Source organism: Aythya fuligula, chromosome 1 (assembly GCF_009819795.1).
Source record: "Aythya fuligula isolate bAytFul2 chromosome 1, bAytFul2.pri, whole genome shotgun sequence".
In the NCBI taxonomy this organism is placed as follows: domain Eukaryota; kingdom Metazoa; phylum Chordata; class Aves; order Anseriformes; family Anatidae; genus Aythya; species Aythya fuligula.
The window spans coordinates 97,575,268-97,646,370 of NC_045559.1; the positions used below are offsets into that span (position 1 = coordinate 97,575,268).

The 71,103-nt window shown below is 42.3% G+C and overlaps 3 protein-coding genes across 3 annotated transcripts; 2 read left to right on the forward strand and 1 right to left on the reverse strand.

Moving 5' to 3' along the window:
- Positions 1–7,776: 7,776 nt before the first annotated feature.
- Positions 7,777–8,979, forward strand: GJA8 (gap junction protein alpha 8). Its single transcript, XM_032206912.1, has one exon. The coding sequence runs from the start codon at positions 7,777–7,779 to the stop codon at positions 8,977–8,979; it is 1,203 nt and encodes a 400-aa protein (XP_032062803.1).
- Positions 8,980–18,466: 9,487 nt separating this feature from the next.
- GPR89B (G protein-coupled receptor 89B) lies at positions 18,467–36,139 on the forward strand. The gene is made up of 14 exons (XM_032207369.1): positions 18,467–18,540; positions 20,264–20,323; positions 21,175–21,278; positions 22,678–22,784; positions 23,657–23,758; positions 26,783–26,903; positions 27,189–27,269; positions 29,823–29,932; positions 31,170–31,258; positions 31,628–31,720; positions 32,060–32,155; positions 32,726–32,815; positions 33,483–33,548; positions 33,709–36,139. The coding sequence occupies exons 1-14, from the start codon at positions 18,499–18,501 to the stop codon at positions 33,913–33,915; spliced, it is 1,368 nt and encodes a 455-aa protein (XP_032063260.1). The 5' UTR covers positions 18,467–18,498; the 3' UTR covers positions 33,916–36,139.
- PDZK1 (PDZ domain containing 1) lies at positions 35,666–41,831 on the reverse strand. Its single transcript, XM_032207368.1, has 8 exons — positions 41,622–41,831; positions 41,057–41,309; positions 40,012–40,148; positions 38,856–39,051; positions 38,402–38,598; positions 37,832–38,026; positions 36,739–37,038; positions 35,666–35,737 (listed from the first exon to the last, which is right to left on the reverse strand). Exons 1-8 carry the CDS (start codon positions 41,829–41,831, stop codon positions 35,666–35,668), a joined length of 1,560 nt encoding a protein of 519 aa, XP_032063259.1.
- Positions 41,832–71,103: the final 29,272 nt, after the last annotated feature.

Below are 71,103 nucleotides of genomic sequence, written 5' to 3' on the forward strand. Positions count from 1 at the left end.
CTAGTTTTGTTCCATCCCTTAAATTAAAAACATATTTCCCATAAGTATTTATCTTCCACTTGAGCCCCAGATTAATCCAACCCTGACTTCACCTTTTCTGTTACTTGCATACTTCCCCAGTTTCCCTCCTTCTTGATGCTTTATATTTTTCTCCCTCTCTTTTCTTTCCATTTTGTTTGAAGTTTTCTAGCGAAATATATTCTCCAGTTCCCTGAGGGCTCTGAAAAGATGCTCAACTTTGGGCAAATCCTGGAAAAATCTTAGAGCTCTGCCCTTAAAATGGGGACACTGACATTTGCCAGTTTTGCAGGGACATGGCAAGTTCTGTCCAAAGATTTGTCCAGCACTAGCTACGTTTAAATGATTTCTGACGCCAGTAGGTGGTAGAGAGAAGAGGAAGTCTGGGGAGATTCTCATCTCTAATGATCAGACTGGTAGACAGTTTTGGCTCAAGGATGGACAAAGAAGCATGTTACTAGAAAGCAAACATCCACTAAGTTGGGTGGTCATCTAGCAGAGAAGAGCATTGGGTAAAGCTCCCAGGTTCTTGCAGGGAGGCTGAATATATCTGATATTCAGCTTCAGCCATGAGTGAAAGGTTTGTGTGTTCAGCAGAAGAACAGGAAGCATGTGCCACTTTCTAGCTAAGCAGATCAGGAGAAGATAACTTTGTTTGACGGAGAGGTATCATTATCCAGGGTTATGCGCTATATAATTGCACAATCTGCTATCATGCATGAACAGAGCTGTTCAATAGCATGGCCCTGCCTTGTCCTGACATCATGTCTGTGTTGAAAATCCATCTGGAATGAAAAATCTCACATTCCCCAAGTGACCTCGTAGTTTGTGAGCAAAAGGCTGAATTATAGCGGAGATTTTACTGTCTCAGTGGTGCCAGGAGATGGGAGCTCAGTGACCAACTTCAAAGCAGCTCAAGAATGAGAAGTCATAGAATCACAGAACAATTTGTCTTGGAAGTGACCTTAAAGCCCACCCAGTTCCAACCCCGTGCCATGGGCAGGGACACCTCCCACCAGACCAGGCTGCCCAAAGCCCCATCCAGCCTGGCCTTGAAACACCCCCAGGGATGGGGCATCCACAGCTTCTCTGGGCAACCTATGCCAGGGCCTCACCTCCTTCTGAGTAAAGAATTTCATCCTCATATCTAATCTAAACCTACCCTGTTTAGTACAGAACTATTACTCCTTATCTTATCACTACCCTCCTTTATAAAGAGTCCTTCTCCAGCTTTCTTGTATGTCCCCTTTAGGTACTGGAAGGCTGCTCTAACATCTCCCCAGAGCCTTCTCTTCTCTGTGTTGGACAACTCCAACTCTCTTAGCCTGTCTTCCTAGGAGAGGTGCTCCAGCCCTCTGATCATCCTTGTGGCTCTCATCTGAATGGTCTTCCTTTTTTCTTTTTTAAAAGTGGAGGTTATATTTCCCCTTTTCCAGTTGGTGAAGACTTTGCCAGGTTGCCACTTCTTAAATATGATGGATAGTGGCTTAGCAGCTTCATCTGTTAGTTCCCTCAGGACCCTTGGGTGCATCATATCAGGTCCCATAGACTTGTGCACCTTCAGATTCCTTAGCTGGTCTTGAACCTGATCTTCTCCTACAGTGGGTGGTTCTTCATTCTCGCAGTCTTTGCCTTTGCCTTCTGGGACTTGTGCTGTGTGGCTAGAGCTCTTGCTGGTGAAGACTGAGGCAAAGATGCTGTTGAATACTTCAGCATTCTCCAGATCCTAGGTAATCAGGTCTTCTGCTTCTTTCTGGAGAGGACCCACATTTTTCTTAGTCTTTTATCACTGAGATACTAAAGAAGCCTTTCTCATTGACGTTGACATTCCTGGCCAGATTTAATTCTATCAGGGCTTTAGCTTTCCTAACCTATTCCCTGGCTGCTCAGACAATTTCCCTGTGTTCCTTCCAGGCGACCTGTCCTTGCTTCCACTCTCTGTAGGCTTCCTTTTTGTTTTTGAGTTTGTCCTGGAGCTTCTTGTTCATCTGTGAAGGCCTTCTGTCATTTTTGCCTGACTTCTTCTTTGCTGGGATGCATCACTCTTGAGCTTGGAGGAGGCGATTCTTGAATATTAGCTTTCTTGGACTCCTCTTCCCCCAGGGCTTTATTCCAAGGTACTCTATCAAGCAGATCCCTGAAGAGGACAAAGTCTGCTCTCATGAAGTACTGGGTAGTGAGCTTGCTACAAGTTCTCCTCAATGAAGCAAACTTATTTCCAAAGAAAATAATGTCTTAAAAGTGCTAGAGACATCCATGGTTTTTCTGAAGGCAAGAAGTCCTAGTAACAATGTTACTCACATCAGCCACAAGTATTTCTTGTACTGGTATTTGGTGATGGATGTACTCAGCACTTCTACACATTACTTAATGAAAGCATAAAAATTAGGCCAGGTACACAGGTTGGAAGTGTTGATCAGAGTTGATTTGGCACTGTCAGTGTTGCAGTTCTTGTGCAGACTCACACAGATGTCCCATGCTCTGTTAGGTCCAGTCTTCTAGACCTTTGGTTTTATTGTCTCTCCTCCTTTCTTTCACAGCCACCACCTTCATATTACAAAGGTAGCCTTGACTCCCAGCACTTCCCCGATGGCTGAGAGAGTCAAGTCCAATTGTTCTTTTACTGCTCTGCCCTCTCTTCTCCATCCCCATCTCAATCACTTCCCTGTGTAGTCCCAATACAAGAGGAATTCCTCATTGGCCATCTTTATTTAGGCTATGTTCTGTACTTGTGCAGGAGGAGGAGGCCCTAGTGAGCTGGAAAATCTGTCCCAGAGCCTTGTTGCCTTGTTTTTTTTTTGTTTGTTTATTTTTTTTCAGGAATCCAGTTAAAGGCACCATGTGGTTTTCCCCAAACCAGAAATGTCCAGCAAGCTCACTGTTCCCATATTAAAGGCTGTGCATCCCAGTGATAGCAAAAAACTCACACTGATCGTTCAAGTGAAGGTTACATATATCCAAAGATGAGTAACTTGAATACAATTTCTGCATCAGCTACATCTTGCAAGCAGTTTTGCATCTTGCCAGAAAGTGTTTGATATTTGGAGAGTATTTGCAAATGGCAGATAGGAAGTTAATGGGAAATGTCTCTGACAGTAGCTGGATGTAATTAAGAGATGGACTGTAGCCATGTAGTTACATACCAGATCTCAGTTTTGGCTTATTTAATTAGAGAGATAGGGCCCAGAAAAGGGATATGCATGTTCAGCCAGTGCTGTTTTTCAAAAGAATAGTTTCAGTCTGAAAAGGGATGGGCAGTTTAATGTCTGAACCATTTGGCCTCTGTGATACAGCAGCTTGCAGCCATTATTTAAAGACATTAGCTCCTGGTTGTATCAGTCAGTCCTCTGTCTTTTACTGTTTCCCAAAGTGGGGATGAGGGTGGCAGTGACAACCATTAGTACATGACTCATGTACTCATCCTAGTTTATCTCAGCAGCGACTAGCAAAACAAAACAACAAAATAATTCCTTGCTCTTCTTTACCATCCTTATTCCTCTCGTTGAACAAACTGTGCCTGTTCTTAATCAGTGCATATTCTTGGGCTCTGTATCTTCTCCTCTGTGTGTCCTCTCGCCAGGAAGTCTCTTCCAATGCTTTATATAGCTTGAGCTGAAAAATGTCGTGTACCAGACCTCTACTACTTCTCTATTAAGAGAGTGATTTATTAAGGTGTTCAGAATATGACCTTTATTCCAACTTCATGCATAGAGATTGATTTTTCTTTGTCTCTAAACTGGTCCCTCTTGCAAAATTTGATTCTCTTCCATCTCTAGCTCTTTTGAAATCCAGCCTGAAAACCATCCTCTCTGCTTCCAGTTGTGCCTTAGATACTGGGACTATGCAACTCAGCTTAAAAACTGCTTGGGAAGACAGCTGTTGAATTGAAGCTCTGAACCTACTTGGGCACAAATGCCCAGAAATGCTTAAAAGAGGCCTCAAACGATTGGTTTGAAGATATAATAATTTTGTAGCCGTCATGTTATAATATCTCTTTCAAATGACAGCTTTTCTAGAAACAGCATCTCCCAGAGCTATTCTGGGAAATTAAATTCCGTGGTGATTTTGTGTAAAGAGGGAGCAGAGCAACTTGCTGACTTGTCACTTTATAAGCTTGGTACCTGTATCATTGCCTAGCAGATCTTGCATCCATAATCTTCTTTTTCTTAGGAGCTGGGCAATGAGAGCATGTTCTGAACAATTCATACAGAAAAACCTACAAAAATACCACCTCAGCATAAAGTCATATCTTTTGCCTCATAATCAAAACTCATAGAGCAGTTGTCCTTGTGGATGCATTACTGAACGTGAGATATTTCTCTTCTGCAGGGTCTCCAGCATTTCTGCAGATGGCTGAGGGTAGGCAAGTATGCCTGAGGTAACATTCCTGTTTGCTGGGCTGATGGAATTCGGCTACACTCCTTAACAAAACAGTTTGTTTTAGACATTTTTGATGCATGTGCAAAATGCATTTGGAAGAAAAACTAAGCAGAACAAAGATGCTGAAAGGCTAGGCAGTAAAACTAGTATTTCTCAGCTTTGGATAAGATTGACTGATGGTTCTTTTTTCCTAGTAAAAGATGTTAAAGAGCAGACCAAAGTATCCAAGAATGCCAAACTCAGATGCATTGCCTTAGTGACCACCTGTGCTGGAAATCAGCCGTATGCCTTGGTTGTCAGAGCTGAGACTAGGGTAATAAATTAATTCAATTAGTTCTGCCACCACCAGAGATGTGGGTGCTCCGTCTTCACCTGTCTCATGATGACACCCAAAGACTAGTGAGTGGGGACACACACAGCTGTGCTGAACCACAGCAGATCTGCAGAGATGCTTCAGTCCCTGCTCAACTGTGCAAACTCCCCTTTATGCATGAATTAGGTTTTTACTGCCCATTGCCTTCTCCTCTCCCCCCTCCACTTTTTCATGTTCAGTGGATTCTCCTCTCTGTGTCTCTGCCTCTCTTTCTCTCTTTTTTTTTTTTTTCTCTCTCTATTGTTCCCCACATCACCAACTGCCACTCACTTCATAAAGCCGTCTGGCTCAGAGCTTAAATATTGCAGGGCAACTAAAACCTGCCATCAGAGCCAATTCAGTCATATCTGCTCAGTCGTGCGACAAGATTGGGACTTTTAGGGTAGGGAAGAAGAGAGACAAAAGTTCACTCTTCACTGCAGAGTGCCAAGAGAGGAGGGGGACACAATTCTTCGGTGGAACCTTTCCCAGTGGCAAGTTGCTTGCTCAACATCCTTAATCTATGCGATCTTTCTTGCTGGTAGCATGCTCAGATAGCAGCATCTAGAATAGCAGGGAGGGGGTTTGCAGAAAGCCCATGTGAGTTAGAATATGAGTCTGTCAACTCTGAGTGGGCTTAGGTGGACTCCTGCTCTTTTCCTCATGACAGGCAATTTAAGGGAAAAGGGGACTGTGTAAATTCATCTCTTTAATCTTTTTTTTTTTTTTTCTTTTTTTCTTTTTTTCTTTTTTTCTTTTTTTCTTTATTTTTTTTTCTGAGATTTGAGGAGCTGGCTGACTGCAGGTGGAGTCCTAGGCATCTGAATTGGTTGTACTACTCATCTCCAATCCACCCAAAATTGTTCCTTAAAGTTAAGCCAACTGAGAAACCTTGAGTAACTTCACTTGCAGGAAATAGGGTGGCCATGACAGAGCGTTGAAAAACGTGGCAAGTTCAGAAGTGATCGCAGGAGTTTAGCCAAGTGTAGCAAGCTGCATCTGATAGAGTCAGGAAACATTTTTCCATCTCTTCTACAGTGAGTTTTCTGTGTGATAAGGTTTATCATGTCTAGAATGCTCTTCCATGCTGTAATGGAAATGTTCAACTGGTAGCTGTGGATAGCAGTGTGACTCACAAGGAAAGAAAGGGATGTAGTTCACTGCAGTGCCTGGGAACAATGGAGTTTATATTGTGCAGTCATGTTTTTTACAGAGTTGCACATGATTGGTAACTGTTTGGTGTACTTTGCTCTGTGAATTTGCAGAAAGAGAATGTTTAAATCAGTTTAGATAATGTATGTAAACAGCATAATCTTCTGCTAGACTTGTTAATGTAAGTGCTGACATTAACACACTCCTTTACACAACTTTAATGACTGAGAAAGTAGCAATTTTCTTCAGTGATTAAATTATATGTTTGCTGCTTGTGCTTGCAAGGTGTTTATGCACGCTGAAGGACTGTGTTTTGTCTTCATTTTCTAACGTGAATGTCTGGGGTTAAAATTTTACGGTGTTTGAAGATGAGAATAATCAGTCCATCTTGTTTTAGAAAAATGACATCACAAGGATTTTTTTCGTTGAAAATTTGTGAAATTCCCCAGAGTCACAGAACTCTCAATATTTTGTGTGTTTGTCTATGTGTGAATATGTACACAGAGTAGCTGAAACAGACTGGTATGCGTTGGTGTGTCATAACATATGGCATCACAAATATATCCCAGTGCTATCTGAAGGAGGAGGGAAGTTGAAATACTCAGATTTCCATACTGTTGACTGTACATTCTTTTTTCCTAGCACGTGTATATGTGTGTCTGCATCTGGAAAACTATAGATGGAGGTAGCATCTGAAAGATGGACTTCTAGGTCCCTGTGAACAGCTATTTTATGAATAATGTTAGCTGTTTCTATTGGTGCTGTCCACGAGTCGCTCTTTCTGGGTCACTGTAATATTCTGCACTCCTCAGAGACTTCAGACTACTGCGATATATTAAATCAGACAACCCCTAAAAAGTTTCCTCTTTATTCCTGCATTCATAGATTTTTCCCTTACCTAAAATTAAACAGTAGGAAGTTTTGGATACACAGGATGAAGCCCTGGCCAGGAATAACCCCTTATTATGTAAAAATATTGAGGGATGTAATGTTTGATCTGTGTTTCTTGAAAACTGACTACTTTCTTAGCTTTCCAATAGGATATCTGTAGCTGGCTTCTGTCTCTGTGTTAGCCTGGGATAGCAACACACATTTTACAGAGAAACTAGTATTTTAGGTTCCAGTGACAGATCTTTGTGTTTCTCTCTAGGTTGGTTCCAATGTCAGTGACGCAACTGACTTGAAAGGCAGATTCAGTAACTCCAATAACGCTAAATAATTATATCATATATAATGTTTATTGTATAGCAGAAATAGTAAATAAGGTAGTTATTAATCTTATAAAATATTACTTACATAGTAATGCTGTTGCTATTGCTATTGTTACCTAACAGAGTGATTTCTAATACGCGTTTAATATATGCAACCTATAGAGAGTCCAGGTTTGTATATATACAAGACGGGCACCAATTTGAGATCTGTTTGACCCATGTGTGGCTCTGCTGAAGAAGAGCCTGGGTGCTTGAAAGCTTCACTCCTTCTAACTGCTGCAGCTGCATGCTGATAAATGTGTTCTTCTGTACTGCTGGCAAGTGTCTGTACGTGTATAAACTCTAAGCAGGCACACACAACTGAGCTTACGAGAGACCACAGAAGACTCCTATCTGGAAAAGGAGTTAAATATACTCCTTGGCTCAAAAGTAAGTGACTGCTTAGAGCCAAGGAAGAAAGAATTTGGTAAGCAGTTTGCTCTGGCTTCTCAGAACTTCTCCTGCTAATAAATCGTTGTGATCAGGGCAAGCAAGAATCCTTCTTTCTGTTTCCAAAGCATGTTAGGGAAATACTAGTTGAAAGCAACAACAGGCATCAGTGGGAAAACATTAGCATAACTTGTGGTCATTCTCTTTCTTTTTTCTTTCCTTAGACAGTAAGAAATGGGTGACTGGAGTTTCTTGGGGAACATTTTAGAGCAGGTGAACGAGCAGTCCACTGTCATCGGGAGAGTTTGGCTCACAGTGCTCTTCATTTTCCGCATCCTGATTCTGGGGACAGCTGCCGAACTTGTATGGGGAGACGAGCAGTCAGACTTCGTGTGCAACACCCAGCAACCTGGTTGTGAGAACGTCTGTTATGATGAGGCCTTCCCCATCTCCCACATCCGGCTCTGGGTCCTACAGATCATTTTTGTATCCACACCTTCGCTAGTGTACTTTGGGCATGCGGTGCACCATGTCCGCATGGAGGAGAAGAGGAAAGAGAGGGAGGAAGCTGAGAGGCGGCAGCAAGCTGAGGTGGATGAAGAGAAGCTGCCCCTGGCTCCAAATCAAAACAAAGGCAACAACCCTGATGGGACGAAGAAGTTTCGCCTGGAGGGGACCCTCCTAAGAACCTACATCTCCCACATCATTTTCAAAATGCTTTTTGAAGTGGGTTTCATAGTTGGCCAATATTTCCTCTACGGCTTCCGAATTCTCCCCCTTTACCGCTGTGGGCGGTGGCCCTGTCCTAATCTTGTGGACTGTTTTGTCTCCAGGCCCACAGAGAAGACCATCTTTATTATGTTCATGCTGGTGGTGGCTTCTGTGTCCCTTTTCCTCAACCTGGTGGAGATCAGTCACCTGATCCTGAAAAGGATCCGGAAGGCTCTGAGAAGACCAGCAGAGGAGCAAGTGGGGGAGGTGCCAGAGAAGCCCCTCCATGCCATCACAGTCTCCTCCATCCCCAAGGCCAAAGGCTACAAGCTGCTAGAAGAAGAGAAGCCAGTGTCCCACTATTTCCCTCTCACAGAAGTAGGAGTTGAGCCCAGTCCCCTTCCGTCTGCCTTCAATGAGTTCGAGGAGAAGATTGGGATGGGGCCACTGGAAGATCTCTCCAGGGCATTTGATGAGAGGTTACCATCATATGCACAAGCAAAGGAACCGGAACAGGAGAAGGTAAGAGCAGAGGAGGAAGAAGAACAAGAAGAGGAACAGCCAGGACCTCAGGAAGAGCCAGGGGTGAAGAAAGCAGAGGAGGAGGTGGCGAGCGATGAAGTGGAAGGGCCTTCAGCACCTGCTGAACTCGCCACTGATATGAGACCTCTCAGCAGGCTAAGTAAAGCCAGCAGCCGGGCCAGGTCAGATGATTTGACTGTATGAGGGTGCAGGATACGGGGAGCACATGAAAAGGAAAAGGAGTAAAAGAAAAGAAGAGAGAAAGAATCAAAAGATATTTTAAGCAAAGTGCTAAATGGTCATTTGAATATTATTTCTGCTTGAGATTCTCAACTGGAAAGGTACTATCATGGTAACTGTGCCTTATTTGCCCTATATGTCCATTTGAAAAAAAACATTTTCCCTGTTTCCACATGCCAGCTCATTCCTTACAGTAATATTGATGCTGTAAACATAACTGATATCTTTTAAGACCAAATGTAGCAGTGAAACCCAAATGCCACCACTGTGAATGTACTTACTGGAAGCTTTGTGTTCCAAATTTTTCTAGGAACATGGGGAGGATCTGTCTCATGAGCCAGCCAGGTAGGGGGACAGCTGATACACGACCATATCTAGTAATTCTCTTTTTGTTTTCACCTATTGCATACTGAGCAGATCTCCCCTTCACCGTTGGCATGGAATTGCATTTATTTAATTAACAAAGTGAATTCTGTGTTTAGCATCACCACACTATAACAGTAAGCACTATTTCCCCTCTCTATTCAGAAAGAAAATGCCAAAAATGTCCACAACTTGTTTATACATGCAAATTTGAGTTAGGTAAAAATATTTTTCCTTTTTTCAAAAATATTTTTACTCTTCAAGTGATAGTGACAGTGGGCAAGGTTAACACTAGCTCTCTTCTAGGATTTAGCAGATGCCCACAGATGGATTATTTGTTCCCAAGAGGGTCATCCAGCCCAAGCCTACTTCAGAGTACTGGGAAGAATAAATTCAAGTGATATATTTTTTACTTGTAGTCCTGTGACTTAAAGATCTGAAACTCGATTTAGCAAAGCAAGCGTGGGAAGTTTTCTGTGAAAGGAGGGACAGCTACAGTCCCCAGAGCACGAAACCAAATACAAGCCTTCATGGCACGATCCTGACATGTGCTCAGTTCCTGGAGCTCCCAGACTTACAGGCACTCAGCAAATCTCAGGTATGGTGTCCTGAAGGCACCTGTGAACCTAAACCACAGGTCTGGGTGACTATGTGACAATTTAAACCTCTGAATACAAAACTGGTTGTTCGAGTTTGAAAAGTCTGATATGATAATAGTCTTTTGACATCCTTTGTTTTTAATTTGACAGACCGGAGCCATCCAGTGGTCTACTTCAACATAAAAGGCCAAAGTCTTGAATAAAACAAGACCTTTCAAAAGATCATTTAGACCTCTTGTGCCAACAGGTCTGTGCAGAACTCTCAGAGCCTCGGTAAATCTTTTTGGTTACAAAAGGCAGAAAAGCATGTGCTTGCAAATGTTTAAATGTCTGTGGATTTTTATTTTTACGACTGCAGCAGCACCTTTGGGCTGGGACAGTGCAGCAGTACATTTAAAAGCTTTAGGTTACCAGCTGTGTCCCTCCTAAAACTGAGCCTCATGCCAGAAAAGTGCAGGTATGCACTCTCATTTGCTCTGCTCTGCAAACCTCAGACCCTGCCAGCTCAGCGAATTCTTTCTGCTGGGCTGCAGCCCATTCCATTGTTCCCAGGGCAGGCTCTAATCCAGGTCAGGAAAAAAAACAGTCTTTGGCACAATGCATAAAACTCATCCTGCCATTAGCTAGAAAAGACCCCTGCCGACTCCCATTGTAGCAGGGCTGACTCAAAGCCCACTGAAGTCAAACGAGTGTCTGAGATGGGTCTCGGGTGGGCTTGGACTCATACGAGCTGTCCTGCTCTACTGCGTCCCAGCCCAGGCGACCCCTGGTACAATCACCTCTGTCACTGATGTAACCTGCTCGGTGGAGGTCCCACTCCTTGTTTCGCAGCTGCCATGTTCTAGCACAAAGGTGGCTGAACTTCACTGATGTGTGAAGTAATAAGCTGTACATATGTAGAAAGTTTGTAGGGTGCATTGGGATTCTTCAGCACCATAGCAGTGCCATGTATTTTTTTACACTATTAATCCTTTTGCTCCCCTTGGGACTGTGTATTTTCCCAAGGTTTGCTGCCCGTGGTCATAATCTTTGCTCCTTTGAGAAAGGCTGCTAGGTTTTTAAGAGAGACTTCCTTGTGACAGAAGACTGGAAGGTACCTCCTCAGTTTTGGGAAAAGATATGGCAAAGCAAGATATGTGAAGGAACATGCAGGGGGAGAATTTGGAGGCTACCATTTACTCATTCTTTTACTACAGAAACGAGAATAGTAAACACAAAGACACCTGGCAAAACTAAAGTGAGAGAAGTTTTTTAGAAGGAAAAGTGCATTCAGCTCTGGGGCCTCCAACAGAAGAAGGACACGGACTTGTTGGAGTGAGGCCAGAGGAGGACCGCGAAGGTGATCACAGGGTTGGAGCACCTCTCCTATGAAGACAGGCTGAGAGAGTTGGGCTGTTCGGCCTGGAGAAGAGAAGGCTCTAGGGAGACCTTATAGTGGCCTTCCAGTACCTAAAGGGGGCCTACAGGAAAGCTGGGGAGGGACTCCTTGTCAGGAGGTGTAGTGACAGGACAAGGGGTAATAGCTTTAATCTAAAGGAGGGTAGGTTTAAATTAGGTATTAGAAAGAAATTCTTTACTGTGATGGAGGTGAGGCCCTGTCCCAGGCTGCCCAGAGAAGCTGTGGATGCCCCATCCCTGGAGGTGCTCAAGGCCAGGCTGGATGGGGCTTTGGGCAACCTGGGCTGGTGGGAGGTGTCCCTGCCCATGGTTGGGGCACGGAACTGAATGGGCTTTAAGGGCCCTTCCAACCCAACCCATTCTGTGATTCTATGAAAAGATTCCATTGTGTCCAACACTCTGCTAGAATCCCAGAAAGAGCAATGATTTAGATGAACAGCAAAACCACCGCATTTGTACTAGATGGGATGCATTACATTTTATTTTTTTCTTCACAGAGATGGTAAAAGAGAGTTGTAATAGTTCTGATCATAAAAGATCGTACTCATTGAAGGGTGTTGGAAACACATTTCCCTGTAGGGAAAGAGTAACCTGTAACCATTCAGTGTGAGGTATCTTCTACTTTCTTCAGAACATCTGACCCTTCCAGATACCAATTTACCAGAGTAGATGAACATCTCCCCAACCCCCATTTCCTTCTAATTACATGCAAAGTCCTTATACTTGCAAAATATTTTAATAACCATCCCTGTTCCTGACCTCTGACATGCCTACCTTCATTAGATTATTGGACTACTTAGAGATGAGTGCTTATTCATCAGAGGTTTATGGTTCATAATATGGCTGTCAGACAATCCAGTCTTTAATCATAAGATGTTGAGTATGTCATTCTTTTTCAGTGGAGTGCCTCGGTAGAATACACTACATGCAACATACTGAATGGACACTCTGTAGTTCTTTCACAGCTGCCACAGGAAAGCTCATTTCTTCCTCCAGGTCATGACAGTGCAATGAATTAAGCCAATGTTTTCCTCCTGCATCCCGTCAGCTGCTTGTTGATTTCTTTCAAGCCAATTTTCGAGTGCCCTGCCAGGCTGCTGAAGAAGCTGCAGCTGCCAAGTATGAGCCACGGCATCAAAGCAGCACTTCTCAGCAAACTGGGCAGGGAACTAATAGTCAGGTTTTATGGTGTTCAGCCTCATCTCTGCAGTGAAATCACCGTGGGACTGTCAGCAAGTCATTCTTCCTTCTTGTACAATTGGGAATCATTTTTCTACCTCACGAAGATGATGTGAGGCTCAATATATTGTGTTAGTAATAGGATGGGAGGTCCTTGGATGGAAAGCCCTACAGATGAGCAAAGGATTATTTCTGAATGTGGTAGCATATAAATGTGTTTTATTCCACCCTCAGTGAGACAAATTTAATCATTTATTCAAGAAATTGCTAGTGAAGTTGCGTAGCAGCCTCAGAGCTGTGGACTCAGTGTATTCAAAAATAATTAAGCAAAACATATATAGAGAGAGAACAGGGAAAATTATCTTGGGAAGGGGAAAGTCACTGGACAACGAGTCATGCCTGGATCATTTAAAGGTATGTACTACCCCCTTGACTCCCTGTGCAAATAAATCATTAACTGATCACGTGGCTCTCTGGAAGGAGCACAAGATGCAAGTGTCAAATTCACCAAAGGAGGTGAAAGTAGAAGAGAAAGGTAGTGTTAGCTTACGATAGCATGTGGGAGTTGGTGTTCTTAGTGTCTAGAGCAGTGGACCTAGGATAATGATCTTAGATTTATTTCCAGCTCTGCTACTGACTTGCTGTGATAATCACTTTACCTCTCGGTGCCTGTTTTTTCCACCTGTAAAATGGGTGTAAGAATTTCCACCTACCTCACAGGGATGTTGTGAGGCTTCTTTAATTCTGTTTGTAAAGTAAGTAGGAATGATCTGATGAAAAGCACTGCTGAAATGCATTGTATCCTTGTTATTTCCTGCCAGAATTTCTCACTTGGTTAATATGACTCCTTGACTAAGAAAGGTGGTACTTTGAAAATGCAAACACTGCATTGCACTGACAACATTAACACCGATGTGGACTTGCCATGAATGGAGAAGACTCTGCTGATTCCCCACCCATTTCTCCCACCTTAGCCTTGGCTTGGCTGTATGAAGTCATAGTGACAGTGAGGTTCCACGGACCCCTCCTGTCCATCCCAGCATCATTCTGTGGCAACACCTATGCTTAAATAAGCCAGATTCTGGAGGGGGGTGCAAGTTGGTGGAGCTTTGGCAACTTTGAGGGCCTCACAAGGCATCTGGGAGAGGGTTGTATAATGCATCATATTGCTGGGCTTCTCTTTAAAACCACTCGATGCAAATTTCAAGTGATTTTTTCAGAATCTCTGTGGAAGAAACTCTATGGAAGAGTTTACAATTGCTCGTGGCATGCAGGAAGAAACACCCTTCGTGAACGTAAAAACACAAAAATTGTCATATTACACTCATTATTTCCAATAAGTGAGATAGATATCAACAATCTCTTAGCACTGAAAAGAATGATGAAGTACAGATTACTTCTGTAGGACGGGAGGGATTTGAGGGGAATTCTGCTCTTCATGTCTGTGTGGGTCTGAAATCTACTTACTGAGGGAGGAAAGTGCAGTCACTCCTGCCAGTCACTCGGTAACTCACTGACTGTGCAGTTTTACATTGAGAGAGCAGCCATGTCACACAATGCTGAAAAAAGTGGCAGATTGCTGGTTTGTATAGAAAATGGCTTTTCAGGCGTACAACTGAGAATAATCCCAGCCTAAGCGCAGTTTTGTTTAATAAAGACAGGAATACCCATGAAAACTAGACTAAAGCCTTCCCATAAGCCTAAGGCTGCTGTGATAAAATGGCATATGGTGCCAGATTTCCTGAGGGCCAGGGCTGGATGAGCATACCAAAATCAGGGGAGTCGTCTAAGTATGGGACTCTTTATTTTTTTAATTTTTTTATTTTTTCCCCAGACAGAATGATAGCACCATTTCTTAGGTTCTGTGTGTACTACACCTTTTAACAGGGCTCAGGAAAGGCTTTTTGCCAACACCAAATGTGATTATACAGTTGGGTAGCAACCATGGCAAATAAATGTGTGTTGACTTGCCAAGACATAGCCTGGCACACAGTTCTTTCCTTGCAACTAGCTTGGCATAAACCTATTTCAGTAGAATGGGCAAGACTCGTGTCTCTATCACCAATGCAAGTTTTTCTCTCAGCAATTTGTTCTTTCAGCTGTCCTAACAGACAGTTCGAAGCCTAGAGAGGAGAGGGCTAACGGGATGGGGAGCCCTCATGGCTGTCTTCAGCTACCTGATGGGGAATTACAGAGAAGATGGAGCCAGACTTTCCACAGAGGTGCACAGCAAAGGGTCAGAGGCAATGATCACAAGTAACAGCAAGGAAAATTTTGACTAAAAATTCTGACAAGAAAAAAAATGTTCAGGTGGAGAGGGGTTCAGCAGTGAAACAGGTGCCCAGAGTCATGGTGGGCTTTCCATCCTTAGAGTAAGAAGCCTGACTGGTCTGACTTTGAAATTGGCGCTGCATTGAGCTGGAGGTTGGACCAGCTGCCTCCTTCCAGCCTGAACTACCTATCCCACCAGAGGCCAAAAACTCAGCGAAGCCACTGTGTAGCGAACCAGATGGGTGGGGCATTTTCTGCCTCTCTGGGGTGCTCTGGTAGAGCTTGCTTGCGTTGTCTCAGCCAGCAATCCCAACTAATCATAGCAGAGGCCAATGCACAAACACAACCAGTGTTTGGTAGCTAGAGAAGCCCCAGGGGGGCAGAACCATGTGTCATGTAACTGGTTTGGAAAGACCACTGCAAATTAGGAATATATGAGTAAACTTGTCAACTGAGAAACTCAAAGAAATATAAGGGGCTTAGACCTTGCTAGCTCCAGTACTTCAGTATCAACTGTGCCTTTAAATCCATCTGAAAGTGTAGATGACTGCATTTTAGTGTACTGTCAACAAAAAAACTGTGCATTTTAAAGCTTGCTGATCGGCGATGAAATAGAACTGAATAGAAAAGGTGATTACAGAGCTACTGACAGAACATTTTGAAAAAACAAAGACTGCTGGCCTTCGCCTTGCTGGATCCAGCCTAGCCCAGTTAAAGCAAAACAAGCTTTTTTTTTTTTTTTTTCTCCCTAGGAGGAAAGGCTATATTGCTTGGAAAAAATCATGGAATAGCCTACCAGAAAACATAAGTCAACACAGCAAAGAATTTATGGAGAAACATTAAACGGAAAAGTTGGCTCCTACTGAGTTTCTTTGAAGTCCAGGGGAGAGTTGGATGGAAAGATGACCAGAACAATGAAACCCAGTTTCATTGGGTTTCAGTGCTCAATAAATGAGCACACAAAAAAATCCTGGACTGCAAGCAGCTGCTGAGCACAGTCCCTGCAGGAGGGCAGCAGGGAACCCCAGGTTCAGCTCAGGGCACCAGCTGAGGGGCAGCTGCAGATGAATGCTGATGCTAAGAGGCCCGTGAGCTCATAGTCTTAGTATCTCATGGCAAGGGTATAGCAAGACAAAGTAAGCAATGAATTACCTGCCCATTACCAGATCTGGTATCACTGGATTTTAAGAAGGTCAGTGACATTAAAATAATTTAACTTTTAAGTCCTAGATCCTGGGTTTATCTGGCAGAACCAAGAAGAAGAGCTAGTGTAGGTAATTTTTTTTTTTTTTTTTTTCCAAATCCTTCAACCAGGGAGTATGAAGAATTGCTGGGACAAAAACTCTCAGGCATTTCTTCATACATATATTATTTCAAAGAAAAGCCATAGACAACCCCACAAAGGAATTCATCTATTGCTGGTGAGAATCAAGACCCAGAACTCACCACAAATAAATTCAAAAGAAATTCAGAAATCAGAATGATGTCAGATTACTTGCAGCTTCAGAGCTCCTGTTTATGAAAAGCTCTGGAGAGAAAATAAAACAAAATGGATGGCCAGCTGCCAGCTAAGCCTATTTGTCACGAATATGCCCTGTAGCACCTTCTGGAAACCTATGCTATCTCTAAATATACTCCAGCCCAACAAACTGTTTTAATTCAATATGCTCCACCTTTCCGTTTTACTTGAAAGACTTCAATCTAGTTCCTGCTATGAACTGAACATAAAATTCCCACATTCACACTTCAATATGTGGAAGAATAAAAGATGGAGCTAAGCACAAGCCTGACATGCACTGAACAGCCTTCCTTCCTCGGCTGCTGCCTTGCCACTCCAGGCACCTTCATCAATATTGTGCCTGGTGAAACTACTGGCCTGTCACAGCTGGGAAGCTGCCTTTGTGTCCGTGACGTGCCACGGACTCTTCTCCCCACACACGCATGCCCATGGCTGTCGAAGGAGGAGCGACATGGAATAAATTTCCTATTTGCCTTTTAAACTTTTTGTCTTCCTACAGGAGAGGTCCTGGGGCAGGGGTGGAGGGGTGGATGTGAGGGTTTCCAACAGGAATCATCTTCTTCCCTGTGTGTTTCTCCCAAGGCTCAGGGATCAGTAATTTACGGCTTAGCACAGACATGTTTCAAGCCTATTTATAAATACACACAATGAAGAAAGTTTAATGAGCTATGGCCAAACTCTACCTTGTTTTTTCCCCTTGTTTTGAAATGAGCAGAATTGCCAAGGTTAAACAAGAACAGAATTTGGCTTTGAACAGTTTATTTTTTTTTACAAGATTTCCATTTAATTTCTGTCTTTAGAAACCAACCAACCAAGCAAGCAACCTTGCCCCACAACCCACCAGTGCAGAACAGAGCCACCACAGGTCCCTCCAAGCTCAACAGGCTCATCACTTTAGGAAAGATCAATTTCTAAGCAATAGGCACAGAAGAATGAATGGGGAAGTTCTGATCTCAGCTTGACATTAATTGGCAGCAATACCAGAAGCTGTAAAAAAGGGCCTCAGATCAGACAGAGTAATGTGCTCCCTCAGTTCATTTCCCTATGAAAGGTGAATGTTTTTTTCTCTTTGCACTGCTGTAGACGAGACAGATTTCAAAACAAGATGACTGACAGCAAGACAGAAAGCCAAACTATCAGAGACTGTGGGACTAATCCGGTGACTCAACACAACCAAATGCAGAACCATTTTCCTAGTGAAATGAGTTGTAATGAATAAAAGTTCCTGATTTTCAGTCAGCAAGTGTTCCGTGCTTTGTTGAACTCCCGACTTGCCCTGCTTTATTCCCTCTCTTCCCCTGTGATTTATTACCCCAACCATAGTCAGTTTTGAGTGGCAAAAGTCAGGCATATTTTTAAGAGGGAAAAAAATTCACAAACACCACTAGGTTCAAACAAGGGCAGGACCGTGACATGAAGGATTGGATCTCACACCGATAGGCATCAGGAAATTCCCTGTTTGAACTTCTGCTTCCCTTCTGGCCCCGTTCCTTGACAGCAATGCTGCGAGGCCTGACCGCCACCCCTGGCTCGGGTTGCAGCGGGAAGGGCCAGACGCGGGACATGGCGCCATGCAGCTGCACAGGCCTCGCCCCTGACACTGGCCACCATCGCCCTTGCACGGAGTCCCTTTCCCTCGGCTCCTTCGTGCACTTCTTGGGGGCAGACACGCACCTCCGCCAGCGGGCAGGATGCAGGCAGGGAAGTAACTCAGTGCCTGGCTGTGGGCTCCAATGCTGCCAGCAGCAAGCGCCCAGCTCACACTCACCCCCTGCTCCCCAGCTGGGGACGGGGCTGCGTGGGCTCTGCCCAGGGGCGCCATCTTTGGCGGGACTGCTTCCCCCGAGGAGAAACGTGAGGGACACGCATTTTTAAAGTTTTACTATTTTTATTTTTCTTTATTATAACCAACTTTATTCCGCTTGTTTTTATTATCTTTCTTTTTAACATCCCCATCATCAGTTTCGAGGAGGCTTTCAGCGCGGGGTGCCTGCCCGTGTCCCGAGGCACTCCCCACACCCTCTCCCCGGGCGGGGGGCGGCTTCTCGCCCTCGCCCCGCCCCTTCACCCTTCCCCGGGCCTGCGCACTGCAGCCAGCGGCAGGAGCGCGGTGCCGGGAGCGGGGCGGCGGCCGGCGGCGGCGCGGGGTCCGCCATGAGCTTCCTCATCGACTCCGCCATCATGGTCACCTCCCAGGTAGCGGGGCGGGCGGAGGGGGGGCGCTGAGCCGGCCGGGCCGCGACGGGCCGGGCCGGCTGCGGAAGCGGCCGTTGGGACTCTGGGGGGGAGTGGGCGGGGCGCGAGGGCGCGCGTGCGCAGTGGTGGCCGCCGTCTCTTCCTCAGCCTGATACTGGTGTATAATGTCATACGTTAGCGTTGTTGCTCATCTCTTTGCTCTGTTTCGTTTATTTATTTATAAGTTTTCCTCTCCTTTCTCCTCCCCAGCTGTTAAATGTGGATCGTCTGTATGTGAATATGACCGTGTTACCATGCTTTGGCTTACAGGGGGCTCGTGCAATAAATTGCCTTTTCTCGTCATTTTCCTGTCAGCGCCTGCAGCCCTCTCCAACCAGCTGTGCTACCTGCTGTCAGTCTCCAGGCCTCAGTCCTAGCCCAGTTTTGCTCTCAGGGCAGTGAGCCTGGTGGTGCTCGCCCAGCCCTCCAGGAGTTCCTTGCTTGCAGATCACAGAATCAGCTAGGTTGGAAGAGACCTCCGAGATCACCTAGTCCAACCTCTGACCTAACGTTAACAAGTCCTTCACTAAACTGTATCACTAAGCTATACATCTGAAATCTACATCTACACTGTGTTCTGCTGTGCCACTGCTGGCATCCAGTTGCCTCTCATGCACGAGGAAATCACGTACATGCATCCCTAAATTTTTGTCTTTGAAAGTGCCCTGCCTTCACGGGGAGACAGCTCTGGCCTTTCCACGTGCTCTGTCCAAATGCTGTCTTACTGACATACAATGATTCTTCTCTTTGGTTTATTCAAAGATAACTTAAATACATCGTGAATTCTCTTTTGGATTGGGTTCTTCTAAATCGTTACACTTGTTTTCAGTCTTCTGAGGAATAGATGTGGTTACCCAAGGCCTGACAACATAGGCTCCTTTTTCTGGGTTAAGAAGGGTAATTAGTTTGGGCTGCATTGCATAATTTGTATTTATTTTAAGTTTGCAAAACTCTGCAAAATGGCTGGGATGTTAAGTCCATCTCGGGTGTGTTCTGAAACTTAACTAAGTCCTGGAGAGTGCTCTGAGATCCTTTGAAATGCAAAGCATTATTAGCTTGTCCTGCTTCAGCTAGCTTTTCTATGTGGCTTTCTACAACTCCAGATTAAAGTTTGAGCCATTCAGCACTGTCTTTTTCCTACCATAGAGATGCTTTTAACACCCTTTTCCCACATTCTGTCAGAGTATAGTCTGATTTAGTGTTAAGACCCCTCCAGAAAAATCAAATGCATGTGCCATGCTAAGGAAGTAGACTTTTTTTATAAGATTTGCATATCACTGCAAGATACATAATGTGGTCATTCAGGTGTTTGCTTTGCCTCCACTACTGTGTTTCCTGTAAAAACTATAAACTTTGCTTCTGTAGATTAGGAGTGTGAAACAAGAAACAGCAGTGCAAAGGTTCTGGCAGGCCAGGAACTGAGGTACTGAGAAGTTAGGAATACAGAGAAAAGCTGTCTTGGCTCAATCTTCTTTAAGATGATAGGCTTTTATACCTGCCACTGTTGAATATTTAAAATATTCTTCTCTACGTGGTACCATGGAAGGGTTAATCTTCTGTAGAGCTTGGGTGTGTTGGTTCAGCTCTGTTCCTTCCATTTCTTTAATCTACAGTCAGGAGTTGAGCAGCTTCTTATTCTGCAAGTTGCTGGATATAAATGTCAAGTGCTTCACCTCTTTTGCAGGTGCTGTTCTTTGGATTTGGATGGCTATTCTTCATGCGCAAGCTCTTCAAAGATTATGAGGTAAGAAGGGGCCTTTCATTACAATTCTGTATCTTAAAATTACGCCCTGTTATTGCAATATCCTTAAAACTGCTTCTGGCCTTTTTCCTCTCTTTAAGCTCTCTTATCTTATTCCTAGTTGTCTTTACAGTTACTTTCTTTTTCATTTCCTCTGTGCTTGTATTTAAAAGGCTCCTGGTATCTAGGGAAATGTATTTTTTTCTGGGGCCACTGAGAGTTTCTATATTGGAAACTGTTAAATTAAAAAAAACAAGTGGAGGAAGACCTGGGGTAATAGAAGGTTTTCCCTTTTGCTTGAGTAAGCTTGCCTTACATAATTGTAGAATTTCTGAGTCAAAATCAAATTAAACTTTCACCTTGGTGGGATGTGTTTGTTATGGCTGAATTGTTGAGGATTGGTTGGGACAAAACTGTCTTATCCCTAGGGAGCTGTAAGAAAATATAGTCTAGACAAGAGGTGGCATAAGTACAAGCCACTTTCAACCCCCCGAAGTTTTTCTGATACATATCTTATTTTTAAATCTAAGGTAAAGAGCATGGAGCTCAATAGCAAGGGCCTATTGTTAGTCAAGTTGCCCTAGGGCATTACACGCTTGAAGTCCCTTCTGTGTAAGGCATCTCTGTTAAATATGATGATAGCTTCAATCAGTATAATACTGAGCATCTTCTGGGTTTGCCCTCTGGTTTCTAACAGGCTGTTGTTCTTCCATTTCGATAAAATGCGAGGTGCCTTGAAGCAAGAGTTGTGTGCAATTTTACCTCGTGACTAATTTTTTTTACCTCAGGGATATCAGGATGCCATTCTATGAAGGGAAATGCCTGAAATCTCTGGCTTATTTTCTTCATTGCAGGTGCGACAATATGTTGTGCAGGTGATCTTCTCTGTGACTTTTGCCTTCTCTTGTACTATGTTTGAGCTCATCATCTTTGAGATTTTGGGGGTGCTGAACAGCAGGTGAGTTTGGGAGCTGACTGAAGGACTAGCCTGCCTAGTGTTCAGCAGCAGCTTCATGGGTAGATGAGATTTTGGTTGCAGAAATTCTGTGAGAAAATTGTCAACAACTCAACAAAGATATTTGAACTGGATTTGTTTGTCAGAACATGAGACTAGAAGCCCTAAATTCCTGATTTTCCATGCAGCCACTTATTGGTGTGGACTAATAGCAAGGCTTTAATCTTTGGCTTTTTCCATTTGTGAAATAAAAGAACAGTTTCTTTCATGGGAGTGTTGTGAAACTTCAGATCATGCTGAAGAGCACATTTTAGATGTTAAGGACTGTAAAAACTGTAAGCACTTTTTTTTTACACTGGTCAAAACAATAAGATGTGAAGCTAATTGTGGAGTGAAAACTGTGCTTATGTAGTACTACAGTCTTTGTGAATCAAAGGCACATCCTCCCTTGACAGAGGGGCTGGTAAAAACTGAGTACTTCAGAAATCACCAGGAGAGAGAAGGTAGAACAGTAACACGTAGAGGTTATCTGGGATTCCTGTTCATTGTCTCTCATCATACAAGGCTAAGAGAGCAATCAAAGGAGTTGAAAGGCACAAAGTTCAAAACTGATAAAAAGGTAATGGTAGTTTTGACTGCACGTTATTAATCTGTAGAGCTTGCAGTCAGAGAGATCACTGTGGAGAATGCTTTCATGAGCTTCAATAAAGGGTTGGAAATCAGTGTAGATGAAAATGTCTGCCTCTGAATTAGCTAGGGGAGAGGTGACATGGATCCTCTGATGTTCTTCTTCCCTGAGGAATGAACAGGGTATGGGTGTGTATTGGGAACTGGACATGTATTTTTCTGTGAAAACTAAGTGAAAAGTCAATTCAAACAAGATGAATATCTTCTTGATTTGGCTAATATCTTTTGGTCAGAGGAGTATTGATTGTGTGTGTGTGTGTGTTTTAAACTCTTGGCAATGTCTTGTATGTGAAAAAATGCACTTTGAAACATATCAAGTTGTGAACAGTAAGTATTTTTAATCTTTTCTATTTGAATTAGCCATTTTTGACTCGGCCATTCATTTCAAAATTAATTATTTCTTATACATCATTTTGACCTAATGTTCAACTAGGCAAGTAGTACACCAGATGAATCATGATGCAACCAGCATTAATCACTTCAGAAAATAGAGTATTTTTGAAAATAGCAGATTTTTCGGGGTAGTTGTTAGTTTTGAAATATGCATTCTTGAGCTGTGTATGGTGGAAAAAAAAACAAAACCAACAGAATATGCTACATGCTAGGCCAATATTATCCAACGTACGATTTAGTTGCAAGAATTTCATTGAGATGTGATTCTTTGAGAAATTTTCTGTGTTATAGCGTGCTGATCTGTATTTTGGCTTTGTTTTAGCTCTCGATATTTTCACTGGAAGCTGAACCTGTGTGTCATTTTGCTCATCCTAGTCTTCATGGTACCCTTCTACATCGGTTACTTTGTTGTGAGCAATATCAGATTATGTGAGTACTTGGTTTACACAATGGGGCTGCTAATTTGAGACTATGCATACAAGTGAGATTTTTTTTTTTTTTTGAGAGAGGTGTCACTATTCCTGTATTTCTATTCTTCCCCTAACTTTTTCCTAGCTAGTTAACTTCTGCGTGGAACTTAGTGCCTGAGCATTAACTATTTATTGAATAGTTAGGGGATACTTTACCTGACCCCAACACATGTAGCTTTTCTTTCTGGGTTTTGACAAAGATTGGTGCTTGGGAGTAATGTTACTGGAATTTGTTCCTTTACAATTTTAAGCTTGCAGCCAAGCCTGGGAGACGTTGGCAAGCCTGTGTTCTGTTAAGGGGTGAAAGAAATAAGGCAGGAAAGCTCAATACATGCCCTTTTTTTTTTTTTTTTTTTTTTTTTTTTTGCATGTGTACTACTGTCTGGTTGAGGCCTCTTCCATGTGCTAATGCACATTTAACCTTAAGCTATTGATACTCATCACACTCAGGTATATAGGTTGGGAGTATTAAATATGTAGTTTTGGCATTATAATGAAGTTTCCAAGTTTCACGTTCAGCATCTCACAAGAAAGATGCAGCCAAGTGGTTCCCTGTTCACAGCACAGGCATCTTTGTGCATCCTTAGGGAAAAGCCAAAGTGGTGTGTCACTGTGTTAGCTCTTACAAAAGGTGGTGGTGTCTCGAGCAGGAGTTTGGCAGGAAGTGAAGGGGTGCATACTGCTAGCTCTGGGTTTGTCTGGTGGCACCTGTTTTGGCTACCTGTGTTCAAAGCAGCCTTTGGACCAATGTTTAGTGATTTTGCAAGCTTGAAAAAGCCTTAAAGGATGAACTTCTTTAAAGCGCTGTTTTTGTTTTTTCCTTTCCATTAGTGCACAGACAGAAACTACTTTTTGCATGTGTTCTATGGTTGACATTCATGTATTTCTTCTGGAAGCTGGGGGATCCATTTCCCATCCTCAGCCCAAAACACGGTGAGTTGCGTATCCTTGTTCATCCCTTTCCTCCTGAAAATAGTCTTTGCTAATCTGACCTTTATCTTGGAGCTTTAATCAGTCTTAGAGCTTTAATTTAGCTCTACATTTGGGACTGTAGAAAGTAGTTCTTGCAACTCGGTCTGATTTGAAACATGGAATCTGAATGTTGTCAGACAGAAGTAGTTGGATATACCTGAATTATTTGCATAAGTTTTCTCCCAGTACCACAGAAAAACTTTAGGGAAGTGGATGAGTCCTAACAGCCTAAGGTCTGCAGGAACACTGTACTTCTTGAGGAGTTTCCTTCATCTCCACAAAACGTATGACGTTTTGTGGTTACAAGTTGATCGCAGTTTTTCTTCACTTGTTATTTTTCTTGTGGAGACTAATGTACTCTAAAAATAGAATTGACAAGCAATCCTTCATCTGAGTGTTGTCAGTCTGATTATCTTTTTTTCTTTGTGACTGAAATCAGATCAATTTAACATAGGTGGCTGACAGGCCAGTTGATGAAACATGGCAGAGTTCCATACAGCAGAGCTATTTAGACTGTAGCTAGCAACGTGTCTGGCAGGGCATATTAGCTTCGGTACAGCTTCGTACACCACCTGAGTCCACAGACAGCACAGTTGCATGGTACTAGAATGTGAGTTGATAAGTCCTGCTGGATACCGGAGCTATTTATATGCAGAATTAGCTTAGGTATCTCTGCATTGCACTCATGGAACCAAGAATATTTATAGTGTGAAGATACTGCGTGGACCTGGAATAGTTGGGGTCCCGACAGATCTTTTCAGCATGTGCATAACTGAGGCTTTCTACAGTCTTGTAAGGGACACCTGGGTGTGCTTTAGACCTAGAAAGGACTAGTTGTTACCTGGATTTCCTGTGTAACTTATCCTGTCATTATCCCCAGTGCCAGAGAATTGTTTCTGTGTTTTTCTCAACAGGAAAGATTCAGGCAGTTTCACTTAAATTGGTTAACGTGTCTGTCAGCATAGATATCCATCAGCTTAATCTCTCTATTCTTTGTGAGGCTACTTTATTTCGTGCTCATTTATAAGGTTAAAAATCGAAGGATACCAATTGCTATAGAGTCTGCTCACCCTTTCCTCTGTGATCCTGAAAGTTACCTAAGAGAAAGTGTGTATCTGTGTTTTATAATTGTGTCATTTGCCAGTGAAGTACAGTAGCTTGTAAATAGCACAGATCACTCTGCACAGTGTTTCGTTGCCAAGAAAAAAGTGTATCCACTTCAGCTGCAGAAGGAGCTTGACTTGGCAGAACATAATAACCCAATGGGAGTTTAGCTATAGGGTTTAGGTAATCCCAATTCAGACTGCTGAAAAGGTTCTGTGGAATTGAGTAACGACTGCAGATTTCCATAACTGGTAGTGTTTCTCTTGTTTCTGTTTTTTATCTTCTGCTTTACAAGATAGTACCTCCACTTAACAGCTACACAGTGCCTTATCCTGCCAGGTGTAGACAGAAGTTAGGAGGAAAGGATACTGAACTTTTTGTCCTGCAATACTGCTGGGGTGCTGATGTACTGACAAGGCAATGGCAGGGCTTTGTCCTGATTCAGATGTGTAGGATCCTGTTGTGGAAGCCCTTTAAAGTACATGCACTGGCTTCCTTAGTTGGAGTTGCTTTACCTGGGGATGGTGTTGGCACTGTGCTGCAGCTGGTAAATGCACTGGGCACCAGGGCTCTGTGTCAGGAGCCCTCGATGATGTAGTATGACTATATGCAGTTTGTGTAGTAGGACTTTGTAGACTTGAGTTTGGGAGCTCAGTGTAGAGAGAAGGTTATTCCTTACTTGGATTACGTACTGGTGTGAGACCCTTATCTTCATCTGAGGTTATAAAGCATGTGTTTTATGTGACCTGATCACAAGAGCAGGGATGCTGTGAGTGTTATGGGGGAGCATTGCTTTAGCTGGTGGAATGTCGTATCATTTTGAAGGCACCTCTGTTTTAACTGCTGCTATCTGACAGTGTGTGGGGCAAAAGGCCAGTATGTTGTAGCACATTCTGTAGCTGGTGTAAATCGCTGTGCAGCTGCACATGACTGGGTGTCTCAGTCTCCCTTTGTCAAGTCCTTTTGCTGTGTTTTCATCATTTATTCCTCTTCTCTGAAGCATGAAGTGCGGCTTGGCGCTTGGCCATCTCAGCTTTGCAACCATGTAAGCTCCAAATGTGCTGTGTGTAGCAGCTACTCTATAAGGAACTCTCTAAATAGTGAGTGATGCTTAATAGCACATGGCACTGTGTCCTGAGAAGATGAGTGGAGCTCTGTGTAGGCTGGGAAGAATAAAAGTGATCTCAGTGCTTGCTGCTGGTTGCAGCACAGGGTTGGCCTTCATGCTGTTTAGTGAATATATGTTTAAAAGTTCATCTTGTGCTCAGATAGAATGCCTGCTTTGTGGTCACCTCTACTGACTTAAAAGCACGAGTTGCAGCAGATACGGGGAGGATGTCTGATGGTTGGTAGGATAAGGCTTCCTCGCTATGGTCCAGAGAGTTTTTTTTGGGCCAATTTGCCAGGAGCAACTCGTTTAGTAATTCTAATCCTGTTTTTTGCAGAAGTGGCTTTGCCGAAGATGCCTGCTTCATAGTGTCTGGCAGATAATCTGTCTTCCCACCTCAGCAAAGTCCAATCACTAGTGTTTTAATAATTTAGGACCACAGCATCGACCAGTAGTCCCCCTCAGATCACTCTGAAGCTTCCTCATAGCCTGAGTTTCCCATCCCTGTTTTTAAGCATGGTAGAAAGTCTCCATCAGAAAATGTCACCTCTTTGTTTTCGTACTCTGTGTCTATGCTTCATATTACCTCTGATCATTGCAGCGTGAAGGTAGCTGGTTTCATTAGACAGCTCTGTATGTGTATTGTTTCATGAAGGCACCAACTTGGGGATTAGATGATCTTTCAAGGTCCCTTCCAATCCCTAACATTGTGTAACTGCGGAGCAGAATGAAGAGAGCAACTGGTTATTGATGCTGTGTTTCTCATCTCGCAGGAATTCTGTCTATAGAACAGCTCATCAGCCGCGTGGGTGTGATTGGGGTGACACTCATGGCTTTGCTGTCAGGATTTGGTGCTGTCAACTGTCCATACACTTACATGTCCTACTTTCTCAGGTAATTGCAGCCTTGTGAAATACTTTGTCCACCTTTTGAGATTATTCTGCTTTTCCTGGTGGATTGACTGAAGTGTTTTGTTTTGTTGCCATTTTCCCATCCTTTAGGCTTTTGTGACAACTTTTTGTTTTCTATGCTCTAAGTATGCTGACTCTAGCTATTGCCATTTTCCATCACTGGAGTGTGTTCTATTCATACAAGTTTCTCTCTTCCTTGTTCCATAAGCATATTTGTGTTTCCCCTGGAATGGGATAGCAGGCCTAACTGGGTGTCTCCATTTTGCAGGAATGTGACAGATGCAGATATTCTCGCTTTGGAGCGACGACTCCTTCAGACTATGGATATGATTGTTAGCAAGAAAAAAAGGTGAGAAGTCAGCAGTAGCATGAGACGATTTATTTCAAGAGTTTGCAGTCAGCATGGTGTAAGATAGTCTTCAAATTACCGAAACTTTTAGTCTTCTCAGGGCTAGATGTTCCAGTAAATCAGGTGGCTGAGTGAGGTGGGAGCTGTACGGTTTATTTTTGCATAAGCAACTTTGGTTTCTTCCTAGTCCTGTGCTCTAATATCACCCTTTCTTACCACAGTGGCACAGATTAGGCTTCCCAGACAAGTTCTCTCTGATGGCAACTTGACTAGTCTAAGACATGTACTTTTCTCTCCTGATGAATAAATAACCCTTAATCCACCACAGTCGGTCTCTCTTACTGGCAGTTTTGGTACAGCAATTAGTTCACACATATTGAAGTTTCTGGGTCAATGCTGAAGCACACTAGTGAGCTGGCGTGGACACAGCTATATAAACCTTGCCATTTGCAAAAATATTAGTTAAGTTCAGTGGATTCGCAAAACGTTGCTAATGTGAATGTAGTGTAGTGTACAGGCATCCTGCCAGAACTCTGCTGTTGTTGATCTAGCTTATTCCCTGCACCCCAAGTGAAAAAGCTACTTTCAGAAAACAATGTACTTGCATTTACACTAAAAGAATTTTTGTGTGCTGTTACAAATGGCATATTTCATGCCTTACCAGTTGTACAGAATAAATAAAATTATCCATGTCTCTTCGAAGGTCTGTGTGTCTGACATTGAATTCTCATGACAACCCCCAAATCTTTACTTTTGGTGCACTCATGTTTTAATGGAACCTTTTAACGTATTACAAGGTAGCATAACCTTGCTGAATTAGTCACCAGCATGCATATGTGCTGATCAGTATTAGCATATGAAAGTGTAGTCAAAGCATATCTTCTTTCTTCCCTTTTGGAAATGTTAAGTGGTGAACAAATGTTAACTCAGTATGTGTGGTGATGTGTGAGACAGTAAGTAGAGAGAGAATTTATTTAAATGGAGAGGTTTAATTGATTGATATAATTGACTGGGAGCATAACAACATACTGGCACTGGAGCTGAAAGATTTCTGGGTAGTGCTGCTTCCAACTGCTCTTTTGTACAGCATTTTTTGGACCTCTGATCTGGGGGAGGGTCACGTTGGGTTAAAAGTAAGGATTTCTGGGACTAGCATTTTCTGGAGATAGTTGTTGAAAGTTGTTTTCACTAATTCGTTTTGCGCAGGAATTATTGTTCTGTCCTTCCTGAGTGTACTCAGTTGAAGCATTATAGAAACTTGCCTTTAACCTTGGAGGTTCTTTATGCTCATCCTTGCAGACTTTGCATAACTAAGTCTCAAGTTCAGAATGCCTAAGTTATGTGACACCGTTCCTTTATGTTACCTCATATCAAAGTCAAATCAGAGCACCTGAAATGGATATATCGCATGTATCATACTTCACCTTGACATAGATGCAGTTCTGCTGCAATGCTGTTTTTCATTTGGGATGGAAAGGGGGAACCACGTACTGGACAGATAACAAGGATTAAAAATGCAATTATTGCTTATATTTTGCAGCTACTGTGAGGAATTAGATTATTTTAGATCTCTGTTATTTGCAGTCTATGGGCATATGTGCTGTGAGGAGTGCCCCATGGGTGTTTCTTCTGTGTGTGAAGAAGTGATTTATTATTATTTTTTTATTACACTGCTTATCAACAACCTTGTAGAGGGCTCAGTGCCAAATTTAGTGATGCTGGCTGCAGCTACAAAGAAGGGACTGAACACTGTCAAACTGGATTGCCTTGACAATCCTATGAACAGTTTTCAGTTGAGGAGTAGATGGATAGCTGGCTTACAAATCTCAGTAGAGAGAAATGTAAGTGAACAAGGCCAGAAGCCAACAGTGCTTTTAGGAATTATGCTGCAGTACACATGAGAGTGTGAGGGACAATATGCAGCTGCTGCTGTAGTATTGGATGAGTTTTAGAAGTCATGTTCAGTTCACTGTGAGCGTCCAGTGGTTCAGTCCAATAATGGATTTATGTGTTTCTGCTTCATAAGAGCTTGTCATGCAGCCTAGTAGTGAGTGACAGCATATCAGAGAGTGCTGCTGCAAACCACCCAGTGCTCACGCTTCTCTGGAGGAGGCAGAACATGATAGAGGTGTCCAAGGGGAGAGAGGGGCATGAGAATTTTTTCAGTTCCTAAATTTGAGTTAGCACAGTCATGTGTTTGAAGAAAGTGACTAATCACGTGACTGAGAAAGCCATTTGAATATTTACTTTTAATTGGATGTAAATCCCTTCAAGCGTTGAAGCAGAATTCTGAATAGAAGTCTTAGGAAGTGTCTCATTGAATCTTGCTTGATTAGATCTGGGCTCTATTCCAGAGCTAATCAAGATAATGTTATGAAGCAAGATTGGTGCTTAGGGAAATAAAAAGGCGGCATCTGTTTGCAGTGAATTTAGTTTAACAGTGTCTTCTGAGGAACTGTTTTTTTTTTTTGGTTGTTGATGTTTTTGTTGTTGTTTTTTTCTTTTCTATAAAAAGACTTTAGGAATAAAGTCTTGTGTTTTCTGTTCTTGCAGGATAGCAGTGGCTCACAGGACAATGTTCCAGAGAGGAGAAGTGCACAACAAACCCACTGGCTTCTGGGGAATGATAAAAAGTGTTACAACATCTGTTGCAGGCAGTGAAAGTATCCTTCATCTGCATGCTGGCACCTGCCCTGGGAGGCGGCTCCAAGTCTTCATTTCTTTTGAAAGGAAGAGCCGTAGATAGGCGGGTTATGAAGCACTTGTGTTTCCACACATTCTAAGGTCAGAGTGAAAGTCTTCATGGCTTCTGGGAAGTTTGCTCTCTAGCACTGTATCGTCTCACCTTTTGCCCAGGGATTGAACACACAGTTTTACAGAGACACTTGGGAGTTCTATGCTGCTGCCCGACCATATAAATGTGCTGTTACATTACCACAGTCGAGGTGTACAGCAGGTTGCAGGACATATGTACACACTTGCTGTGTCACATTGCAGATGTCTACCCTGTCACAACACTGGAGTGGGAGGAAGTTTTCTGTTCTGATGTATCCTTGGCTCACGCAACTTACCTGCTTGCATATTTTTTTCATAACTTGAAATACAGTCTTCCAGGGTGGAGAATTAGTGGCATAGTTGGGCAAAACAACAGCACCGTCTGAGGTGCAGAAATAATTTACCCAGCCCATAGTTGGCTTTTTGGCTGTGTTGGCAAGCCATGAGCAGTTTCACAAAAAGGTGGATAAGAGCAGGTGAACAGACATTGTTCTGCCCATGTGAAAGGGGTAGAAGGAATTCAAGAGCAATTACAAGGCTTTGTATTTCTCTAACTTGCTATTGCCTACCAAGAATTTTTTCCAGACCATTTCAAGTGCACAGTTTGTATATTTAAGGCCAAGGAGTCCTCTTCCTTTCCTTTTCCACTGGCTGTTAAAATCAAAATTTTGCTATTTTACTAGACTTTTCATGATAGTCACTAATTTCCTGGGGCAGTTAGGCAGTGGCAGTGGTTTTGGTTTTGAAGATGATGGGAGAGTGACATATAATGTACTCTGATGACAAGGGATACTGATCACTTTGGAGCAGTGGTCTTAGGGAGCTCTGGTTCTGCACCATGTTCCCTAGGCAGAGGAATAAAGAGCTTGTTGTTTAACTGCCTAAATGCTGTCTGTTACTTGCCTTCTTAAAATAGAGTACTGTGCAAGATAGGTATCCTTGAGATTTCTTTGGGTGCATTAGGACCCTTGGTGCAAGGAGCACTAAGACTGAATCAGAAAACTGATCTGGATCATAAAAGTAGTCAGACTATTAGACGTGGCTTATGGGGTGAAGGCAGGGAATGTTTTCTTTTTAATTAAGAATTTCTGATGTATGCTAGCCTTGACTATGCTGGTTTGCCAGATCTGTCCCTTATCCAGCAAGAAGTGGATGCCCTAGAAGAGCTGAGTCGGCAGCTTTTTCTGGAAACTGCTGACCTGCATGCAACAAAGGTACAAACCAAAGTAACTGCCCAGATGGGCGCTGGGGGCCAGAGTGGCTTGAAAGAGAATGTATGTTACAGGAAATCGTAAGCTGTTTAGTAGGTGAATGTTGAAATACTGTGATACGGTGGAGTGAGAATCTGTTTGTTTAGTTTCGGGTCTTGATGACAGTTTATTTCCAGTTTAGATATACGTTAGAGCATGCCCCTTGTTCCTAAAGTCATTCAGAAACCTCTGAATTTAGAGGTGTAGAAGGATAAAGGTGTAGTTGCCACTGTTGGTGCACCATTAAAATGTATGGTGTTGTGTTGTGGGTGATCATGGTAATGATATTTTTCTTTGTGCTCTGTTTCCCCCTCCTCCCTTTTGTATCTCCAGGAGAGAATAGAGTACTCCAAAACTTTCCAGGGAAAATATTTTAATTTTCTGGGTTACTTTTTCTCCATCTACTGTGTCTGGAAAATCTTCATGGTATGTAAATTATTTACCGTGATTTATATGGATGTATGCAAGTGTCATACCCTGCATAGATTACGCTATATGTGCACTGCATTAAGTAAGGTTCTAGTCTACTTAAAACCTTGCTTCTGGAAATTCTGAATGAAAATAACACATTTTTTTAAATAAAGCTCTGCATCTGTCTTTTTGGAGAACCTTAGGCAAGTATTTCTTAGGTGTGTGTAGTTTTGCACCTTTTTAGAGTACCCAGCTGCTCCTCCCCTCAGTCATGCAAAGCAAGAGTCTCACAGGTAGCAGCGAGGTGCACTTTTTATGTACGTGTTTGAATGTAAATCCATCTCTGTCTTGCAGGCAACTATCAATATCGTCTTTGACCGTGTGGGGAAGACAGATCCAGTCACAAGAGGAATTGAGATCACTGTAAATTATTTGGGAATCCAGTTTGATGTGAGAATTTATTAATCCTTACACTCCTTTCAGTAATTCCTACCTTAAGTAAATAAAATCATACTGCCAATAACGTAGGAGTGATAGAGCCCTGAGAATGCATCTTTGGCTTCCAACTTATGGAAAAGGAAAGGAAAATGCACCATGAACTTTGTTTTTAAACTGATATTATGCTGGGAGGGTGATGTGGTCTTGCCAGAGAGGCAGTGATGTGCGTGCTTGTTTTGGGCAAATAGAAACATGCTAGTTGCCCTGCTTAGATGAATATATTTATCTGCAGAGTAATTACATTTGCCTGTACATGTAGACGTTCCGTAATCTGCACTTTTAAAATCTATCCCTATAAGTACAGGGTTCTTTGTGATTTGTGTAAGTTATATCTATATTTCTTGTGTGTTAAAAGTAATCGATTGCTATTATAATTTTGAAAATGTCTGTTATGTAAACTTGTCTGCAATGGATATCAGTGCAATTAGAAAACAAAGAGATCCTGAAGAATTGGCAGCTATACAATGTGGTGTAAATGGGGTTAGTGTTAGAGACTTAACTGTATTTCTCTTGTTGATACAGGTGAAATTCTGGTCTCAACACATTTCCTTTATTCTCGTTGGAATAATCATTGTCACCTCTATCAGAGGCTTGTTAATTACACTTACAAAGGTAGGTTTGGCCAGGACCATCTTATGTGTTTTTTGGTGAGGAAAACTGTTATCAGGTCTTTAACTTTAGACAGAGCATATACTGTGTAAACGTTCAGTACACACTTATGTTTTTAATATCTGAATGTAAATCCATGCAGAGGGAGGCAAAACATCTTTTGCACTGTATTTCCCCAGTCAGTTTTTATTGTTATTCTCAGGAAGAAATGTAGATGTTCAATGTGATGTTAAATGTAAGCATGGGTTCAAAATGATGCTATAGCCAAGGTTTATTAGTAAAGTTGCTGAGATTGTGATTAAAAGGATTTAGATGGCCTAATTTGAATTGCTAGTTCTTTTTATCAAACTGGGAAGGCATTAACTTGAGACATGTGACTTATCATGATGACCTGACTTTTGATGCCTAAGCTTAAATATGAATGTATCTTTTTATGACTTCTATTATGTGGTGCCTGCCACTGGCTTAGGAGATTCATGTTTAAGAATGCAGGTTTCTGAAAGTAGGTACAGGCACTTCTCCAAAAAACATGCCTATGTTTTTTTTTTGGTTGTTGTTGTTTTTGTTTTGTTTTGTTTTTTTAAATCTACTGAATGGCATGCTGCTTTCATGATATCGTAAGGAATCATTGTTGAATTACTTATTTCCAGTACTTTCTTTTTTTTTCTAGTTCTTCTATGCCATTTCCAGCAGCAAGTCCTCCAATGTTATTGTACTGCTTTTAGCACAGATCATGGTGAGTATGCAGAACCATACATATAACACCTGTATACTTTTATGTGTATGTACACATTTGTGTGCATATATATGGAGATAATAGTCTTTATGTGCTGACCCATCTTAACCACATAGCCAGTTGTGAAACAATTGCTAGTTTATCTTTTTTTAATTTACAGGGTATGTATTTTGTATCATCAGTGCTCCTGATTCGGATGAGTATGCCTCTGGAGTATCGCACTATTATAACAGAAGTCCTGGGAGAGCTCCAGTTCAACTTCTATCATCGTTGGTTTGATGTGATATTCCTAGTTAGTGCACTATCCAGTATCCTCTTTCTCTACTTAGCACACAAACAAGCTCCAGAAAAGCATATGGCCCTCTGAGTAAGGACTGCAGTCACTCACTGCTCTTTTGTCCTTTCTGCTGGACTGCTGCAACTCCTGTGGACTGCAAAACTTGAAGAGAGCCATGACTGTTCTGTACATTCCAGCAGTGTAACTGGCTCTTTGAACTTCCACAGGTCTTCAATCAAGCCCTGTGGCTCATTTTGTTTAGGTGCCACAGCCTGAAGGAAAGGGAACGCACAACTGAATGTGAGATAATTCATTGCCGAGGAATAAAGGGAATCCATAGTACACCAGTATCTAGGGGGATCAGAAATTACATAATAGGCTGTCTGATATAAGACCTCTTGGTTTTAGAACATCTTCATAGAAGGCATCAAGGAAATGTGATTTTTCTTTTTGAAAAGCAACTCATAATTGGGATTCAGAGGATGATAATTCCTGAACTGGTTGTGGGTGTCTGTGGAATTAAATAAGCTTTTTTAATATCTCATGCAAGCATCAGAGTTGTTTTTTGTCAGCATGAAATATTTATTTGGAAGTGAGCTAGAAAGTGGCTGGGGTTTACTGCCTAGCAGAAGTGAAATGGAGAGAAGTTGAAGGAACATCTGTATATCGTTAGTACTTGCTGTTATCAGCTGGAGCTTAGCTGTCTGTTGCTGAATCTCAACTTAGTTTCCCCTGCCTGTATAAATGGAACAGAGGCTTTGGATTCCTGTTGACTCCTGCTTGAGTTCAGCTTGAAGTCAAAGATCACAGCTATGCCTTGTTTACCTTCTCTGTTATAAATGTGTTTACCTTATATGTTGTAAGTTTGGTATTCCCTACTACCTGCCTATTCTTATACAGTAGCCTGTTTCCCCTTCTTGATGTTATTCAAGGCATAAAAGTAAATTTTATTCATGTGACTTGAACTTGCAGCTTCCCATAGACACTCTCACAGACATTGTTATAAAATTCTTCTGGAACACAGCTCATAGGTGATAAGGGTAAGACCTGGGGGAAAAAAATAACCACTTTATAAACAATTTATTTCTGTATTGTCTTTGGTGTACAGGAAGGAGGCAAAGAGTACAATAGCAGTATTACAGAGCCATTTATGTCACATCCAAGACAATGTGATATTAACTTGGAATGAGACAAACTTGCGTGACTGAATTACACTTCTAACTACCAAGATCCACAACTGTAGGCAGAGAGAGTAGTGCTTAACGATTTTGCATTACAAATTATGAATTTAGCTTAATGTTTGAAAGAAATTTCTGCAGTGTTAGTAGGAGAAAGGAGTGTAATAGACAGCGTACATCAGCTCATGACATATCACAGTGGTTGTACTGCCATAAATATAGCACAGATTGTTGCCACCGAGATCAAGTTAATGGGCTTGGATTACAAAGAGAACTGCCTCTCCTGGGAGATGGCGAGGAAACAGTTACTCTTTATTAAGAGCTTATCCTTAAAAGGCTCAGATACTTACGAATTTATGAAATGTTTTCTCCCTTTGCTACAGCATGCTTAACTGTATACCTCTACTTATTAAAGCCTTTATGGATGTAAATGACTGACTCCCCACTTCACAAAGCAGAAAGCCAATTGCAGCATGTTAAATGACTGCATGTTACACTGAAGTGCTTATTTCAGGCAGCTGCATTTCAGCAAGTTATTGTGGTCCCTTACAGGTATGGAGGTCTCCTAGGGGTAGCCAAGTCTTGGAGGTGTAGTAACAAAGAATGATTGAAGAAGGAGTATTTGGAAGACTTTTTATTTGTTCTTATCATAATTTGACTCCTCAGAATTTTGTGTCGTCACTGTTGTCTGTTCCTGCTGAGGCGACTGAATGTGAAGAAGAGGATGAACTTGCCTGCAGAGGAGTAATAAATAAGTTCTGAATTATTTTTAGTTCATAAACATGCTGGGTAGTCTGCAGTGTCATGAAGGCCTCTTGCTTTAATCTGTACTAATCATACATTTGTTTGGATGACAAAATGAGCCAGCAAATGGGATTTTTGTCATTGAAGTGCTCTTTGGTTACTTATGTTTAACAGAGAAAATTGTTTAACAAAGATTTCCTATTGTTTGAATCCTGTATTTGCTGAATTTGCACACAAAAATGCTGCTGACTTCAGATCTGCAAAATGCTGCTTGGTGACTAAGGAACTTTTGAAAAAATCTTGCAGCTGGACACTTGCAGACAAAGGTAATGAAAAATAGATAGGAGGCAGTATTGGTCTTATTCTTCCCTGACTGTCTCTCTTGCATGATTAAAAAAAAAAAAAAAAAGTATTGAAGATTGACCACTCAGAGGGTTCAAAATGACTGTTTCAAGAAGAAATACCTTGCTGTTTTTCTGACTTGTGTCATGCTTCAGATTCCTTTTACTATCATAATGTGAGCAAGATAATTTAAAATCTGCACACTTCTTAGAAATTGTCATCATAACCTGTCAATTGCTCTTTACAAAATGATTTGTTTTGAAATATTCCACCTTGTTTCCCCTGAAGCAGGTTACGCTTTTTGGTGTATTTAAGCACCTTTTTTTTTTTTTTTTTTCTTCTGCACTTTAATGATTTGTATTGCCTCATTAAGGCTCACAATGTATGGATTATTTTATTTCACAATATCCTCTGTATGTTTCTTTCTGCAATTTTATCTTGCATTAAAGATACTCACTTGCAGTATGTGGGGGAAAGGATGAGTTGTTTACAATAATCAAATCACAGCTTCCCTATTAATAACAGACTGACTTGAAAAGAACAACACAAGTTAAAGATCCTAGCTCAGGTATACATAGTAGGTAAAAAAAGTTCTTTTCCTGTCTGCTAAATGGTACCTCAACATCTGTGAAATAACAATGTTACTCACCCTTTCTCTTGGTTCAGGGGAGGTTCGTTCGGACTCTGCTGGTATGGTTTCTGCATAAGCAGCAGGTTCAGAAGTGTCATGGATTGGATCTGCCATAGAGGCTGTGATGGGAATGTTCTGGTCCTGGAAGTATTTGTATGCATCTTTGCTGCACACCAGTACTGTTAGCTTGTCACCACTACTTTGGATTCTTGCCACCACTTTGTCATAGGACTCATTCATCACATTCTCCCCATTCACTTCCACCAAAAAGTCATTATTTTCTACACCTGCTGTGTCAGCTGGCCCGTGGCTTTGTACCTGCAAAGGCAAGTTCAAATTGATATTAGCATAAAACTTGAGGAGATGCATTAGCAACTTATGGCTAGCTAGACTGTTGTGTTACTGCTCATTTTTTGTTATTAGTTTATGTAACAGCAAAATAAGCATGGTAGGAGGGATGTGTGGGGCAGGAAACAAATAGATTGGAAGAAGTAATAGGCCTACTCATTATCCACATAGAACCCATCTGTTTGAGGTTTAAGATGCATCTGGATTTTTTTATAAACTTTCCTTATAGGTGGCATGGTAGAATCATACAGACAAGGTGAAAAAACAATTTTTGTATTATTGGCAGTAACTTAAATTTAACTTTACTACATTTGACAGATTCTTTATTAATGAGTGGAACCCCTCAATAGAACTAAGGACATAGATAAAATTTGAGATAACAGAAATTTGACTCTTAGACATACTGAATTCCACAGGTGACGTCTTAATGTCTTTAGGGAAACCTATAGCTCAAAAATACCTATTTAAAATACTAATTTTAGCATGCCAAGTTCATGAATAAAAATAAAAATGAGGCAAAACCTGGATTCTGCTTCCTTTTAGGTATCTAATGGAATGAGTTTTTTTTTTTTTGGTGTTAACATTTAATCTTGGTCCTCCAATATCGGTTTGACTTTAACAATTACAGCTCATATCCAAGTGAGCTGGAGGAAGAGACTTGTCTTTTTTGTGGCATTTCTTGAATGCATTTACACCATGGAAGGGAGGACACTGCCCAACAGACTACCCAGGCTTTTTGTTGTACATTGTCCTGCATTAGTACCTCATTAATAAAGAGTCCAGGTTTGTTCTTGGCCATGTTTAAACTGAAGCCAAATCCATTAGGCCCTTTCACCATCTTGCAGATTCTTGGTTTGTGGTTCACTTTCTGCTCACTGTGCAACTCCACTTTTTCCTCTGTTTTAGTTGGAGCTGGATCTTTTCCTCTGTTGTAGTATGAATAAGGAGAAATCTGAGCCTGAAAAAACAGTGACAAAGGAAAGTTTAATATAGAAACTTCTACTACAAAATTTGTAGCTTTTATGCTAACTATGCTTTATTTGAAACCTTTTTTAATGATTCAGATTTAAACTGCAATGAACTACTTTTTGCTGTTACTTTCTGTTCAAGTAGAAAACTAGAATGTTGATCCATGTGATAAGCTTTGTTCAGTGTTTTCTTCAAAAGGGTACACAGCAACGTAGCTCTGATTTTGCTGAAGTATGGGTACGTCTTAGACATTTGCTTCAAGATGAAGAAGTCTCTGCCAGAGCAGACTGGTTGTTTTGTTGCTGCTTCTGTCTCTTTTTAATGATGAATTATGAATCTTTAGCAGTAACTTGCATTTTCTTACCAGTTTGTACATGGCGTCAGTCTCCTTATCCACTACCAGTAGTGTGGGTTTGGTCTCAGATTGTTTAATCTTTCCCACTACGCTCTCATGATCCAAAGCATCCACTCGCTCACCATTGACAGCTACTAAGATATCGTTATCTTTGAGACCTGCCTTGGCTGCTGGGCTCTTGGAATCAACATCCTTGATTACATGATCTAAGATCAGAAAAGAAAAAAGATGAATGTGAAGGAGTACGCTTGGTAAGTGTAACATTATTTTGTATAGTAAAGACTAATTGTTCACTGAGGGTTGAAGCAGTTTCCCCAGTGTAGTCTTGTTTGCAACAGGTCTGTTGAGGATTTCTTTGAGGTCAGTACTAAGAAGCCAGACAAGGAGAATGAGGTTTGCAAACCCTGTACAGGAATAAGCTGTATAGCAAAAGTCATGGCCTGTGTGTTAATTTGGTTCTTACCACCGGTGTTTTGTTCCATACGTAGATAAAAGCCATAACCATTTTCTCCTTTCTGGAGCTCAATAAGTCGTGGTTTGAGGGGAAGCAGTTCTAGGTTGGCTCTCTCTTTGTTCAGTGTCATTTTCTGGCTTGTGTAATAGCGGTCTGTTTCTTCGTTTGAAAGTAGAAACATTACGTGATTTCCAGAATTCTTTACCTGCATAAGTACACGAACAGTCTCAGTCAGATGAGACCCCTTCAACAACATGTAGGAATTGTAGCTACTTCAGTAACTGGTATACTGATAGGCTAATGGTGTGAGTACCCTTGGTCCTCTTTCATATCCCTCTATTACTGTTTCTAAAGTCTTTTGGGTCTGTTCAACCTCTTTCTCTAATTCTGTCTTTCTCCAGTTCCTTTCTAGATTAATGGGTGCCCTCTTCACTGATCTTAACTGACATCAGTCTGCAGCTGATGCTGTAGTAGCCCATGAAACAGAAGTGTTGCACGGTTCCATAGTAGTGTGCACTCAATAGTGTTTCTGGCACGCCAGAGCATGCTGCCTGCCTCACGGCCCTCTGAAATCTCTTCAGCTCCAGCTGTGCTTTAGCAATGCCAACAGTGGGAAGCTGGAAGCCTCATTAGCAATGTTGTTTGCAGCTGAGGCCAGGCAGTGAAATTACTTGCAGTTTAATTTTCGTTAATTGTGGACTTCTTAGTAGGAGAAAGGAACTGCTGTCTAAAAACATGAATTTACCCTGTTCCATGCTAACTGTATCATCAGAGAGTTCCCCCTCTTCCTGCCCTGAAAGCCACATCTGATGTCCTGTCCTCTTACTATTGGGAGTATTTCCAGGACATCTAGAAACAGAGCATGTTTTATTTAACAGGATTCTTGGCAACAGTATAGTTCTCCTATTTAGCTTTTTTTTTTTTTTTTTTTTTTTTTTTTTTTTCCTGTTTTGATGGCAGTATTCATTCAGAGTCAATTCAAGAGGCTGCATGACATCGCAACCAGAGCAGAGGGGTACTCTGCTGTGCTGATCATACACAAACAGTAGCTTCCAAGATTTAGAGTGAAACATTTAAACTAGCCAGATCTGTCTCCTCAGTAACCCTGACAAGTTGCTGTGAAAGCGGGCCAGAACAGGAGATGAATCAGTATGCAAACAAATACCTTTTCCACCACTTCCTCATGTGTGTCATTTTCCACATTTTTTCCATTGATTTCAATCAGGCGATCGTTATTCTGGACACCAGCCTTTGCAGCTGCTCCTTGTGATGACAGATCTACTAGGAACAACCCCTTCTTACCTGAAATAGATGAAAACTCAGTACACAGGGTAATTCACTGAAACATGGCTGCATTTGATGGTTAAGGAAGTCCAGCCCTGGTGTCCTTAGACACTTTTGATCTCTGCTTATGTGCAAATTGTAGTGGCACTATAAACCTTTAATGTAGTCACACCTCTGTCTCTTATTCTACCCTGGAAAAATCACTTCTGTGGGGGAGGAAAGCATTTTCTTTTTTTCATTGCCTGCAGCTCAAATAATCTTATTCCTCTACCAAAAGGGTTTTGCATATATTTCACATGCATTTCTCTGTCAAAAGGGCTGATGAAGATAGCTGAGAGTTTTTATTTATTTGTTTTTGGCAGTTTGAAGTGAGGAGCTGTGTTTAATGTTGTTTTATACACTTCAGAACTTCCTGTGTTTGGAAGGCTTCCATGTTTGGCCTTTCAATTATACTGTGCTCTGAAATAAATACCATCTTTATAGAGTTGATGCTTTCTAGAAGGCTTACCTATTCTGTTGACTGGCCTTGGGGAAAAATAGGCATGCGTGAAAGAGATTGAAAACTCCTCACTTTTTAAATGAAATAAGTCAGGAAAAGCATTTGGTCTTCCTTCTATTACAGCTGTCCAGAACCTTGTGTGGTAGTTTTTGAGGTGATTTGGAGAAATAGAACAGGACTTAAAGCAGCAGTTTTAATCTATGTCTGATATTCAAGCCTGTGCTGCAGAAGTTGATCTCTGCACCCCATAAAAATGTGCTCCTCAAAAAAAACATATGCTGTACAGAAATGGGCTGGAGATGGATCTGAAACCACCTCACTGCTTACTTCCCCTCTGCTAGCAATAACAGTTTGTGTGCTCCTACAACAGTGTTTTCCTCTGTCTCTGCTGTCACATATACGCCATCTCCCCTCCCAGAGCTCTCACCTTCTATGGTTTTCAGGGAGAAGCCATAGCTCTTCTCCTCCTTCACTAAGTAGCAGAGCCGGGGTTGTGGAGCTGGAGTGATTGCTCCATTGGCCATGGGTGGTGTGGCCTGCTGCTTCTGCTGCTGTCCTTTTGACACCTTTTGACCCAGGTCTTCCAAGTTCACTCCCTCCTTTTCTGCCTTTTTATAGGATGCTTCATCCAGAACAAGAAGTACAACAGATTTCCCACTGTTCTTCACAATCTCCACCACCTGTAGTGAAGAAAGTGAAATGGCAAGCAGGTGCTAGAGTGATTGACCTATAAGATTTCTCCAGAAAGGATTACACTGTTTTACTGGTTTTGTTGTCACATTCCTCTGCTTATGCAATATGGAGGCACCTCAAAGGCATTTCATGCCCATAGTGGGTGATAAATGATGCAGGGAGATATCCAGAGCAATTGACTCAGCTCTTGGGCTTCCTAGCTGCAAATGCCATAAAAATGGAAGAGAAAGCTTTCCATAATGGCAGTGGGTCTGGGTCATGGAGGAGTGGTGTGGATCCCAGATTAAACAGAGATGTACCTGTGTATGTTCCTCCTTGTCTACAAACAAGCCATTAACCCTGAGGACTCTGTCTCCATCCTTCAAACCAGCCTTTTCAGCTGGACTGTTCTTTTCCACATTCCGGATGAGATGTCCTGCTGTGTCCTTCTCAATATGCAGGGAGAATCCGTAGCTCTTTTGTTTTTTTCTGGTCACTTTACATTCTCGGGGGTGGAGAACAGAAGTCATCTCTACCAAACAGGATGGAAAAGGTAAGTGAGAGCAAAAATAGCAAGCTGACCTAGATGTGTTCCCTCTAAATATATTCTGAGACAATTTGCTTCAGAATTCTTGGAGTTTTGTTGCTCTGGAAATCCAGCTGTACAAAGGGAGAAGGAATTAATCCTTTTTCCTTCCCCCTCCTCGCTTATTTTGGCTCCATCTAAAAGCAAATTAAACAAGATGAAGAGCTGGAAGAAAGCAGTTGTCTGCCTGTGGTAAGATGGTGAAAACTGAGGTGAGAATTTAACAACAGAATTATGTCTTACAGAGGAAAATTAATGGCTGCACCAAAATATTGGAACACTATAGAGAAGTTAAGTGACAGACAGTTTTCACAGGATGGTAGAGGTTGGAAGGTGTGTCTGGAGGTCATCTGGTCCAACTCCTGCTCAAACTGGGCTACCTAAAGCAGGTTGACTGAGACCACGTCCAGGTGACATTTGAATATATCAAAGGAGGGATACTCCACAACCTCTTTGGGCAACCTGTGCAGATGGAAGAGCAGGTGGAATCAAGGAAGGACCTCATACTAATGAGGCATTACTGCTCTTAGTTATTTTAGCTAAACAAAATTAAACTTCAGGAAAAGAAATTGTAACTGGAGCGTTGTTGACGAGGTCACCCTTGGTGACAGACTTGCATTGGAAGGTTGAAGGGAAAGACTTTAAAGGAACTAGCTAGACCTTTGTCTCCAAGAGCTACAAAGCTTTTCCAGCTGTTTGTTAGCTCTACATCTCAGTTTCCAAACAAAATGGTGTATTTAATTTTTTATTTCTGTTTTCTTTAGAAGTTACTGGTAGAGTCAAAGTTCTTGGAGTTGCCCATGTTTTCCTCTGCCTCAGAATCTTAATAAAAAGACTCTGATTCTGTTGTGAAGAGGAGCTAACAGAGACATTTTACTGAAGTATATTGTGATATGTGAGACTTTGGTAAGATAGTAATATAGGTTTGTATTATGAGGTCTAACAAAAGCGTGGAATATTCAGGCATACACCTGCTGACAGTGTGAATGTGCCATCTGGTAATCACTTGGAGGAGAGGTAATTTAATACTGTCTGTCTGTGTGAAATGAAACAGAGGACTTGGGCTGCTATACTTATCTTACTATTTTCAAATGAATCCTGAAATGACCATAAAGCCTCAGTTTGCTGCCCGTCTGCAAAACTTTGTCTCCAACCATAATGACCTTAACAATGCAACGAGACATCAATCAATATAAACATGTAACACCATGTGGGAAAGGAAGGGAAGAAATTAAATTTGGTTTTGGATGTGGCAGGCTGCAGAAATGTTGGCAGTAGTTTGATTCAAATGATTTCCCAATGAATTTGTGACGATTGGAGCAGAATTTCCAGTTGGTGTCTCCAGGGTGCTGTGTTACTTTCCCAGAGAAGTCGAGGCCAGCTGGTTAAGGACTTGATGCTGGGGATTGCTACTGAACTGCTATTAGGCAGCAACCTTTGTCCTCTGAATGTTCAGGAACAAATCTTCCTAGAGGCTGTGTCAAGGCATGTGTCAAGGCCAGGAAGTTGTTTGAGGATGTGCAATGCAGTTTTACTGTTTTTCACAATGCCTGATGAACCTGATAACTTCATGATGAGTGGACTGGCTCTGTGACAGGCAGAGAACAGTGGATGCTGATCTCCTTAACTTTTGCAATACCTTTGAGACAGTCTCTTGTGCAGTCAATGTAGCTGATTTGGTGACATATGGACTGGATCTAATTAGACGGGCAGAAAATTGGCTGGGACGTTAGGTTCAGGAGGTTTTGATCAATAATACTTAATCCAGCTCTTGGCTGGCTATTAGTGGCATTGTTTAGGGCTGATTACTGTGGCTGATGCTGTTTAATATCTTTGCGACATGGACAGAGAAACAGAATAGATTCTCAACAAACTGATGGATAATACCAAACAGAGGGACAGAGGTCAATAGAACAGAGGATAGGGAAGGACCAATTTAGAGAGACCTCTACAGTCTAGAGAAATGGCATGACAGAAAACTCTTGAAGTTCAACAAAGAAAAACAGGAAAGAAACTGTATCTAGACCATGCATAACAATTCAGGCTGGCTTCTGGCTGTCCAGAAGACAGTTTTGCAGGACAACACACAAACACACAAGCTGAATGTCAGTTGTGTAGCTTTGCAGTGAAGAAGGTCAACTGTATAGGGGGGAGCACCTGACCTGTAGCCAACAGGTCAGTGGAGGCATTGCTTCTCTATTTTTGGCACTTGTGAGACCCCCTGTGAGTACTGTCCCTGGTTTTGAACTCTCTGAGTCATTAAGATATTGGAGCTCGTCCACTGAAGTGGTTCAGATTTTGGAGCACAAGATATTTCAAGAGAGGCAGAGAGAGCTGGGTTCATTCAGTCTTGGGAAAAGAAAGCAAAGAGATGATCTTTACGTAGTCTTCAACTACCTAACTGGATTGTGTTGACAGCGCAGATACAGATTCTTCTTGGAGGTTAATACTGACAGAATGAGAGGAAACAGATGAAGATTGTCTGTAATAATTCCCATTAGATGGTCTTAAGGGCAGCTTTGTAATCTTGGGCGCTGTCACATACTAGAACAAGTGCCCAGAGAGGCTGTGGAATCTCCATCCTTGGAGACACCTGGATGAGACCCTGAGCAACCTCATCTAAGCTGGACTGGTTTTGCATGGGGGTTTGGACTAGACAACCTCCAGAAGTCCCTTCCAACCTAACCTATTCTATGCTTTTATTATATAGTGAAACTCCATTTTAGGTGATGTGCATCATTAGGGTGGGTATTAGATTTGGAAAGTAAGAGAGAGTTGTGGCCAAGTAACAACTCCAAAGTTCACTGTCTTAGGAAATCCTGCCAAAGATCTGTGATTGCATAGGAACAAGATGAATGATGACTACTTGCTGTGGTTGGAAAGTCCAGGTAATTAGCAAACCTGATGATCTGTGTTTTACTGGGTGGATTTTTTTTTCTCTCTCCAGATAGAAGTTTGTGAGAAGGCCAAAGTTCTGTTGCAGAGATTAGACATTAATCACAACCTAATGAATACTAAGAAAATTCATGTCTGCATGCACAGATTTCCTTGCAATTCTATTTTATTTTATTATTATTATTTTTTTAATTTATATCACTCATATGAATAATATATGTGGAAACTTATATTTATTTATTTTTTAGAAAAATCAGTCAAGTCTCTCCATGATCTAGACAGCAGCCTACTGCTGAAGTACCTCTCTGGTTACCAGTGCCACAGATTGTTTTTGAAGCCAAAAGTGCATTGGTAGGGTTAGTTGGGCAGCACATAGAAAAGTGTGAAGGTGAGAGAGTTGACACAGATGTCACTGAAGCTGGAGAATATAGGGAATTTCATCATACATGGTTAGGAAGGCTGCAGATCATGACTTGTTCCCCATGGTGAGGTGTTTAATGCTGTTTTGAGTCCATGCATAGTTGCATTGGGACTAACTCCATACAGGGATGGCCCACCCTATTCTTTGGACATTGGTATGCATCAAATCATATTGACCTCAACTACAGCTCAAAGCAGTTTTTCTTGACAAACACTGGGACCTTGTGTTAAACCAGTGGTACACAAAGGTGAAGGAAGAGTAAGCTTTTAGAGGAAAGAGTATTTCTTCATATGTAGAAATGGAAGGAAGGTTACATTGGGCTGACTACTACTATTTTCACCTCATGCAAGCTTTACACGCAAGATTATCAGGTTCATTAAATGGAGTTTTATAGGGGAAGAGAGATTAGCAAAAAAAAAAGGAATGTCTTACCTGTATGTCAGTGATGTCTGTGTGGAGAAGCCTTCATAGGAATTCTCTTTTGCTCCTCTCCCTCCTGTGGCTGTACCTATAGGTAAGTATGGACTTTGATTGGGCAAAGGTTGATTTAAAAGGTGATTTATTTAACCAAGTTTCACTGAATATGTTTAATGCCTTGATAAGCTGCCTTGTCCTTGCCTGCAGAATTGCAAATCACATGCATTTTGCAGAAGCTTTGGATTCTCTTCTACTCATAATTATATTTGGAAACTCAGTCAAGGAGGTGATCTGAGGCAAGCCTGATCTTTGCTCTGGGCAAGAACCTTCTCCAGCTATAAGAAAAGTCTTAAAAAGAGCAGTTTTGCATTGTGGTGTGTTGTCCACTAGTTAGTATTTGACTGCACATCAAGATGTTCCCAGTTCAAATCACCCATGTTGGGTGCCAGATAAAGGGCTGTGGTGGGTTAACCTTGGCCAGCAGTCAGATGCTCATCTAGCTGCTCTCTCACTTCCCTCTTCAGTGGGACAGGGGAAGAAAATAGGATGAATAAGTGTGAGGAATCTGAAACACTGAGAGTAATTGTGAGAGATGCAATGTACAGAGAAGTGGTGATTCACCATTGAGGACATCCCACAAGCTACCTGTGGATGCAAGACATGCACCGCAATCAAGCAACCCATGTGAGTAAAGCGTCCTTGGAATAGAGGGCGGTGGCTGGGATATTGATATGGTGAGGTTTAGCAGATTGGCTGAATAGGGCCACTTCCATAAGTCTGCCAAGGCACATGATACATGTGCATGGTGCATGCTGCTGCTAGGTGGCCAGAAGCACACGCTGTAAATCATACCACTGCCTAAAACATCATCCTGAGTCTTATAAGTCAGATTCTGTGGCACAGTACCCCAGAAAGAACTGAGTCAGTGCTACTCAGTTCTAAAACCAAAACCAAACCAAACCCAAACCAAACAAACGAACAAGCAAACTTTTTTTTTTTTACTTTTCAAGGAATTAATTTGGTGAACCACATCTTTTATCACACACAAACCTCTGGAAGGATTGGATACAATGGTCTGTTGAAGACTGTGGTGTGAGCATTGAGCTCTGGGAATGGCAGCAGATGGACGTAAATTTAGCAGAAGCCACTTAGCTAGTGTTAACTGGTGGATCTGCTAACAGTCCTGGTCCTGCCAAAATAAAATCCCTTCATCCAGTGGGAGGAGATCAGGTCCCTGTAGTGCATACAGGGACACAGGAAAGACGGCATGGGTTGCTCTCCCCTGGGGAAAGGAAGAGCCATTTGTGGTATTGTCTTTGCTCATGGATCAAGGTGTGCTTGGTAGTTAATGTGGAATGATGGGGAAATTTGGTGTGTACCTCAAGGATATTTATCCTTGCTGGAAAACAATGTGTGATTTGACTTGCATGGTATAGTAAGCAATACAGCAGGAACTATCTGAACCAAAAAGGAATGAGCCTCTCAGGAAACTGTGTGAGTACAGTGGTGACCCAGACCAAGCCAGTCCTGGTGCCCAATGAACCAATATGATACTTCTTCTATCCTGAGTGATGTCCTTGACAGATGGCATGAAAGTCCAGAGGACATGTAGCTGTATCAGATTATGTGGGACCTGAGCATGATGCAAATGGCATGGGATTAGGGGTTGAGATTGTATGGAATCTGGCTGGGACAGAGCTAACTTTCTTCCTTGGCAGCCTGTATGGTGCTGTGTTTTGCATTTGCAGTTGAAACAGTGTTGAGAACACACCAGTGATTTGGCTGTTGTTGAACTGTGTGCAGATCGTCAAGACTTGCTCCACCCCTCAACCCCAAAAATGAGTAGGCTGGGTTGAACAAATTGTTGGGAGAGGGCAGAGCTGAGAGAGCTGACACAGAGTGACTGAAGGGATGTTCCATGCCATCTGAGGTCACACTTAGCATTAAAAGCTTGGGGAAAGGAGGAGGGAGGAAGGCTATTTTTGGTTATGGTATTTGTATTCCCAAACAACTTTTATGTTTGTTGACATTCTGCTTCTCAGCGAGTGGCTAAAGATCTGCCCGCCCATAGGAAGTAGTGAGTGAATTCTTCTTTTTGATTTGTTTGCATGCACAACTTTTGCTGCACATAAAACTGTTGTTATCTCAATATCTGAATCTTGCCTTCCTTTTGTTTTCTCCCTATCCCATGGTGGAGAGGCAGGTTGTGTATTTGTCTGTTGGCCTGTGTAAACCCACTGAATATATCTTATTCACCGGACCAAAACATCTGCGGGATCTGCTGATAGACATGCACTGAACTGATGGTGTTTCTGAAGTGGGGGAAGCCTAATTGGAGATCTTGCTATGCTAAGGTATTTAGCGATTGATAGTGTGAAGTTTGTGTTACAAAGGCTCATTCAGTTTTAGAAAGCTTTAAAATGACTGATTTCCCTGATTAGTTTGCTGTGGAAATGGATTATTAGAAATAACACCTGTGTTTTCCATGGCTGTCTGTTCAATTCAGAGGAAAGGTAATAGAAATAAGCATAACCTATGTGTGTAGCAACAGGAAAGGCATCAATGCTATAAAAGCCTTAATGTAATCCACTTACTCTAAGTGGATTTGTAAGTCTGTTGTGATTATGAGTTGTTCCTCTTCGTATACCTTGTAGTCTAGAAACCTATGCAAGTGAGTCCCAATGTTGTAAACACTAGACAAATGTAGTCAGACCCTGCATAAGGTGGTTTTGCAGTCTTTCAGACAAGTGAGACAAAGATTGCATAAGGAGGAAGATAGAGAAGGAGATTCACAGCAGCTCACAGTTTTGTAGCTAAGCACAGGGAGGATGTGAGCACATACAAGGATTTCAGGTCAGCACATAAGGAAACAGCACAGCATGTGAAATGATGTCAGAAGGTATTTTGTGGTTGTAGTGCCACTGTGGTAGTTATCTGAGGTTGTCTGGGGTCCAGACAAGATTTTTTTCAAGAATAAGGTGAAAGAAAATTGAAGGAGGAATATCTAGCAGTCAGCAGAACACTTAGGAGCTTCTGGCATGGTGAACTGGTAAATGAGGTAAATGCTGGTGAGGTAAATTACCAAGGTAAATGAGAATGGGGAGGGAGAGGTTCTTTGAGTTGAGTCTTGGTCTGGTGGTTAGCCCTGGACAAGAAGTTGGATGGGATGCTGATGACAAGTCACAAAGAGGATATTATCTCCATGTGCACTCAAGAACAGGACCCTGCATGCATTAGAGCTGATCTTCACATCTGTGGGACTGAGGTGTAAATTGTGTGGAAGGTGTTCTAGTGCATCCAATGCTGACAAGCTCTTGATACCAGAAATTCAAAACCTCCTACCTTTCCACTAGCAAAATAAAAAATATTTAAGACAGGAACAGAATAAAGGTGGCTTACAATATCTCCTGTTCTGGTTCTTCAGGCTTTTGGAAGAGTGTTCTCAAGCATATTCATACAGCTACAAAAATGAGAAACCTAAGTTAAAAAAAAGAAAAAAAGAGAAAAGATCTTTTAAAATTTTGAAGCATATGGATCTCCGGACAAAACTCCAAATTTGCAGGACTGTTATGTTGCAGGAGTTAGTCACAGTGACTTAAGTGATGTGGTTCTGTTAGCACAGGGACTAGAGTTTGAGGGCATGCTTACTCCAAGGTATGTTCCTCTTCATCTATAACGTAGTTGTGGTAATATAAGGACCTTTGTTCCTTTCCTTGCTAGGGGTAACATTGACAAAATACTTGCAATTGTTCTTTTTGCAAGACCTTTCTGATATTCACTCAGAAGAAATCCTGTGTTACCAAAGAAGATATTTTTTAATCTGCTAAATTTTAGATTTATGTTGGAAATAAACATTTTCTATCAGTTGTGAGTAGTCACGTTGTTTTCCCAGCCATTGGTAAATGGAGAAAAGCACCTGTGTTTTTAACACTGGTGCTTACTAGAATCTCTGACTTTACCTAAATTCATAGGTTTTGAAAACTCTTAGTCTCCTTCCCACAAAGAACCCTCCCCAAAGCAAAAACTTAGCACTTTCTTTTGCTACCAGCAGGCCAGCTAGTATAGTAGCATTATACCTATAGATGTTTTGGGATTGTAGGTCTGAGGCACCTTATTTTCATTGTCTGAAGGCTTTCAAAGGAGTTGACTTGAGCATATTAGCAGAAAGTGCCACTGTATCCTGTTCACACATTCTCTGTAAAGACCTGAAGAGCTGTCTAACTTCAAGGAAGGGTGAGTGTGTCTTCTGCTGGCAACTGAGCAATGGTGACAATAAGCGTAATAGTATTTTTCCTACTTAGCATCTGAAATAGGTTGAGAGCTGTGCTGCACGTGTTCTAGCCTGAAATGTAGGGGTGCATTGTGGCTTGTTTCAGGGTTTTACAGTGCTCTCAGAGTGTGTGGAGCAAAGAAAGCCAAACCTAGTACAGTTCATATTGTGCCAGAGGGCAGTTTCAGTAAGTGCTATTTGCCAAAATCTCCTTTGTCAGGAAACATGATCCAGGTCACTTTTTGGCCATGTTTTGGACACAGATGTGAGCTGTGTGTATGGACCTCTACAGCACATTGGTGCCAAGATGATGGGCTCCGTCTAACTGTTATTCATGTCTAACAAGTTCATACAGGCTCATGTTTGAGTCTAAAACAAAAAATAAAAAAAATTTTTTTTTAGATTCTGAACCACTTCCAATTTCTTTTTAAGCCTTTTATTATTTATTATGTTATTTTAAATCATGGCTGACACTAAGATTCTGTTGGAAGATGGTGAAGGAACATCTTTCATGGCCATTCCACTGGATGAGAGGAATAGAAAACAGGGCTAGTAATGAATGACAGATTGGTGAAGTAAATTTTTGAAGTTTATAATACCAATATATAAAGTTACAAAGCTTTGACTAAAAGGTATTTTTTTTTTTATTAAGAATATATTTCATATGTTTAGTTCTGAAAATAAGGTTGACATCAAATGATACACATCACCACCAGTGTTTTTCTCTTGACAAAAGGTTTATGTGGATATTTTGCATTAAAAACATTCCCTCTCTCTAATACTTAACGATGCTTACTATACTGATCAGAGCTGAACTTTCTTGCCTGGGAGCATGTACACTTAAAAATCCATGTAATGAAGCATTACTAAATAATGGTTGTTTACTTATATTGCTTACCATGTACTTGCTAAGCACAAGCTCACTCATTTCCTTGCAGTGCCATCCTTGGGTTCTTAAAACATAAACTAGTTAATGAAAATTGATTTTCAAATGCAGCACACTGGGAGAAAAAAAGCTCTTACTCATGTCCTCTTTTTGTGAAGTTGTCCCCTATTCCATGCAGAATATTTTTCCCCTGTAACTGAGGTCCAGGAAAGTGGTACGCCTGGTTTAAGCCACCACAACCCAGTGTATTAAGAAGACACAATATCCCTTTCAGTTTATATTAATACACAGGGCTGTGATGGCTGAAGGCTGTGCTCCATAACTTCTATCACATAGAGGTATGGTGTCTGATGTTCCTTTTCCTATGCAAAGAGGCAGCAGCCTCTTCAGCTCCTTCTTTCTTTCTACAGCTAAGTCTGACAGGGATTGTGAATCAGAGCCTTGGACTGTTTTAAGGTCTCCTTCAGTAGAGTAATATGAGATGTTTTATATTTGTTCTCATATTTAAGCTGTTCAAAAATCAGTATAGCCCTTTCCTTTTGCCCTTTATTTTACCAGTGATGTTTTCCCACTATGACCAGACAAGTATTATATAAAACACCATGTGATGTGATAATAGAAATATTTAGCTCACTGAAGTCCTCCTTAATCATGAGGCAAAGTCCATTTGATCCACCAAATGAATATTCATCAGTCATCCTGCACGTAGCTGAATGGTAATTAAATCTTTCTTTTCTGGTGACCACATGCTTCTGATATGGTGAAAAGAGTCAGGGAAATAAAGGAGAAGCAAACAGGAATGATGTTACCATCCTGCTGGTCTTGGGTGAGGAAGGGGAGAATATCCTTCCTAGTTTTTTGGGTTTCTGTCTTCCTAAATAAATAAATAAATTGCTGTCCCTGTATTTACAGCGAAGAAAGGTGTTCTGTTATCCTCTAGACACGTCAGTGAGGAATTACAGTGGCAGTTCTCTTCCCTCAGGCTTTGCTGTGTGTCTTTTACATATGGAAATGCTTTCCATAGTGTTCTTTCTACTTGAGAACATGAACTATAAACAATTATTTCCTCTTTAGTTATTACATAAATATTCTCTATTGATAAAAAATTTGTGATATTAGATGCTGATTTTTTTTTTTACAATTAAAAATGAAGTGTCTGTGTAGTTTCTTTTGCTGCTGTGTCAGACAGAAATCAATGCTAAAACATGGAAGTTTCTGTTAAAACAAAAATTTAAAGGTTTTCAAAATGAAGTGAGTTGAGTCAGCTTTTAGGTGGAGGTATCCATCCGTAACAAATAGATGTGTGCGTGTGTGTATTTACATGCAGGCACAGAAACCAGGCTGTCTGCAGGACTGTTTAGATAACAGTGACTGAAGCTGAAGTTCTATTAACGCTGTTCAAATGGCAATACCTTTGGCAGTCTTTTTGTCCGTCTAGCACTTGTAATATGCAGGAAGACTTTTCTTTCCAGCTTTTTATGTTGGGCATTTTTTGACATGTCCTCGGTTCATGCTTTTTAATCGATTCAATGTTCTTTGGACATGCAAGATATGAAAAAGACATAAAAAATAATGTAATTCTACCAGTCATCTTTTTCCATTCAGCACATATTTTTCTGTTTCCTAGGACAGGAACCCTTATAAAACTGTGGGTTTTGTTTTGATTTTAGATCTGTTGTATGAGCATTTCTAAACATCTGGAGACAGATTTTTTGAATTTGACAGTAGCTTGTGTTCAATTTCATTTATTAAATGTACTTCACTATTTTCTTCAAGAAACAGGAGGAAGAGATACTTATACAATCACAACCAAAAAGATATATTCTTCCTCCAAAAATACAGCTCTGAGGGACAGAAGATATCCAAGCTTTGACAGCAACAAGTGCGAATCTCTCTCTTCCTATCTTCTATTCCCTTTCCTGCTGTCTCCCTACCCTCCCCAGTCCCCAAAGTTTGTAATCCATCCAGAAAATCCCCCTCCTTTCTGTATTACATCTATATTATTGAGTATCCTAGACTTCAGCAAAGCCTTTATGGTCTCCCGTAGTATTCTCCTGGAGAAGCTAGTAGCCCATGGCTTTGACAGGTACACTCTTTGCTCAATTAAAAACTGGCTGGACAGCCAGGCCCAGACAGTGGTGGTGAATGGAGTGAAATCCAGCTGGTGACAGGTCACCAGTAGTGTTCCCCATGGGTCAGTGTTGGGCCCATCCTCTTTAATATCTTTATTGATGATTTGGATGAGGGAATGGAGTGTACACTCAGTAAGTTTGCAGGCACCAAGTTGGTGGGAAGTGTCAATCTGTCAGAGGGTAGGAAGGCCCCGCATAGGGACCTGGACAGGTTGTATTGATGGGCAGAAGCCAGTGGGATGAGGTTCAGTATGGCTAAGTGCCAGGTCCTGTACTGTGGCCACAACAACCCCATGCAGCACTACAGACTTTGGGCAGAGTGGCTGGAAAGCTGTATGGAGGAAAAGAATCTAGGGTGTTGGTAGACACTTGTCTGAACACGAGCCAGCATTGTGCCCAGGTGGCCAAGAAGGCCAACAGCAGCCTGGCTTATATCAGGAACACTGTAACCAGCAGGGCCAGAGAAGTGATTGTCCCCTTGTACTTATCTCTGATGAGGCTGTACCTCGAGTACTGTGTTCAGCTTTGGGCCCCTCACTACAGCAAGGACATCAAAGCCCTGGAGTGTGTCCAGAGAAGGGCTACGAAACTGGTGAAGGGCCTGGAACACAAGTTCTCTGAGGAGCGGCTGAGGGAACTGGGGTTTTTATGGTCTGGAGAAGGGGAGACTCAGGGGAGATCTTATTGCTCTCTACAGCTACCTTCTCACAGGTAACTAGTGATAGGACTAGAGGAAATGGCCTCAAGTTCTGCCAGGGGAGGTTCAGGTTGGAAATGAGAAGACATTTGTTCTCAGAAAGAGCAGTCAGGCATTGGGACGGGTTGCCCAGGGAGGTGGTCCCTGTCCCTGGGGGTTTCAAGGAAAGGTTGGACATGGCGCTTAGGGACATGGTTTGGTGGGTGACATTGTTGACAGGGTGATGGTTGTACCAGATGATCTTGGAAATCTAGTCCAACCTTATAAATTCTATGATTCTATGATCTTATTTCACCTTGTCAGTAAAGATAATATGACATTTCAGTGCACTAAGCTATGACTGCACTGATGTCTGGAGGGGTAATGTGCATTATTCTCAGCAAATATAAATGAAGTCAGGAGAATAATTTTGACTCTTTTCTGCATGCCAAGGATTTAACTTTTACTTCATATTTTCTGCTAGGTGCATCCAATCTTTCTACAAGAAGGAATTAAACTTGTACATTGTTCCTTGACCCCTCTTGCTGCTTTCTGTGATCATAAGAGAATGTCTTAATATAGCCTCAACAACAAAGAAAAATACAAACTTGCTGTAGAAATTTCCATCTTCTTGGTCATTTTATGTCTGCTTTTGTGTTGGGGCAGTTATTGTCTTTTACTCTGATGTGGCTTATATGACACTTATAGAAGCGTTAAGAGAAACATGGGTGTGGGTAAGGCCTGCTCTTTATTAGTTATTGTCACTTTTTGGTTTTGAAAGGCTTCTTATCTGTTATTGCAAAAAGGAAATGGCAACCGCCATGCTAGGCACTGCAGAGATGCAGAATGCATCCCTTTCCCTTGGTAACCATTGAAAACATTTACTCTAAGCTTTGTGTGGAATATAAATCTAGATGCTATCTGAAAACAACATTACCTTCATATGAGGAAAAAATATTTTAGTATAAAAAATATCTTAATGTGTCATAAAATCTAGTAGAGTTGGTTATGAGCTTATGATTATTTGCTTAAAATCCTCTCCAAACAAGTAATGGATCCTACCAGAAATTCATGCCTAAAGACAGAATAAATCTCTTTAAAATTCATACAGAGAAAAAAGTTGGCTTTGTTGTGAGTGGGCACTCACTGGTTTTGGCAACAGCAGAACTTGTGTCACTTTCAGCCACTAGAATACACACAAACTTTCTAGTAAATGCTCACCTGCATCTTAGCTAATTGCCTTTCCTGAGTGGCATGACAATATTTGGGCCTGTGTGACCATCTGAGTGTGAAATGTTGGACTGGGTTGTGAGCTGGAGCAAGCGGGGCATGCCTTCTCAGGAACTACGGACTGAAAAAGAACAAAGCTCTTATCCTCAGACATAGCTGAAATAACATTAATCTGTTTCTTTGGTCAGAGTATCCACAGAAGGAAGAATTTAAAGATTTATGTCACTGGGGAAGCCAGAATACGTCTGAATGAAACTTCTTTGTGGCCATAAGCTCCATATTACTTGTGTCCATATAATCAATGCCAAGATCCCAAGAAATTAAGTAGAAGTAGCCTAAATTCTTCTCTTGTGCTTTTTGTTTTGCCTTTTATTTGGTGTGTGTGTTGTACTATTATCTCTTGATTTTCACTTGTGTGTGCGCAAGAGATTCCTAACCAACTCCTTTAATGATTTCCTAAGCTAAACCACAACCTGTCACTCATTGAGTCAGATTCTGTAGTGTTAATGGTGATATTTAAAGCTGATGTGATGTGATTTAACTGTCATACCTTCTTTTAAGCCCACTGCATCCTTTTGAAGGAGATGATGGAATGAGATCTTTCCATAATTGTGTTTAGTGACAGTGAGGTGTAAAGAAAAAGTAGCTAATGGACACTTAAATCAGGTAGGCATTTATATTCTTAAGTAAGTTGTGCTATTCATTAGCTATGTGCTTTTGTAGCTGGATCACCGGGTAGGGAGTTGAAGCTTGGAGGATGTTGTCATTGTCTTAAATTCTCTTAGGGCAATAGTTACAGGAATACCTCCTTTTGTTAACTTTGTGAATGGTGATAACCCGTTCTATTAGCCTAGGGTTCTGATCACTTGGCTATGTTAGTCTGTTGATTCACTGTCATACTGTGAAGCTCTGTATTTTATCAGCTTTAGCAACTGTGGAGTGTTGATTTCTCAAGGTTTGCCTGCTTTTATGATATTTGAATTACATTATTTATGTTGTTATTTTGATTTAAAAAAAAGAAGGTGGCATCTTTTCAGTAATTGGCACATGGACCTATTCTCTTTAGAGTTACAGAATGCATGCATCTTGAGGTATAAAATTTGTAAGCTCTTCGTGTTCTCTTCAAAACTAGTCCTATACTGCTTCACAGCCTGATTAATAAAAATAATCACTATGGAAAAACCTTAATGCTTTAATTCAGTGTGTGTATATATTTACTCAGGATATAAGAAAGCAATAATGACAGCCTATTTGTCATTTATACAAGCCAATGTGTAATGATGAAGTGGTACTCTACAAAAACAACCCATCAAATGAGGGCTTAAACTGAAGAAAAGAAAGAGGGTAAAAGGGTGCTTTTTGGTCCTGATCGGGTTGTAGACCTACAGGTTCAAAAGTAGTACTGCCATATGATCAGGGTGAGGCCAAGTATCTAGTACAGATTACAAGCAGGGCTATTAGAAATCCAGAGTCTTGTGCACTGCTTTGCCGTGCCTGTTCCTGATGCACTTCTGACCCAAAGCGATAAAAAAGCAGATTTAATGAGGACCAGGCTTTCCCACCATGTCATTTACAGAGCTGAAAGCTAAAACTATTTGGGTTTGTGTCTAGGAAAAGGAAAAAAATAAAGTATTACTAAATACTTCTTGGAACCTGTGTTATCCAGTTATGGATCAGTTGCTGTGATCTGCTTAATCTGAGTTGCTTATCTTCCATATATGTTTTTCCTCAGGACTATGCTGTTCTCTATTTGTATCAGATGATTTAAGTCAACACTACTTCCTCTTTTGCTACTTCTACGTTATTTGCACACCACTAAGACAAATCCTTAAATCTTCTGTCTAAAGCAGCCTCAGGACAATTTTTTTTTTTTTTTTTTTTTTAAGTGTATATATTTCTCTGATGTTGTCTTTTTATTTTTACTTTTTGAACAAAGATATTATTTCAATAGCTAAAATATATCTCTTGGTTTAATATAAGTATGTACAAGGGTTGAAAGTTTTTTTTTTTTTTTTTTTTCCCCTGAGGAGGTTTGAAAGCAGGAAATATGTAGGATATATGCATTTCATGCATATGTCCATAGGATGAACACTGGAGAATAAATTATCTAATCCTGTGTTTGTTTTTCCCAGCTCTGATATATTCTTGCCATGCAACGTTATCATGAACATTTATTAGCTGTTTTAGTAAACCTGATGGATTTACTAACCCTGAGACATCTGAAGATGTTTCTCTTATGTCAAAACAAATAATATATTCAGAATTTCTCAGCAAGTAGATCTTTTATTTATATATATATATATATATATATATATATTGATTTTCATAGGGTTAAAATGAGGAATTTTTTCCTCCTTCTTGAAATGACATAATGGGAGTACGGGAGGGTATTCCACTGCACTCTCAGTATTTTCCTGTGTTACTCAGCTCAGATGAAAAAATAGTTGTACCTCAAGGAGCTGGCTTAAAACCTCTCTAGGCCTTTCTCAAATAGAAACGCTTCTCATTGTCCTCTTTCTGAGGAGATAATTCTGAGATCTTTCAGTCTTGTTTGCTGGTGAGTACGTATACCCAGGCTCCACTGTGAAGGCTGAGTAACAGAGATTACTCTCCATGGACAGACCTGATACTGAATGGACATTAAAGAAGACATTGCTTGCCCCACAGGAGGAGAGGTTACTTTGTGATTGGCCTGACATATGAAAGTGGAAGGATAAGAGAAAAAAATCATGCTCTGTTCTCTAATTTGTGTGTGCTTTTTGAATGGCTGATGTTTCTGTCTGAACTCTGAAGTCAACAGCTTTTACAAGCACGGTGTCCTGTTAAGTTGAGGAAGTTTGGAAGCAAATCTGAAAACTATTGGCTTTGTTGGATGTAGGCTTTACATTTTCAGTAACTGTATCTGGGACACTGAACTACTTTCTGCTAATACCAGGAGTTTTGATTGCTTTAATGAGTTGCAGAGGCTGTGAATTGTCAGTTCTGATTATTCCCTTCACATTAGCCACGAGACTCCACATGTCTCTAAAGCTGTTAAAGGAACAACTGGACTCGCACTTTTTCCCTTTCCTCTGAAGCTGCTAAATGTTTTAAGTGTCCCAAAATTACTGGGTCATCTAAGACAGGAAATGCTACCAGATCTGGATTTTGTTTGATAAAAGCCAATACAAATTCATGGTCCTGGATAGCCCACTCATAACTGAAGGCTTGAAACCAAAAATTTTATGGGGACCCTTTCTGAAAGGATCCAAAATTAAGTCAGTAAAAAGCTGAAAGATAAGAATCAGTGAAAAATAGATATTGTAGAAAACACAGATACCAATGAGATATTAAACCTTTTGCAGTTATAACCTACAAGGGAATTTCTCTGCAGTGTAGAAAAATGCAGATAAAAGCTTGTTGGTTGTCATTTTTACTCTCATGATTTTTCTGCTCTCCACTGCATATAGAAAGATCAGAGCATACCAAAAAGTACTCATTTAAATCACACAAGTACACAGATTACAAGTACAGGACAATAAGGAACAAGCAGAAGTCCTGTTGTGGTTTCCTTCCATGTCTTGTTCTAAGGTGACAGGAGAGAGAGAGTGGAGTGTAGAGGAGCAAACACCAATTAAAAACAAATGAACAAACAAACAAACAAAAAAACACAACATGAAGTTCTCAATTTTGGTTACTTTGGTTACTTTGGTTACTTTTCTAAACTCAGAGTGTTCAAGGCACCTACCCACTTGGAAAATGGAGGCCAAAAAAACTTTTCTCCTTCCTAAGCAGTGTGCCAAGCTCTACCTACTGGTCTGACACACAAAGAAATTTCTAAAATGATGGCTATGCTATACATTCTTTTTCCTTCTAGTGAGAAGCAAAATTTATATTCTAGGGTGAAGAAACACTTCTGCCATTCACCAAGACAGGTGGATGTCCTGGTAAGCATTTTTGTTTTCTTTTTCTTCAGAATTTCTCATTTTTTTCCTAATGCACATATTATCATTCTCTTACTTAGAGTACAAGTACAGTAACATGTTAGTAAGAAGAACTAATTCCCCCCCCCCCCTTGAAAAAAATGTGCCAGTAGCCCTTTGTTCTGTGTGTTCATTTTAATGTCCTGAGTCAGTTTGTTGGGAGACTGGCTCTTGCTTTACTCCAGCCAAAAAAAAAAATGGTGCAGGTGCTCTTTTCAGGAATGGACACAATTGCAAAGGGCCTTTGCTAGCTTTTAAGAATTGTTGATTTGTTCAATTCACTGTAAGCTGCAGCAGTAATTACATGATTGTGCTCTAAGTTGTAACTTCCATTTGTTTCAGCTAGTGTCCTCATAGCCTCAAAAACCTGTTGCCTGCTACTTGTGTTTAGAGCTATTACATGTGGGTGGGTGTTCTGATTTTTGGCCTCTGTTGTCTTTTTTTTTTTTTTTTAAAGAATATGCTCACTTTCATGTCTCTTTCTCTGATTTAAAGGTCGAGGGTTCCTTTATATCATTTACAGACTTATCACTTCAAGGAAAGGTCTCTGCACTTCTGACTGCTCACTTAAGTGCTAGGGCAGGCTTGCAGTGCCGAGTAAAGTGATGCTAGCTCTCCAGCTCTCCTTTGCGCCACAAGAAGAACATACCAGTAACTGCCTATGATTTTTCCTTTCCCTATTTTTTTTTTTTTTGTTTAGCACAAAAGATGACTGTAGGTAGCAGCCCCATTCTCGTGGTCCAAATGGCTGCTGGCAATGCTGGTATCAGGTAAAGAGGAGCTGCAATGCAGAAAAGCATGTTAGCATAGTGTTGTTTAGAAGTTAGTTGTTGAGGCTGAGATGTGTTGTCTGGGTTATGGGTGAGGAAGGGTATCTATTGCAATAAGCTTCCTGTGGGATGTATGCTGCATGTTTTTCATTCTTTTATTTTCTTCATGGTGAATTTTGCCCTGGGAGCTATATGGTGAATCCCCCAAAAAACAGTATTTAGAGCCAATAGGCATTTCTATATCATATATATATATATTTCATGGAACAGTTCAACTTTTGGCAAAAGGAAAAACCTGCAAATTGAAGAGAAACACACAACCCCCAAATACTCCACTCTTTTGACACTTTCACTTTCTTCTTCGAAGAAAGTATGCTCCTCTTATCTTCCATTTTTATGAAAATAGCAAAGCTTATCAAGAATATTGTTTGCTTAATATATTTTCAGCAAGATCTAGGATAGGATAGGGAGACTTCATTCTTCTCACATGAGGGGAAAAAAAGTGTTGATTTTTTTTGTTACTCTGCACACTGTCTGGATATCTGGAACATAAGGTAGTCCCTGCTTTCACAATACACATGGAAAAGTAAGGTGATGGAGGGGGAGTTGGTCTGGCACAAAGGTCAGTTCAGTTAATGTCTGCTCTTTTCCACCACAGAACACCATATGCTGGAAATCACTTATGCATCTGGCATGAAATACCTGGGAGAAGGAGAGACCCCAACTTTGAGTTGCGCCATCAGGCGTTGACAGAAACAGACCTCACAGACACAGGTCCACTGGTACAAAAAAGCAAAGAAGCAAAACAATGAGACTGGGTTTGGAGAGGAGATGAAGCACTTGCACCTCTCCCGAAGAGCAGCCCCCAAGGCAAAAGTCATGTCCTTTCTGCTGCTGAAGTCAACCAGACAGCGGCCACTATCAGTGCAGGGCCAAAATAAACAATACTGACCTTACAGCTGTGGGCCACCTCGTTAGAGTGAACATAACTGATAAGTTTTGCATGTCTATGGGCTTTCTTGCAGAGAGAATTGGGAGATTATGTGGTTGTCTCTGGAGTGAAATTTCTGCTTGATAAAAATTGTGTTGGTGAGGATATCCTCTCCTCCTAGGGTGCAAAACTAAAATCGATTGCTGCCACACCGTGACATGTGGAATAAGTTTCATGCTCCACTATCTCTTCATCTATGCATGCTAAATGTGAGACTGACATGTGAAAAATGTTGGGGGGTTGTTTTAGGTTGGCTGTGGATGTCTCTGAGTTAATGTGAATAGTTTCCCACATGATTTCTGCTCCTAGCACCCTTGCCAGAGCTGAAAGAAATTGGGTGGAAAAAGCTCTGTGGGAAAATGTGTTAGTCTTGGGCAAGACACAGGTCTGCCCCAGTTCACTTAGCATCTGTTCTGGGTTTATAGCCATAGCAAAATTCACAGGTGGTATAGTTACTTTCTTTAAAACAGAGATCTGTGCATTTTCTTAAATGTGGATGTCTGTGTATGCAAACCTAGTCTTATTGCTCCTCGAATGCCGTGTAGCATATGTAGGCTCCAGGGAGGACTGGTGCTTAGAAGTAGTGGGACTTCAGATATGGCAGTCACCACTGTGGATTACTTTGTTCTTATTGAGGTGATTTTTTTTTTTTTTTTTAGTATCACCTCTCACACACGTAGATTTCTGGCATGGGCCTGATATTTAATGACTCCGTCTTTCCCATTGTAATAATTCCACAGAAACTAGCAGGCTAAAGCTCGCCAGGAAGGAAAGTGAAATGATCCAAGCTAACTTGCATGGGTTTTGGTTTTTGAGAGATTTTGTGCAAAGTGCAACTGAGCTGGGTTCAGGCCAACACCAACAAGAACCCACCTTTCTCAGTATCTGATTCCTGGCCATGTCAGAGCACAGTGCACTGAATTGGCACAGGACAATTGTATTACGGGCTTCAGATGTTGCCTGTGTGGCCTTTGGGAATGTGTCATTGGGTGCTAATGTGATGTAAGGTGTCCTGAAACTTCAATACTGAACCTGAGCTCAAGCACTTGATTTGGATGTGTCAAAGTCTCTCTTCTTAGACAGATGATCCTTCAATATGTTAGGAACGTTTTAACAATTCGTGTCCATAAAGAACAGTCCTGTCTGCCTCTGGGCCCTGCACTGGCAATTTAATTCTTAAACCACAGATGCAGTGTGTCCCAGTCTCCCCCTCATTCTAGTCAATTTATCAAGTCTTCAGAAAATACTCCTCAAATTTATGAACCTGTTTGCTTTTGTTATTCCGGACTTCTGTTTCTAACAGTTACAGCCTTTTTTTCTGTCTTCTTCGAGATTAACTTAACACTGCTATAGGTGTGACTGTCCCTGTGAATGGCTGGTGAAGAATGTTTTAATTACTCGTGAAGTGTCAATAAGAAAGCTATTTGTGTTTGATGTCTGGGGGTTTCAGAACAACTGGTAACAACTAGTGACTGTTATGGGATACTATGCAAACCTCTGGTATCTGGCCAGGTGGCCAAGAGATTAAGAAGAAGAAAAAAGAAGCTGAAGGACGGCTGGGAGACAAGACCTGCAGAAAATGTTCTATAAACTTGGTACGGTGCCAAAGGAGTACAAAGGGGAAGGACTTGGAGAGGAAGACTACGAGCCTTCAGCATGAAAGACCCCTAGAGACCCCCAGAGGAGACTGATGCGCATGCTCCAGTAGGAGGGACTGGACCCCGGAAGCTAATTATAATAACCTGTTTTTTTTAGAAGTAGTACTGAATATGTATTAGCCTAGGAGCATAAAAATCAGCTGCTTGATGTAACTGGTGTGCGTCTTGGTGGAGCGGAGACTCCCGGTGCACCCAGTGCTGTTTGCTTACCTCTATTCTTTTATATTCTTTTAAATAAATCCTATTTTTTATTTAATCCTAATTCGAATCCTGAGCCATTTCTAACAAATACAACCTCTGAGAAGTGATGTTGCACAGTCTGGATAAGTCTGCATTTTATTAATTTGCATTGGTATATTTTGCTGCCAATTTTTTCTGCAGCAGAGCGAGGGATAGGGCCAGGCAGGGCTAATTTTTCCGGCATCGAGCCTACTTGAGGGAGCCGCCAGGACCTGGCAGCCCTCGTGAGGGAGGCTGACGAGGCGTAGGCGGAGCCAGCAGCGCCCCCTCCCCAGCCGTTCAAATGCTGCCCCTAGGGAGTGCGAATGACCAGGACAGGCAAACAGGGCGTGGCGCGTCAGAAGGGAGTGCTGCGAAAGTTAGCGCGGCAGTTCGCGCAGGCAGGGCAGAGCACTCCCTCCACCCATACGAACACGTCCTTAACAACAGCCGTTAGCTAGGTGATAATGGTCTCCACCAGGCAAGGTGCGCTCTCCAGGAAGTCGGTACACACGCAGACCGACTACCCGTTAAAAAATGTAGCAGTTCTGGTCACGGGATGCAAAGAGTGTCTGAGCCTGTTCCTGCCATCAGCGGGAGGCAGAGAAACTGCATGCATGAGGTGCGAGCAGGTGGATGACCTGGTCCGCATGGTGGCGGAGCTCAAGGAGGAGGTGGAGAGGTTGAGGGATATCAGGGAGTGTGAGCGGGAGATAGACTTGTGGAGTAACTCCCTGCAGGGCCTCAAGGAGAGGTATCGAGGTGAGACACCCCAAATGGGGGTGGATCCCCTGCCCTGTCGCCATTGGGCAGAGGGAGGGGATTTGGGAGTTGAGGAGGAATGGAAACAGGTCCCTGCTCAACATCGCAGGTGACGCCCTCCCCTTCCGGCCCTGCATTCCCAGGCAACAGGTTTGAGGCCCTGGAGCTTGAGAGACCGGTGGGTGAGGAAGAGGTAGCAAGTGTTCCCAGGAGGATGCCTAGGGCGAGGAGGTCAACTCCACACCTCAGGACTGCCTCCACCAAGAAAAACAGAAGGGTTATTGTTGTGGGAGACTCTCTTCTTAGGGGAACAGAAGGCCCTATTTGTCAGCTTTACCCGTAGGGAAGTCTGCTGCCTCCCTGGGGCCAGGGTCAGGGACGTTGCCAGGAAGCTTCCCAACCTAGTACGCCCCTCTGACTATTATCCTCTTTTGATAGTCCAGGCAGGTAGTGACGACATTGGAGAGAAGCCTGAAGGCTATCAAACAAGACTTTAGGGGGCTGGGTCGGTTAGTGGGTGGAGCAGGAGTGCAGGTGGTGTTTTTGTCCATCCCTACAGTGGCAGAGGAGGGGTACAGAGAGGACACGGAAAGCCCACCTGTTAAACACATGGCTCAGGGGCTGGTGCCAACGCAGAAATCTTGGGTTTTTCAACCATGGGGCACTTTACTCGGCACCTGGCCTGATGGCCACAGACGGGTCCCTATCTTTTAGGGGAAATAGGATCCTGGGCCAGGAGCTGGCAGGGCTCATTGAGAGGGCTTTGAACTAGGTAAGAAGGGGGATGGGGCTGAAGCAAGGATTGTTGGAGCTGTGCCAGAGGGAACAATAGCAAGGCCGGAGGATAAGGTAATGGCCCAGCTGAAGTGCATCTACACCAATGCACGCAGCATGGATAACAAACAGGAGGAGCTGGAAGCCATCGTGCAGCAGGCAGGCTACGACTTGATTGCCATCACGGAGACGTGGTGGGACCAGTCTCATGACTGGAGTGCTGCAATACCTGGCTATAAGCTCTTTAGAAGGGACAGGCAGCACAGAAGGGGTGGTGGTGTGGCTCTCTATATTAGAGAGTCTTTCGATGTTGTAGAACTCGAGGTTGGGAATGACAAGGTTGAGTCCCTTTGGGTTAGGATCGGCAGGGACAACAAAGCTAGCGTCCTGGTCGGGGTCTGTTATAGACCGCCAAACCAGGATGAGGAGACGGATGAGGAGTTCTACAGGCAGCTGACAGAAGTTGCGAAATCTTCAGCGCTTGTTCTCGTGGGGCACTTCAACTTCCCTGACATATCCTGGAAGCACAACACAGCCCAGAGAAGCAGTCTAGGAGCTTTCTGGAGAGCGTGGAAGATAGCTTCCTGACGCAGCTGGTTAGTGAGCCTACCAGGGGTGGTGCCCCGCTAGACCTTCTCTTCACAAACAGAGAAGGACTGGTGGAGGATGTGATTGTTGGGAGCTGTCTTGGGCAGAGTGACCACGAAATGGTGGAGTTTTCTATTCTTGGCGAGGCCAGGAAGGGGACCAGCAAAACCGCTGTATTGGACTTCGGGAGGGCTGACTTTGTGCTGCTGAGGACACTGGTTGGTAGAGTCCCTTACACAACAGGTTTGAGGCCCTGGAGCTTGAGAGACCGGTGGGTGAGGACGAGGTAGCAAGTGTTCCCAGGAGGATGCCTAGGGCGAGGAGGTCAACTCCACGCCTCAGGACTGCCTCCACCAAGAAAAACAGAAGGGTTATTGTTGTGGGAGACTCTCTTCTTAGGGGAACAGAGGGCCCTATTTGTCAGCCTGACCCTACCCGTAGGGAAGTCTGCTGCCTCCCTGGGGCCAGGGTTGGTAGAGTCCCTTGGGAGGCGGTTCTGAAGGGCAGAGGAGTCCAGGAAGGCTGGGCGCTCTTCAAGAGGGAAACCTTAATGGTGCAGGAACGGTCTGTCCCCACGTGCCCAAAGACGAGCTGGCGGGGAAGAAGACCAGCCTGGCTGAACAGAGAATTGTGGCTTGAGCTTAGGAGAAAAAAGAGGGTTTATAATCTTTGGAAAAGTGGACAGGCCACTAGGGAGGACTATAAGGATGTTGCGAGGCTGTGCAGGGACAAAATTAGAAAGGCCAAAGCTCATCTGGAGCTCAATCTGGCTACTGCCGTTAAAGATAACAAAAAACATTTTTATAAATACATCAACACAAAAAGGAGGACTAAGGAGAATCTCCATCCTTTACTGGATGCGGGGGGAAACCTAGTTACAAGAGATGAGGAAAAGGCGGAGGTGCTTAATGCCTTCTTTGCCTCAGTCTTTAGCGGCAATACCTGTTGTTCTCTGGATACCCAGTACCCTGAGCTGGTGGAAGGGGATGGGGAGCAGGATGTGGCCCTCACTATCCATGAAGAACTGTTTGGTGACCTGGTACGGCACTTGGATGTGCACAAGTCGATGGGGCCAGATGGGATCCACCCAAGGGTACTGAGAGAACTGGCAGAGGAGCTGGCCAAGCCACTATCCATCATTTATCAGCAGTCCTGTCTATCAGGGGAGGTCCCAGTTGACTGGCGGCTAGCAAATGTGACGCCCATCTACAAGAAGGGCCGGAGGGCAGACCAGGGAAACTACAGGCCTGTCAGTTTGACCTCAGTGCCAGGGAAGCTCATGGAGCAGATCCTCCTGAGAGTCATCACGCAGCACTTGCAGGGCAAGCAGGCGATCAGGCCCAATCAGCATGGGTTTATGAAAGGCAGGTCCTGCTTGACGAACCTGATCTCCTTCTATGACAAAGTGACGCACTGGGTGGATGAGGGAAAGGCTGTGGATGTGGTCTACCTTGACTTCAGCAAGGCTTTTGACACCGTCTCCCACAGCATTCTCCTCAAGAAACTGGCTGCTCTTGGCTTGGACTGGCGCACGCTTCGTTGGGTTAGAAACTGGCTGGAGAGCCGTGCCCAAAGAGTCATGGTGAATGGAGTCAAGTCCAGCTGGAGGCCAGTCACCAGTGGCGTTCCCCAGGGCTCAGTGCTGAGGCCGGTCCTCTTTAATATCTTCATCGATGATCTGGACGAGGGCATCGAGTGCACCCTCAGTAAGTTTGCAGATGACACCAAGCTAGGTGTGTGTGTCGATCTGCTTGAGGGTAGGAAGGCTCTGCAGGAGGATCTGGATAGGCTGCACCGATGGGCTGAGGTCAACTGCATGAAGTTCAACAAGGCCAAGTGCCGGGTCCTGCACCTGGGGCGCAATAACCCCAAGCAGAGCTACAGGCTGGGAGATGAGTGGTTGGAGAGCTGCCAGGCAGAGAAGGACCTGGGAGTGATGGTGGATAGTCGGCTGAATATGAGCCAGCAGTGTGCTCAGGTGGCCAAGAAGGCCAACAGCATCCTGGCTTGCATAAGAAACAGTGTGACCAGCAGGGCTAGGGAGGTGATCGTCCCCCTGTACTTGGCTCTGGTGAGGCCGCACCTCGAGTACTGTGTTCAGTTTTGGGCCCCTCGCTACAAGAAGGACATCGAGGTGCTTGAGCGGGTCCAGAGAAGGGCGACGAAGTCACCCCCTGGTGAGGGGCCTGGAGAACAAGTCCTACGAGGAGCGGCTGAGGGAGCTGGGCTTGTTCAGCCTGGAGAAAAGGAGGCTCAGGGGCGACCTTATTGCTCTCTATAGGTACCTCAAGGGAGGTTGTAGCGAGGTGGGGGTTGGTCTGTTCTCCCACGTGCCTGGTGACAGGACGAGGGGGAATGGGCTTAAGTTGCGCCAGGGGAGTTTTAGGTTAGATGTTAGGAAGAACTTCTTCACTGAAAGGGTTGTGAGGCATTGGAACAGGCTGCCCAGGGAAGTGGTGGAGTCACCATCCCTGGAAGTCTTTAAAAGACGTTTAGATGTAGAGCTTAGGGATATGGTTTAGTGGGGACTATTAGTGTTAGGTCAGTTAGGTCAGAGGTTGGACTCGATGATCTTGAGGTCTCTTCCAACCCAGAAATTCTGTGATTCTGTGAAACACCAGTAGATTTTGTTGTTTTCTTATGTGTTTTTCTTTCCACACAAGGACTTGTAACATGAAAACACAGTTTGTGAAGTCTGAGCTGCTTCGCTTGAAAACATGATAACATTCCTGAGATGCTGTAAAGACAACAACATCTTACTGCACATGATGAATATCTGGGATTCACATTGTGTTTCATGGCACACTTCAAGGTTCTGGGGACTGATTTCTGCACTTCCTGGTATTGGTTTACTGAAATTATTCACTTTAGCTGTTAATCCCATCCACATCCTATGGATAGAGGAATATTAATTTGTCATTCCTTTTCTAGTCGTGAAAGTGAAATTCTCTTGCATCTGATGTCAGTTCTTCCAGGTTTTGCCTTTATTCAGGTGATAGATTTCTCAATGTCATGCTCTTTGAAATGAAGAGATGGTTTCTTTCCAACTGTACATTCTGGGACTTGCCTCCATGCAGGGAGGAAGGTTTTCCCTTTCTGCTACAACTCCCCATGCAAGGAAGGATTTCCTCAGATGGATTCCAGTTGCTATTTTATTGCAAGTCATTTGAGAAATACAGAACATAATCTCCTCTAACAGCTTTCCCAGGCATTAAAAAGTAAATAAAATCTTAGCCTAAGCCCAGGACTGTGTGTCTGTGTATACACAGAGATGGAGGAACAAGTGTTTCCTTTTTAAAGCCTCTGTTAAATTCACTGTCCAAACCAGACTGAAATATTGTCCATTTGTAGGTGGTGAGCTCTTTGGAGCAGGGACCACACCTCTTTTTCTCTTTGGGAGACCTCTTCACACCATGCAAGCTAGAATGGGGATTGCACAGGAAGCAGAAATGAAGCTGATTTCTAACTAAGTGTTCTGTAAACAGAAACCAAACCCAGGCATATCATTTTCCTCTAACTCAGGGATGTTTTGAAATGCTGTTTTATTTTGCCTACAATCTTTTAAGTGTTATGTCCCTCTCCCCCTTTTTGAGTATTTATGCAATTTTGCCTTTTATATAAGGGGTTCTCTGTTAGGACTTAAATTTTCCTACCAAACATCATTTGGAATATGGTTATATCAGTATCTGTTAGTATGTTTGGGAATTATTTCTACAACTCCTGAAGATTATCTGATGAGCACTTCTGACCTCTATTATGTTTTTCATATCTGAGCATGCGTGTAATATTTTTGAATGTAAAAGCAGACAAGTTTCTTCTAAATAAATATGTCAAGTGATCGTTTATCTCCTTGTCACTTTGCCAGGTATCTGATTGTTTATCAGCCATGAAGGGCTGCAGTTGCTGTTCCTTTGTGAGCCTTTCCATCAAAGGCGGCCTGATTTTGGATTCTTGTTGAAATAAATGTATACATTACATCTGACAGAACCAGCTGCTTAAAGGGCATCCTTGATGTTGAGAAGCAGTAACAAGCAGTATAGTTGTCTCACTAGCTGGCAGAAAGGGAGAAGCAGGAGGTGCCAGGAAGAACATTGTATGATCCTGTGTTTTAGGCTCGGCTGAGCCAATTCAGACTGCAGATATTTTTAGCACTATTCTTCAGCAGGCAGCATGCAATTACATATCAACATGATGCTTCTCCTGTAGGTTGGTGTAGCTATGTTTCCACCTCCTGGCAAATATAAGGAACAGCTGAAAAGAGACTAATGAGAACTATGTTTTGATTTTTTTGTAAGGCACTAGAAGGTGAAGAAGGAATTTTAAAGAAGCACATCTCTTGAGCTCAAAGAGGTTTTAATTCTTTAGTTTTCTATGCAATGTGGAAGCATAGAAATCGCTTCTAAATAGTTCTCTTTGTAACTACTGTGAAATTGAGAGCAACTCGCTACTGTGAGTTGAAGAGAGTCATAAATACAAGGTGCTTGCAGCAGGAATGTAGGCAATAAGACAAAAGATGCATTTTATATTGAGGGAGAGAGCATAAGTGTAATTCCACAGTAACTGGGAAGGGACAGGAACACACTTAATGATAAACTTCAGTCAATATGACTTCACAGTCTCTAAAATATCTATGCATTCTGACTGTTTTAATTGTTATAGAGGTACATACTGATATGGAGGACACTTTTGTCAAGACTGTAAGCGTTCTGCCAGGTAAGTGCCCTTCAGTAATAAGAAAATGCTAATTTTCACAAGTCACAATGATCTTTTCTTGACAACAGTGTAGCCATATGTAGCTGGTCTTTCTTTAAGGATCTGATCAGAAACCTATAGTGAGTGTTTCTTTTCCTTTCTCAGAACTGCCCTGTGTGAAGAGGAAAAGGCAAGTTTGGATAGATTCTGAAGAAAATGTTTCTAGAACCTACAAAGAAATACAGACTGGTAGTCTAAAGCTTCCCATTGTAAATGTCTTTTTTTTTTTTTTTTTTTTTTTTTCTTCTTCCAATGAAAAGCTGATTTTCAAGCTAATGGTTTCAAGCTAATGCAGTCAGCCAGGATCCCTTATGGGCGTACTGAGATCACTGTTCCTTGTGCCCTCATTAATGCTAGTTTGGAGAAGTCCACACATGCCGCAGCCATACTTGTTTTACAAAATAAGTATGTAGGTCTGGCTGAGCAGAAGTGCTGAATTCCAGGGTATCACACCTGGACTTTGAGATTTTTTTTCCTTCATTGTTGAGTTGCAAGGACTTCCATGTAAACTGTACTGGGTGTCTACAAGTTACCTTCTTTTTACATGACTTATTTTCTCATTCAGGAAAATCATCCTGTTCAAAATGACTTGCTGGAAGCCTGTGTAGTTCAAAGGTGCACCCAGTAAATCCCTTTGGATGCATTTTTTAATTCCTTTAGCTAGAGGCTATTTATCATTACAGGAGTCGTAAACTAGCTCTGACAACAAACCATGTAGAAACAATGTGCAACCCAGATTTCTAGTGATGGAGACTAAGCAAATAGTGCAGGGACCTTCTCCTGCTGAGTAGGAGGGCTGTGAGGTATGTGTCTCTTGGCTTTCCAAGCAGGGAGTTTAGGAGGAAAAGAGGCAAGGAAAACTGGTGAGGCAGCACTGCCAGCACCATTTTGCTCTCTCACCTTCATTTTGGTACCAACCCTGGCCTCCCGGCACGTCTGTGAGATGTGACTCTTCTTGTTACTTACACTGCACCCTCTTAACAAGTCCCAGCAGTGTGGATGTGCCTGTTACTCACCTTGTGGTTATCCTGCGACTGTGCTGTAACCCCACTTCACCACAGTGGTTTAAAAGCTACAGGGCTATTTACCTTTGCAGCAAGTGGAATGGGGATGGAGAGCTTGACTCAGGGCCTTGACGATGTAGGCCTGTGGGCAGGGGGTGGGAAGAAGACTGTGGGCTGCAGCATAAATGCACACAGCCAAAGCCTTGTGGTAGACCAGTGTGACACTTCCTGAGGCTGCTTCTGATGCTTCCTGGCCACTGTATTTTTTTTTTCTTGTACCTCTTACTTCCCTCTCCCCTCCCCCCACCCCCCCCCCCCCCCCCTTGTTTCATAGTGCCTTGTCTCATCTTTCCACACAGCACCTTAGGATGTTGAACAAGGATCCTAAAGACCTGATGTGCATGTTCTCGCAGCATGGAGCATGCATTGCTCCATTGAGAGGAGCTTCTCCTCTGGGCTGTGTGATAAGCCACCATGGGGAAATGAGAAAACAAAGAACTTTTACCACAGTCAGTGATAGCATCAACGTTTGTGAGAAATGACCTGACTTCTTGTCACTTTTTCCACCCTGCAGACCACTGTGTTGTGAAAGGAGGAGGCAGTTCAGGCAGCACAAACCTGAATGAGGACACCCTGTAGGATGCACTGCACTCCCTCGCACTGAGCATAGCTTTGCCAGAAGTGCTGCTAACCAGATGCATGGAAAAGAGCTGGTCTGTGAAGTCTGACTGGAAAACACTGGGGAGGATTCTTCTGAACCATGAAGAGGCGCAGAGCTATAGGTATTAGCTACTCTGTAAGAAGGGGAG

Bases quoted from the DNA above. Each gene is read 5' to 3' on its own strand.
- GJA8 (XM_032206912.1), top strand. From the start codon at position 7,777: ATGGGTGACTGGAGTTTCTTGGGGAACATTTTAGAGCAGGTGAACGAG.
- GPR89B (XM_032207369.1), top strand. From the start codon at position 18,499: ATGAGCTTCCTCATCGACTCCGCCATCATGGTCACCTCCCAG. The intron at 23,759-26,782 runs GTGAGTTGCGTA...CTCATCTCGCAG, and splicing joins CATCCTCAGCCCAAAACACG to GAATTCTGTCTATAGAACAG. The intron at 31,259-31,627 runs GTACAAACCAAA...TTGTATCTCCAG, and splicing joins CTGACCTGCATGCAACAAAG to GAGAGAATAGAGTACTCCAA.
- PDZK1 (XM_032207368.1), bottom strand. From the start codon at position 41,831: ATGACTTCTGTTCTCCACCCCCGAGAATGTAAAGTGACCAGAAAAAAA. The intron at 38,599-38,855 runs GTAAGAACCAAA...TTCTGATCTTAG, and splicing joins TATGGAACAAAACACCGGTG to ATCATGTAATCAAGGATGTT. The intron at 37,039-37,831 runs GTACTAATGCAG...TTGCCTTTGCAG, and splicing joins CTGGACTCTTTATTAATGAG to GTACAAAGCCACGGGCCAGC.